Source organism: Hippopotamus amphibius, chromosome 8 (genome assembly GCF_030028045.1).
Source record: "Hippopotamus amphibius kiboko isolate mHipAmp2 chromosome 8, mHipAmp2.hap2, whole genome shotgun sequence".
In the NCBI taxonomy this organism is placed as follows: domain Eukaryota; kingdom Metazoa; phylum Chordata; class Mammalia; order Artiodactyla; family Hippopotamidae; genus Hippopotamus; species Hippopotamus amphibius.
Window position 1 is genome coordinate 45,975,898 of NC_080193.1, and position 72,089 is coordinate 46,047,986.

The 72,089-nt window shown below is 43.3% G+C and overlaps 1 protein-coding gene across 1 annotated transcript; it reads right to left on the reverse strand.

Annotated features, from left to right (window-relative positions):
- Nucleotides 1–2,580: 2,580 nt before the first annotated feature.
- MARCO (macrophage receptor with collagenous structure) lies at nt 2,581–34,691 on the reverse strand. Its single transcript, XM_057746367.1, has 13 exons — nt 34,560–34,691; nt 22,476–22,577; nt 21,418–21,570; nt 19,661–19,723; nt 15,121–15,219; nt 14,978–15,013; nt 14,387–14,485; nt 14,232–14,294; nt 6,296–6,340; nt 5,267–5,365; nt 4,724–4,768; nt 4,061–4,237; nt 2,581–2,855 (listed from the first exon to the last, which is right to left on the reverse strand). The coding sequence occupies exons 1-13, from the start codon at nt 34,666–34,668 to the stop codon at nt 2,725–2,727; spliced, it is 1,221 nt and encodes a 406-aa protein (XP_057602350.1). The 5' UTR covers nt 34,669–34,691; the 3' UTR covers nt 2,581–2,724.
- Between the last annotated feature and the right edge of the window lie 37,398 nt (nt 34,692–72,089).

The window sequence follows — 72,089 nt, forward strand, 5'->3', positions numbered from 1 at the left end:
TCTGTTTGGCATTCCTTCGTCCCTTCCTTTGTTCAGTCATTCATTTATTCAGGGAGCCAACCAGAAAAATTTTATCATGAGTCCATTGTGTAAGAGAGACTGCATAAGAGAAACTGCATGAACAAAGGACTGGATGTAATAGAGGGGAAATGAAACATTAAGGTTGCTGGAGGATGGTGCGAGATCGATTGTCAGGGGTACATCCTTGTAAGCCGTGATGGTGAGTTTGTCTCACTGCCTAAGGGAATGGGGAGCCATTGAAGGCTATAGGCAGGGAGTGGCATGGTGAGCTGTATCATTTCTAAAGATCTCTCAGGCTGCTGCCTGCAGAATGAATAGGTAGTTGGTGGAGCATGGTGGAGGGAAGAAACTAATTAGGAGAAATTCCAAGCATCCAGGCCACTAGGGCTGTGGCCTGGACCATCATGGTGGCAGAGATGGAGAGGTTTGCATGGACTTAGAGAAATGTTTGGGAGGTAGAATTAGTGAGACTCGGTGCCTGGTGGAGGCATGGCATTTGACACACAGTTTCTATCTTGGACACTGGATGGAGGGAGCCATTGGCTGAGATGGGAGCAAGCTTTAGCTGCCAGACCTTCGAGGTACCCGTGTGGAGGCAGTTGGCAGACATATAGGAGGCCAGAGTTCAGGAGAGAGGTCTTCACTGAAAGTATAGGTTGGGGAATCAACAGCCGAGAGATGAAAACCAAAGCCATGGAAGGGCAATGTTGGGTGTGCTGAGCTGTGTCTCTCAGCTTCCTTGCTGGGATGGTGGTTGCGGGACGGGGATGGTCCATTCTCTGCAAGGATTTTGTCTATCCTGTGCCTATAAACCGTTGTTTGCTCATGTGGAAAGATGTGTGTGTGTGTGTGTGGGTGGGTGTGGGTGTGGGTGTGGGTGTGTGTGTGTGTGTGTGTGTGTGTGTGTGTGTGTGAGAGAGAGAGAGAGAGAGAGCACAAGCATGCATGCTGACACATCCCTAAGCATGATGGAAGGGGTCCCCTAGGCAGGAACCAGTCCCACAGTCCATCGTTCTTGGAGGAGGCAGATCCTGGGAGAGGGGATGAAGGTGGGAGAGTCGGGCCTGAGACTCCAGGGAGGACCCTCCTCTATTTCTCTCTCCTCATCTCCTTTCCCACCTTCCCCTCTGAGGGGCAGGGGGCTTTCACGGTACCCTTCCTTCCTGCTTGCTCCATTCAGACCTCCTGCATTTAAAACACTATAATCAAGTCAGCCAGGCTTGGCTTTTGACAAGCTAAATGGAAAAAAACTAGAAAACTGTTTCTGCTTTCAACTCTATTTTCATGGCTCTCCTGTTTCTATAGACATTCAGGAAGTCAGCTTTGAGATTCAGATGGGAGAGATGACATCTCTGTTTCAGGCCCTTTTCTTCTCTTGCGTGGCCAGGGTGAAGGCGGAGGACTTGTTGGGAGATAAGGAACACGCAATAAGATTTTGAGAGATAAGGAGGCTGATAAGACACATCAGTTACCATTTGCAAAATATTATATCCCAGAAGTCCTGGGCTTAAAATGTCTTCTTTTCTCCCTGATCTACCACTCCCTGATCCCAAAGTGCCAGGAAAACCTGCATCATGATAGAGGTTTCTGCCAAATTAAAACAGCCAGCTTTCAAACCCCCAATCCCTTGCCCCTCTACCTGCTGACGGCCAGAGAGCCTTCCTGTCCCCCTGCAGCTCTGACCCAGGGGCTGACTGTGTAGCCTCTGAAAGTGCATATTGGGTCCTGGGTGGCTGGTTGAGCTTTTGAAGGAGAAAGCCCTGATGTGTCCACTCCATCTTCCAGCCCTTCCACTGCTCCTCATGGGCTCTACCATTTACAAATGACCCCGGGCAATTCTCCTAATGCACTGAGGCTGAGCTCCTTAGGGGTCAAGTGTGAACGGTGATGCCTGAGTCACCTCACGTGCATCCCACTCTCCCAGATGTCACGTTTACCTGAACCATTTACAACACCTGGAGCAAGAGAGAGAGCGCGTGTGCTTGCACTCAGAGAACATACATCCCAGGGGAAGACTGCAAAAGGAGAGGGAGGCAAGTCTCTCAGAGAGGGTGAGCCGCTCTATCCTCTTGGTTTCATTCAGTTGTTCATTCCATAAATATTTACTGAGTCCCTACAGGGGTGAGTAAAACAGACAAAAGCTCCTGCGTTTATGAGGCTCACATCCTAAGGAGAGCAAAGGTTCCTGCTTAGAGGCACAGTTCCTATTTTCCATGCAACCTGCTGCCAACTACACGCAGCCTCTTCGTTTGCTGCCGAGCAGCTCCAGTGCTGGAGGGAGCGCCCGCTGCTGTGCACAGACACTACATCTGCTTGATTGAAGGGCTGGTCACGACTAATTCTGACTACAGGTGAGCCCCACTTTTGGCATCGCATTCCGGCCCCCCTATACTCTCACCCTCCCAGCTCTGAGCTGAGACGCCACTGTCCCTGTGTGTGGGGCTGGGGGTATGGGGAGCATGAGACCTCAGCGAAACGCTGTGTACCGTGAGTGGGCGCATCCCTAAGCGGCAGGAGGGACCAGCTAGTGACCTCAGCCACAGCCCAGGACGGTGCCAGGTAGTGCTTTAAGCTTTATTAGCGAGCCCACTTCAGAGGCTGTCCGCCACCCCAGGCAGCCCCTCAGAGAGCATGGCGTCCCTTTGTGGGCTGAGCGTCTTGGCCGTGGACACCTCAGGGCAGAGCAGTGAACAGGCTGTGGAATCAGCGGCAGTTCACGCCCGCATCTTCATTGTGGTTGCAGTTGTGGGTGCCCCAGTTGTTCTTGCTGCAGTTCCACAGGCTTGATTCCGACCCTTGACAGCCAACGTTGTCCAGCCAGATGGTTCCAGTGCCTGGACACAGGAAAAACAAGGAGGGAGAGGAGCGTGGGATTTGGATCCCAGCAGTGTGGTCAGTCTGTCCTTGGGGGCTTCCCTGGGGAGCTAGACCGCCAATTTCTCCCGCATCTGCCCAGGCCCACGGTGCTGACGGCTGCTCTGCTGTCTTATGATGGGTCTGCCTCTGTTCTGCTTTCTACCCTTTGGCAAGAGTCTAATCCAAGTATTTAATATGTAATCCACGCATGATTTGAAATCTCCTGCTGGGAATCTCCCAGGGTTCATCTCTTCCTTAAATGCCTTTGTACTCAGGCCGTTCCTGGGTTCCAAAGCATTCACACCTTCCTCAGACCTCCTTCCTGCTGATATAATTGATTTCAGATCAAAAGCTCAGAGGAATTACTGGCTTATTTGATTCTGGTAATTTACACTACAGTGTGACAATCTATAGAGGCTTAATCTGTGTAAGGAAAATGTGTATTTTAAAGGAGTTTATAATCCAACTGGACTCAGATTAAAAAGTAGGTATGCATTTTGGTGGGGTTGGAGGGAAGGGGTAAGGGCAGAGAATATGTTGGGGTGGGAGCAGGAGAAACCCGCCTAGTGTCCCTCCAGGTCAGCTCTTATGGCCAAAGAACTGGTCTCAGCCTGGGGCTTAACTCTTCTGTTGAAAGTTTGAACCTTTTGCTGCAAGACATAGCTGAGTCTCTAGCACCCCAGGACATCTCTTCAAAACTGATTTTAGAAAGTCCCTAATTCGTTTTCTCTTCCCTTTGCATCTTCTCTTGAAGATGATCAAGCTTGGGCTGCCCAGACCTTCAGGTTCCAGAGAGCTGGGATGACCACTCTGCTTCCCTGCCCTGCTTCTTTCTCTGTTCTCCCAGCTTCAGCCTGTCAGCTGTCCTTTAGAGAATATCCCTCACAAACACCCTCAGACACATGGCTTTCTGGCTTTAGGGCTGGACAGACAGCGTCCTGACTGAGCCTTTGCTGTCACTTTGGGGAAGAGAGCCTTCTTTCTCCAGGGGCTGCCAAGCCAGAAGGATGCAAGCTGGGGCCCTGAGCTGCAGAACTTTCAGTTGCTTGAACCAATCCTTTTCTTTTAACCCAAACACGCTGAGTCACTTGCAACCAATGGTTGCCAACACCTTACCAGGGAGAGGCAGCCCACATCAGCACCTCAAGGAAAGAGGCTCCTTGTTGGGGATCAATTCACTTACCAGCTCCCACGTTATAAACGGCAGTTCCCGAAGTGTAACCCAGCATACGGCAGAAGACAGTGGCATCCACATCCTCCCAGTCATCATCGCAAATCGTCCCCCAGACACCATTATAGTAAACTTCAGCCCGGCCTCGGTTCCTAGAGCCGGCAATCCGGACGGCTACCATGGGCTCGCCTGGGTGACAAAACACACGTGCGAGAGGTGAGGGAAGCAGCCCGGGGCTTTGTGTGGACACAGGCTCTGCCTTTTCGTTTTTGGAAGTCCTGTAGTTAGGGAGAAGGAGCCTCCTGCTTGGCTGTCACCTTAGCTGGGAAGAGCCTGCAGTAGGGCCCCAGAGCAGCGAGTGGCCTCTGTGCACCTGGGCCTGCAGGCGCCAGGCCGTAGAGGCAGGAGCCTCTGCAGCTGGCCTTGTAAATCCAGCCCACTACGTTTTGCCTTGTGTTGTGGAGAAACAAAGGAGGAGAAAGAAGGGAGGGAAGGAAGCTGTTACCTGTGGCTCTGCGCCACAGGCAGGCTTATTCAAGGGATAAGTCCATTCGCTTTTCCCCAAAATGAGGAATCACACTGAGAACCAAGGCTTCTCTCCCTAGTGCACATACAATTTTCAAGTACAGAGTAACCTCTAAAGCATACATTAAAGAGAACAGAGATAGCAATTACCTTTTTGACCTTTTTCTCCCTTTGCTCCTTGTGGCCCAGAAGATCCTGTCGTGAGGAGAAAAAACCCACAGTTTGAAGGAAACCAAGCCAGGCCCCCCTTGCCCTCCTTTTCCAGCAGTGGGAGGAAGAGCGGGGGTCAGAATCTCTCCTCCGGCTCTGCCGGCCACCTGGTATCACGGGGTCCGGACATGCCGCGGGCCCCCATGGTTGAATGTGAAGGAATGGACCTGCGCTACAGCAGGAAGGACTTAAGGTCTACGAGACAGAAACATTCAAGAGATGGGAGCGGGAGGTCTCTCCTGCCGTCAGTCATGCAGACTGTGGGGTCCAGGGCCTCGCTGGGTGTGATGCCAGCACAAGGTCACTACCTGATGCTCAGAGTGCCCTGTCTTAGTCACCTCTGCAAGCTCAGTGCCGAGGGCCATCCCAGCACAGGACTTGTCCACAGAGCCACTAAACCTCTACCCTTCCGGTTCTGAAAACTGCCAACCCCTTATAACAGGCCTCTCCTTAGAACCCTCAAATCAGAAACTGAGGCCTTACCTCTCGCTCCGGGCTCTCCCTTTTGGCCACCTGGTCCAGGTGCACCCTTGGGGCCTGTCAGGCCTGGGCTTCCCTTCTCTCCCTTCACGCCTGCAAGGCCTGGGGAGGAGAGAGACCACATCCGTCAGACGCTCTGCTCTGCTTTCCAAGGGGGACCAAGGGCCTTGGTGTTTAGTGAGTGACTTGTCCTGAACTACCAGGTCCCCCCCAGCCCCATCAATGGGCTGTTTGGATGTTCAGCCTGGGGGCAGGGGCAGGGCACTGCTCCTATCCCCCGACCCCTGTGTAAACCCTAGTTGAGGACAAGCAGGTGAAAAGAGCTCACAGGATTCCACGGTTGTTGGTCCCCATCGGACTACATAATTGTGCGGAAGCTCTAGCCATTCTGGGAGAATTTGCTAGAACATGTCTAGGACTCATTTTCTCCCTTAGTAAGTTAGAACAGGAATAGAATATCCAGCTTAGGAGGAAGAAAGACTGCTCAGGAAACATGTCTGAGGAGTTTTGCTCTGCATCTTCAGGGTGGGGCTGGCGAGAAGACTGAAATGCTGTGTGCAGGATGCAGGAACCAACCACTAGTAAGGGCAGAGGCCAACGAGGATGGTAATGAGAGTCCCGTGAGAAGCAGCAGGAGGAGGGGGGCACCTTGAGGGCCAAAAGGAAGAGGGAGCTGGACCGAAGCAGATGTGGACAGGCAGGTAGAGGCCATGCAAGCAGCCTGCGAGCTGGAGAGGAAGGTCACCCAGCTCCTCGGTGGCTGCGCAGCCTGAAGCCACCACCAGGGGGCAGCTCTCGGGGACTTCTTCACCCTTCACACCCTCAGCCCCTGCCCCTCTCTCTACACCCCTTCCCCAGGTTTGTCACTCAACGAGTCTGAGGCTTGAGGGACAGAGCTGTGGAGGCTGAGACACTCTGGGGAAAGGTTACTGCGGTTACAGCCGTGCTTTGGGGGTCAACAAGACCTGCCCTTGGAACACGAGCCCTTCCAAGTCATCACTGTGAAAAATTAAAATGAAGCCGTCACTTTACCTGGAAATCCTGATTCTCCTTTTGTTCCTTTCTGTCCTTGAAGTCCTAAGATCAAAATACAAAAGAGGGGAGAAGATAATAAAACTTAGATATTAGACACTTTTAATCTTAGACAACCTCTACCTTCTGTCTGATTAATGCAGATGGAAAGGTACATTGGTTCCCACAATTGTTTAAAGCCTCTGTAGCAGACCATAAAAGTAGACAGACTGCAGATAAATGGGGACGTGTGTTGGGGTGAAATGGAAATGTATTGGATGAAAGTCTGGGTTAGATGGACAGACCCCGGACTCAGTGGCTGGCCTTTCTTGTCCAGTAATAACCTGACTTGGGGTCTAAATCCAATCCCATTCCTTCCTGTTGCATTTTATTGGAAAAGAATTGAGAGAGATTTTGAAAATAAAGTTATTTTTATTTCTCGACGACTGTGGAGGGGACTCAGTGGCCATTGGAAGTTTTGGGTGGGGTCCTCACCCTCCGTAGATATTCTATAGCATTTATTGGTTTATTTCATTGTGGCCCCCAGTGTGGCTGAACATTTATATAGCTAAAGGGTCTCACGTCCAGAGAATGGAAAAATAACCACTGCAATCATTGGGGATGATCCTATTTGTAGTTCTAAAGTGGAAGTTCTTTCCTTCCTCCCTCCCTCCCTTCCTTCTTCCTTCCTCCCATTCATCTCTTTATTCACGAATTTAGATGGAAGACCCACTATTCTCAGAATGCTCCTGGGTCATAATTTATTGTGGGATAATAATTTATTGGTTTAGCAACTCCATGGTCTCTCAATTTTAAGTGCCAATATTGATTTTTATTTCAGAGAAACAGGGCTCTCCAAGACAGTTACACAAACTTGGGGAAATTAAAGCTCATGACTGACCATGAAGTAAGAGTTACCAGAGAGTAACAGTGGGAATGTGCTCCCACCATGCTCCTGACTGGTGCTCCTTCCAACACGCCAGCTCACACTCAGCCAAGAACCCATCCATTTGATGATTACTAGAAACCACAAGGAACTCATTTACTGTCATTGCCAGTTGCCTGGGGGAAGTTCCTGCCTCCCATTTCAATTCCTGGCTTCCCTGAGCACCTACTGTGTGTTGGCTAGTGGAGGGCCTGTGAGGGGCTGGCAGGCCTCTTCAGGATCCCTTCTGGGAATGGTGAGCGAGGAGTCCTGGCTCCTGGCAGCCTTTCAGAGGGCTCCCCTGAGGCCGGGCCCTGCCTGGGGAGGAGGGCCAGAGGGCCGAGGAGTTAAAAGCTGCTGCTGCAGGCCTTGGCATCAAGGGAGGCAGGATCACCGGAAAGATCTGAGAGGGCAACTAGTTCTGTCCCTCATTTCTGAGATGAGATCTGGATTGAGGCTCAGAGAGCATCTTCTAAAAGCCGGAGGAACCTTTGAGGTCAGACCCTGGCAGGCAGGCCCCAGCTCACCCTGGGCCATCTGTGCCTGCTCTGGTCCCTCTGTTTAGAAAGCCTCACCCGTTTGGTGCCCTGGAGAACTGGATCAAGCCCGTGAAAGCTGCTAAGATGCTAGATGTTGCCCACTATGAAGCCTCCTCTGGCCTTGCCCATGGATGACGCACTTCCTCCCAAGGCAGCACCGGGGCCAGAGTCAGATAGCCTGGGCTTGCATCTGCCTCTGTGACCTGGAGCCAGGTTCCCTCTGCCTTAGCCTCACCTTTCTCCTCGGAGCCTCTGGTGGCCTTGGGGGTGGCTGTGAGACTGAAATGAAGTTTTCTGTGGCAAGTACTAAGCCTTGTGTCTGGCAAGTGGTGTCACAAGGACCCCGGGGACCCTGTTGGCATGTGTCTGTCTCTCCTCCAGCAGAGAACGCCTGGGACACTGGGGCTGAAGCCCCCCAGGAGCTCCAGGCTTGCAACCCAACAAGCCTCCCCACCCCCCAAAAAAAGAAAAGTGTTTGCTGTTGACCTTAGGTGGCCCAGCAGGGGCGGTAGATGTGTCCTCTCTGCTTCCTTGCATCTGAATTGCAGGCATCAAGATTAGGGAGGAGAAACCACTTTCGGAAACATGTCTGTGGTTGTTAAATAGAAAAATGGTTCATATCTAGACTCTTGACCCTCTCTGTCACATCCTAAAGGGTGCTGTGTTGCACAAATCTCTACCTTAAGAGCCTGTCCCTAGATGCAAGGTTGCGGGACACCTAGCACTGGGATCTCCCCTTATTGCCTCCCCGCCACCAAAGAAGTCTCCAAAGCACTGAACAACAAATGCCCTATACAGACAGGAGCCCTAGGGAAGCCCCTGTTCTCTAGGTCCATGGTCCCCAGGGCCTGACTCTCCCACCTCATTTCTCACACCCTCCTTCCCAGCCCCTCACCTCTTGAAGACTCAGCACCTGCTGCTGCCTGTACTACACTAGGCACCGCAACCTACATACATCTCTCAGCTGCCCTGCAAGGTCGTGCCAGTTCCCTCTTTACAGAGGAGGAAGTCCATACTCAGAGATGCTAGGTGACTTATCCTAGGTCACACAGGGAAGGAGTGGTGAGGTTGGGGTTGGGACCCAGCGTTGGCCTCCCACTGGGCACTGTGGCTGCCTGCGTTCCACCAGCATGCCAGCTCACTCCTTCCTGGAGTTTCACGTGGGCTCTCCACCTGGTTCTAAAGACTCCCAGTGGCCTTGGGCCATCCCTTACTCCTAAATGAGTGTCAAACTAGAGTGAGCATCAGAGTCACCTGCACAGGGTTTGTTAAAAACAGCTTTCTAAGCCCCATCCCAGAGTTCCTTATTCAGTGCATCTGGGTTGGGGACCTGAGACACTGCATTTTTAACAAGTTTCTGGGTATTGCTGATGCTGCTGGTCCAGGAACCACGGTTTGAGCGCCCTAAACACATCTCACTTAATCTTCAAGGACCAGCTCACAGCCTGCCTCCTCCCAGCAGCCTTTCTGTCTCTGAGGAACTCACAGCGCCTCCCCATCTGAGCTCTCCCGGAACCCATTGGCCCTTGATAAAATGCCCTCTGAGAGGTGTGTAACAGGGGTAGGTTTTGTCTGCAAAACTCCTCGCTTCAAGGGGAGGAACTGGAATTGAGTTGTGTGTGATTTTTTGTGTGTGATTTGTGTGATTTCTCTCCAGGACTGGACTTTGAGAGGGTGTTTGCTGAGTAGCTGTGCATGGGTCCAGGAACTAGCAATGACTTCACTATAAATCAAGGTGGCATCCTGATTGGATCAGGGAGAAGGAGAAATGGCTGGAAAATAGAATTTAGAAGTGCATGTTGTAAACCTACGCTGGAAGGAAACAAATGAGGGTTTGTCCTCTTAACCACAAGCAAACTGGAATTCCCTGGGTGTCACAGATTCATCAAGCTAAAAGGGCCCAAAATATTTATTTGCAAGGTTCTTATTTAGAGGAACAATTTTCTCCCAAGAAAATAGTTTGGTTAGAAAGCACATGCCTTCCTGTTGTTTTGTGTTCAGCTGGTGCTCTGCCTAAAATCTTAGAGTGTCCCTGCTTGAAGGGAAAATTGCCTGTTTCAAACCCAGAGTGCTGACAAACTGGCAGGGACCTGGGTATTATTCTAGACCTCTCCCCACACTCCACAGAGGAGGAAACCAAGGCCCTGGGAGGTCAGGTGTCAACCCACTGTCACCTAGAGAGTTGGCAAGTCCAAGCTGGTGTGCAGGCCTCCTGACTCTGATTTAATGTAGAAATTTCCAGTACATTAGGAAACTTCTTAAATACCATCCCAACTTACAGGCTAAGTGCAGCCTGGCAAATTTAGCATCAATTTAATAAGTAATAAATTGAGCTGTATGACAAGAAGTAAGATGGTAGGTAGGGGACCCAAAAATTGGGACCCATGTAGACTTCTACAAGTGTCTCTAAGCAACTTACAGGAAAACGAGGAAAAGTCTAAGTGACGATTTAGTAATACGAGTTGGTAGAATTTAATAAATTCTTGGACTAACTCAACACTTAGATATGGGGAATGAAATTAACCGAGAAGTTATATTCATGATACACAGCTTGTCTTTAAAGTAAAACACGTCTTAAAATACAGATGGGGAACTAGATTTCAGCTTATTTGCACTTTGGCTTTGCCTCTAGAGAAATATAAAAGGACAGAAAATTCAGATTCTTGTTATATTTTAGACATGAAGATTGTTGAGATGCAGATATTTTGATCAGATTGGTATTTTGAAGCTTAAATATTTTGGCTGTCTCTGACATCATTTCATAAGATGGGATGGCAGAAAGAGAAATGCCATGATCACAAGTTGAAGTGACCCCTTCCTTATTTTCAAACAAACTTTCCTTTTCAAAATGGCCAAAGGATTTAGATCTAAAATTAGTTTTGTTGTGGCTTTTTTTTTTTTTTTTTGCAATTTTTTCCCCATAGTCAAATGATTTTGCAATCGTTTGAAAGATCAAAGGTTAGGAAAAAAAGTTTTCGGGGTTTGATAAAACCCTGTTTTGTGAATGGTGAAGGAAACTACCATTAGAGAAAATTCTCGGTGATGAAATCCTACTTAAATAAACTATTCAGTCTCTCTTCCCAACAGAATGGAAGGAGTCTCCTCTTCGCCATTTTAAAAATGAGATGGTTTCTCTTTCTCCAGGGGTGTGCACATGGGGAAACATTCCACCAGAATGGGTTGGAGTGTGGTAGGTGAGCGTTCACAACACCTGGAAGATTTGGTGACTAAGCTAGGATTTACCCACCTACTACGGGGTGGGAGGTGCGGGTGATTCCGATTTCTCTGAGTCCTATACTCTGTTATTCTCTACAACAAAATGTAGAAAAGCACAATTTTGGAATCAGACTTTGGGATTAACTCCTGGACTCAGTGTATGTTAACTGTGAGACCCTGAGGAAAGGTTGTACCTCTGGGAGCCTTTGCTTCCTCAGTTGTAAGGTAGGGATGATGAAACTCAGCTGTGTGGGTGAATGAACTAAGATCACGGGAGTAAAGACCCAAACAGAGTGCCTGGCTTAGAGGCCTCATTAATAATAAACAGACCTCTTACTTTTGGTAATTGGTGCACAATAATGAGATCTAGCTGTTACCTAGGGTAAGCCAAGTTACTGTAATTTCTCTGTTTTCATTCCATGCAGCTAGATATTCTCCTGTGAGATTAATGATTTTATTTACAAAATGGAAAATACATCAGTTTGAAAAACTGGCTTGATATAATCAAAACTGAACAACACCACAGCACCTCTAGTTTGGGGAATATCAACATCCTGACATTGACAAGTACACACTGTCTTCCATGATGAGATGATCGGGCTCCCACTCGCCACCTACTCTTCCTTCTCCCACTTCAGAAATCTGACCTCTCCAAAAGTTCATTAACCTATGACTTCAGGATGATATAGAGCCCTGGCTACAACTGGCCAGTTTATGGTCCTACGTGAATCCTCTCCTGAGATGTCTAAGTGGACCATCAGCTACTTGATCAAGACCAACATTTAGGTTTGAGTGGGAAACCTATGCAATTTGGAATAAGTTGTAAGTTGTAAGCATCACATGCCCCAAATTGAAGATGCAGTTCACCATGTTTACTTGGGCAGCCAGAATTAAGGAATAACCCTTAGTATTTGCCCAGTTGGTATTCACCCCTAGGCCTGATCGATGGAGCTTTCCAAAAAGCTGCTCGTCAAATATGCAGGGACTCGACCATGGAGATAAAATGGTTCCCAGACAGTTGGTGAAAAGTGTCTGTGGGATCTTGGGATATTGGGTAAAGAACAAAGAGCTACAACAGGGCCTGAGAGCTCCATGTTTCCTTCTAAGAGTGGAAGAAGCTGCTGCAGCTTCTCCCGGATCCTTCCAGGGCTTGGCTAGAGGGAGAAGATACCGGTCCTCAGAGTGCCCTGATGGGGGTGGGGGCGCTCTCAGGCTGCCTGCAGAGGAAGGCAGCATGATAGTGTGTAATGGGTGAAGCCTCAAGCTTTGGGTCAGGCAGGCCTGGATTCCAACCCTGGCTGCATCTCTCACTGTGAAGCAGCACTAACAAGAGTGTTTATCCCACTGGGCTTCGTAAAAATGCTTGTTGTCAGGAGATGCTCTTATTAGGCAAAACCTCCCAGGATGCAGAGTGTAGGCAAGATTCCCCACCCTCAGACAGTGGGAGGCATAGGCTGGGGGTCTGGGGGAGTGGGTACAGTGGCCCTTGTGGGTGAGTCATGTTTTGTCACCAATACCCTTGCTTAGTCAAGAATCACTAGTCCTGCAATGGTGGGGTGGGGTGGAGGGGCTCCCAGTTTATAACTGAGGGAGAAAAGCCAACATCTCCATGAAACCAAGCAGAAAACTCAAGGGTAAGATAGCCTCAGGCCTCAAAGGCAGACACCCTAAGACCTGGAGTCAGGGAAGATGGAAGTTTAAGATCAGAAAGAGGTAGCCAACAAATCGGGGATACCTGACCACCACAACAAATGGAGCCTTTCTGGAAGGCGAAACTTGCTGGTGGCCTTTGGGTGGCATCCATATGGCATCAGAGAGTAGAGCCCCTGCCTGCACCAACCCACCATCTGTGAAAAGGAGATCAGCTTCAAGGCTGGATGGATTGGACAGACAGTGGATATAGCAGTTGCCTATGCCAGGGCTCCTGACAACCTGCAGCGAAACCCCAAAGGTCGAAGACCCAGAGTCCAAGGCTCAGGAGGTGGCCTGGCCCAGCTCTCTGGCCAGAGCTCCTGGGCCTCCATCACATCCCAGATGTGGACTCCAGGGACACCAACCTACAGAGCCCTCCCTCGCCCTCTGAGACTTCGCCAGCTCTGTTCCCTCTCTCTGGACTTGCCTTCCTCTCTCCACATGGCCGAGCTCTACTCATCCTCTAAGACTCAGCTCCAGCTCTTCCATCACTCCTGCACTGCCCTACCTTTTGCTACCCCCCCACCAGGGGCCACTGTGAACTTGAAGCATTTAACAGAGTCAAATCACATTTGTTTAAAAAAATCAATCAATCCGTTGACCACCCGATCAGTGAAAACTGACAGGGCTTGCCCTTGGTGTGGGTTTCTAGCATGGTTCTGGAATGAAGGCATCCAGGTTGTCTAACTCGGGCAGGACCTTCTGCTCTGGCAGTGACTGTCCACAGACATCCTCGGAAGATAATGCAGCCCTTTCTCACAACCCTGCACTGGCCACAAGACCTCCTGGCCTGCACCTGGCTTTCTAAATGGCATGTGACACTCTTCCATGCGAAACCCATAGCAGAGCGTGCCTGATGCCATCTGGCAACAGTCCATCTACCTGTCCCCTGCACCAACCTGCATATCTGAAGGCAGGAACCAGGTCTTACGTGTCATGGGGGTCCAGCACCTAACATAGTGGACTAGACTTTCTAAATCATCAGAGGTGCCTGGACTTAGTGACTAGAGAGAGTTAGCACAGTTCTTTATAAAGTAGACCACATTAGTATGATGGTTTATAACCTAGACTAAATTGGTGTAACAGTTTATAACCTTGATCAAGTTGGCATGATGGTTTATAAACTAGTCTCTGTGAGTTGGGTAACTGTGGGTCACTCTTCTCAGCCTGAGCCCCTCTGGGAGAATGTGCGAGAAGGGATGTTGACAGCTGCTGCCCAAATCCAGAGCCCTGACCCTTGGGGCCCCACCACAGGTCAGAGGGAGAGTGGGTACTATGTGCACAGCTGGAAGGCAGGCCAGGAGACAGTGCAGGCAGGGCACCTCCTTCTCTTTAGCAATGGAGGTTTGGTCATGGCATTCAAGGCCTCTCGGGGACTCTGGGCAAAGAAAAACAGCCCCAGGGCCTTGGACTCAAAGGGTTCTGGCAGAGAAAAGTGCCCTTCTTAATTCAGGTGCTTGAGGGGCCAAAACACTGAAGACCCTCTGCCTCCTTCTGGTGGGCCTGCTGGGAGGTAGTCCTCCTCCCTGTCCATCCTTGACACCCAGCAACCCCATCCGCCACCCTACCCCACACCCTCTATTACCTGTGTCCCCCTTGCTTCCTTTCACACCTGCGGCTCCTGGAATCCCGGGCATCCCTGGCGGTCCTGGACAACAGATGCCATGGAGGGTGTAAGGGCTGGGCTCGGTGGATCTTCAGACATCACTCCCCACGCCCACCACAGGACCCAGGACTCACCTATTGACCCAGTGAGACCAATGCTGCCAGGCTCACCCTTGGCACCTGGGGATCCCGAAGCTCCTGGAAAGCCTGGAAGACCCTTCGCTCCAGGCTGTCCTGAAAGTTGTTATGAATGAAAGGTTGGCAGAGGGCCTGGCCACCCACCCCTTCAACACAACTCTGTGCTCTGCAGTGACGCATGCATCTCTTAACACCTTATGTGTTCCTTGGGCAGCTTAAAAATATCTCTTTAGAAGCCTTGAACTAGCCCCATTAGTGGGAGGAAAATTACAGTCTCAGCCACTTATTAATTTTTTCCATTCACTGCTGCAGAGTTTGAGGCTTATGGACTTACTAGGACCTCTGGGTGTAAGCATCCTGCTTCACACCCCTGGGCAGCAAAGTGGAAGAAGCTCTAAAAAAGAATATCAGTTAGGCCTGCCCTCCACATGCTGCTCTGTTCCTCTTAGGATGGGCCAGGTTCTACAAAACCCCAGGGGCTCTGGGTTAATACTACCATGAAATACAAGATAGTAGAGTCAGGTCCTGAACTTGACTTTGCCCAGGGACAGAGGTAGCTGGAATGATGCCCATTCCCACAGTTCTTACCTTGATCTCCTTTGATCCCAGGAATTCCAGCCACACCTAAAATACAGAAGGACTTTTAGGGATTTTCTTTCCCCTCTAGCTCAGCCCTCCAGACAAAAAAGGAATACTCACAGGACAGTGGACCTGACTGTGCAGACTCTTACCTGGGGAACCGGGCCTCCCTGAGTCACCTTTATCCCCCCGGGCTCCGGGAGGCCCCATGATGCCCATGTCTCCTTTCATGCCCGTGTCTCCCTTTCTTCCTGAAAAACCAAGGAATTGTGGTCAGACATGGGAGGCACGCAAACCCGGCTGCCACGTCCAACTCTGACACATCCTGTCCCACCCAAGTTCCAAACTCAGACTCCTTAAACTCCTACTTGGTGCCCAGACATGGAAGATACAGTGGCTACCCGCAAAGAGCACACCACCTAGTTCAGAGACCAGACACAACCTCATTAAAAATGGATAAGGTGACCTGGGCTGGCAGATGGGCAGTGGAAGGTCCCAGAAGCCAGGCTCTCAGGGCCCTGGTTAGTAACTTGGTCCCCTGAGGAGGAGCCACAGCCCAGGCTCATCCAGCACTGCCTGGTTTATTTCAGTGTCTGAGTTTGGGGAATTATTTTTTCAAACTTCCTCAAACTAAAATCTAAATATTCTAGAAAGCAGATCCCAAGTTCTGAGAAAGGAAGCTTTGTGCATGGAGATTAAAACATTGCAGCAGCACTCATCCCCTCAGCGGTTCAGACACTGGCTTTCCCGGTGGCCAAGGTTTCAAATTTTCCACCTGTCATCAGCATTCCGGGCTCGCCCCAGTCTGTCCTCTCCCCAGTCCTCCTCTGTCGCTCCCTGCTCCCTTCTGCCACTGCTCAGTGCATATCAATCGAGGGAGGCTCCTCCCCAGGCAGGGCTCAGCAGCCCCTTCCCAAACTTGCCGGCTGCCCCCGCGTAGGGGCTGCTCATTGGTACCCACCGGCTTAGGAAGCCGGTGAGGTACCACCATCGGCAGAGTCCCACCGCAAGCACCTCCCTCAGGGGCTAGGACTGGCTTGTTGGTGTGGAATTTGGTGAAAGGGCCCCATTCCAGTATTTTCATGATTTCAGAGCTGGAGGGGACTCAGAAAGGTGCCAGCCTCCTCTCTAGTGAATTAGGAAAGTAGACAACATGGTCTGAAGTGGAGAGAAAGAAGCAACTGTCGTACGGAACTCTCTGGGTCTAAGATTTGAGTGACACTAGGTACAAGGCTTGGGAATTCGATTCTTTGAGGTAGTTTAGATACTTGAAGAATAATTATTCCTTGATGGAAGACACAACAGCCATAAAGAACTTGTTTACAATCAAAGCATTTTACAACAGCCTCGCATGCAAACAGCAAACAAGTTTTCGGTCATTCAGGGCATCCACTTGAGGAAGAGGGCCAAATGGCACTTCTTAGTTGAGGCTGGGAATTATTTCCCTGGAGGAATTTGTTGGTGCCCTGTTGCTCTGGGCCAATCAGGGCCATCACGTGAAAGCAATTGTGTGGCTTTATCAGGTTTCTTTCTTTTCTTTTTTTGGCTGCCCCAGGCGGTTTGTGAGATCTTAGTTCCCTGCCCAGGGATTGAACCCAGGCCCTCAGCAGTGAGAGCATGGAGTCTTAACCACTGAATGACCAGGGGGTTCCCTGTATGAGGTTTCTTGAGACTGGTCTGGGCCTGAGTCTGTACTGCTATGACTTCTGTGTCTCCAACAAAAGGGACAACCTTGGGAAGCAAAGCAGTACCGGTGAGAGGACCAGAGTCTGGTGGCAGCTGAGGAATCACAGCGGCATCTGACTTCACAACCTTCCCATCGTCGCAGCTAAAGGTGGAGTGAGGGAAACAGACACGTTCCCTGGAACCTCATCCCTGGGGCATTACCCGTCTGCTGGGACAAAGAGCAGAAAACCTCAATACCAGTGGGGGGTGGGGGACGGGGGTCCCACTTGGTCTGCTCACCCCATCTGCTGGCAGTGGATTGGGCAAGCAGTGGGTAAGAGAGATCTGGTGACCTTGGGAAAGGAAATTTGGGAAGGGGAGGGGTCGGTTAGAGTCCTGATTTCTGAAGAAGTGAAACCAATGCATTTCCCCTCGCCAGCCACAGTGCTTCCAGATCTGAGTCTGAGTGTGGCCGTGGGGGAGTGTGGGATGGGAAGCTGTGTGGCTTAGACCCCACAGGCAAAGACCTGGCTGTTGTCCCCTCTTTGGGCTGGCGGGGCCACCTTGAGAAAGTCTGGGCCATAGACAATTGCGGCGGGCCAGCTTTGGAATCATCCTCGCAGGTCAATTTTCCAGCCGCCTGCCTGAGGCAAGGATCCCCCTTCGGTCCCACCAAGGAGAATACTGCAGCCGCTCTTCCCCACCTCTGCATCTGCCCATTTCATTGTAGGGCGGCCACGGGTCTTAACTGTTTGTTCCTCCCTTACCTCAGCACAAATGGTTCTCCAGAAACCTTTCCCCGTGGGCCTCCATTCTTCTGCTGGGTACCACTGAGAGCAAGTCTATTTTCTCTTCCACAAGAACCTTTCTAATATTTGAGGATGGCTGACACATCCCTGTAAGGGCTCTCTTCCTGATGGCAAGTACCCTCAGTTTCTTATAATGTAAATAATTCCCACATGCCAGCTCCAGTATCACAATCTTCTGTCTTATATTCCTGATGTAATCAATCCTCACTGAAGGTTGCTATTATTATCCCCCTTTTATAGGTCAGGTGAGTAAATTGAGGCTCAGAGAGGTTACACAGCTAGTGAACTGTATTAGAACCCAGATCTGTCTGATCTCGGAACTGAAGTCCTTCCCTTTCTACCTTACAGGAGCACTAACACTACCTACCATATAGCAGAGTTTGAAAACGTGATCTCCAACCCTTATAGCTGTCCTGCAAAGCATGTATAATTTAACTATTATTTTAATGTAATTACCATTCTCTTTTGAAATGAAGTTAAATCTCAGCAGGCCAAGCAATGTGTCTAGTTACACAGGTGAGCAGGCACAGAGTGAGGATGGTGACCAAGCCTACTGGCTTCACAGCCTCATCCCCTACCGCACCCAAAGCCACCCCGAGGGTGGTCTCTGGGGAGGCCAAGAGACCAGGAGCATGAGGTGCGCTGTCACAGCCAGAGAGCTGGGGCCATGCTTCTCAGAGCCTGTCCCCTACACCTCCAGGGTCAGAATCCTCCATGGTATCTGAGACACAGACCTGCATGTTGAACAAGCACCTCAAATGGTTCTTACCTGTGGCCCACAGCTTGAGAAGCACCGCTCTAGAGAGAGCGCTGGCCATCAAGAGAGGATTCTGGATGCCTAAAGTCCTCCTTCTGGAACCAGCCCCTTTGCCCTCACTGCCAGTGGTCTCCTCTCCTCCCCCAGGCCCACCTCAGGCCCCACTTTGGTCCCTGCTCTGAGCACTGCCTGTGTCCCCACTTGCCACAAGTTGCGCTTGGCAGGAAATTCTTCCCCTTCTCACTTGGCTCTTAGCTTTCCCATTCCTGTCCTTTGCTCACCTGGATAGAAGGGACCACAGTGCCCCTGGGATGCCTGGCAACCCACCACCCTCTGGGTGGCCCTGCCCCACGCTGGCTCTGGAGGCTGAGTGAGTGTGTGTGAGTGAATCTGTGGCCAGGGTGGTGAGTGCGTGTGAGTGTGCGCGTGTGCGAGCACGTGCCCGAGTGTGGTCGTGCGTGAGTGTGTGCACACGTGTGTGTGAGCACGTGGGTGTGTGAGTGCCTGTGTGTGTCCCTAAACCCTCCTCCTATGGCTTGCCCATCTTCCCCCTGAAAACCTCCCTGGAAAAACCCTGCTGGAGATTTAGAACGCTAGGCTGTTGGGATTTCCCCTTCTACTAAAGTCCTTCCAGAAATTAGTTTCTCGAAAAACAGTTCCCCTCCTGTCAAGTTTCCATTCTGTAGCTGGTGGTGTTTTTCATTCTGTCTCAGTGGCCTGGAGAGGCTCTCGGTTTTTGTTTATTTCCCCGTTCTTGCAAATCCTCTCATTCTGCTCTTTCTCTGGTAACATTTGTCTTTGCATCTTTACAACTCAGCAGCCTCAACCCCTCTGGGGACTGGAGGTTTGAGAGTCTCAGTGAAGAGCAGGGTGGACTGTAACAGTGATGAAGGCCCCATCCCCCGGAAGCAGCTGAGCCCCTACATTTTCTGACCCAGCCATGCTGTGGCCATTTATAAGGCAGCTGGGCAGATTAAGGACACAGCCTAAAAGAGAGAGACAATCATGGGCTTTGAATGGTTATTTTAACCTCCTAGTTACCCTCTGAAGCACTGTTATCCCCATTTTACAGACAGAGAAACTGAAACTCAGGAAGGTAAGGGAACGCTCATGCAGTCACACAGCCAGTCTATGATGAAGGCAGATGTGTAAGACTCTGGGGTCTCGACCAATGAGCTTGACTCTCCCCAGTGATGCTCACAGGCTTGTACTCTGAGCATCAAGGAGGGGCTTGGAGTGTCCACACCCCTCCAGCCACATCTAGGTGTCCTCCCCATGATGCAGGTACTTCCCAGTACCCCAGCCCATCCAGGGTCTCACTCTGGGTGACCTCCCTCACACACAGACCCCACCGGTGTACCGACTCGGGGGTGGGGTGTGTATTCTGTGTCTGCGGTCCTCTGCAGCTGCTCCAAGATAGCCTGCTGTGTACGCCGGAGCACATGCCCAGCCCTTTCTCACCTGCTTCTCCCTTGATTCCTGGTGGGCCTTGGGATCCTGGGCGTCCTGGGGGTCCTGGGGGTCCTGGAAAGGAAAAGGAATTCAGAAGGTAGCCTGCACAAGGAGCAGAAAAAGGATTATGGGGTCAGTAGATGGAGGCTGGTTTCTGTGGCTGCACTGAGTCCAGGGTCCCCTTCTCTGCTGGCGGCCCTGGAAGGCAGGGGAGGCGAGGCCCTGGGTGCCTTTGGACCTGGAAGACTTGAGGAAAAGAAGCAGAGGCACCAGTGCTCCAACCAACAAGGTGGGGTGACAGTGCCACTCACATCATCACTCACTTAACAAGCGTCACCAGGCACCGAGGACCAGCCAAACCGTGTGGAAGGAAGAAAAGAAAAAGCGGATCTCCTTCCTACAAGAAGTTCATGGCCCAGCAAGCAAAACACGGTTGTGCAGGTGATGATTCCTGAGGGAGGCTGAGCCAGACAGACCTGGGGCCGAGTGGCAACGCGGTCACTTTAGCTGGGTGACCCTGGCACATCCTTTCCTCGTTTGGAGCGCCAGCTTTCTCTTCAGTGAAATGGGGTTCATGTACCAGTTGTGCAGGGCTGTCCTGAGGCCACCATACGGAGACCAGCACGGAGAGCACACCCAGGCTCTGATAAATGTCACCCATCACTGCCGCCACCCACATCAGATCTCTCCCTTTTCCGGGCTGTTCTGTGGACTGGAGCCTCCCAAACGCTTGGGTGGGTGGGACGGGACTCCCCGTCCTGTCTTAGTCCATTCTGCCTGCTGTAACAACACACCGCAGACCCAGGCCAGGGTTGGGCTTAAACATCAGAAATTCACTTATCACAGTTCTGGAGGTTGGAAGCCCAAGATCAGGAGCCTGCATGATCGGGTTTTGGGGAAGGCCTTCTTCTGTTTTGCAGACTGCCACCTCTCACTGTGTCCTCACGTGGTGGGAGGAGCCAGTGCTCTCTCTGGGGTCTCCTCTGTAAGGACAGGCCTGCTGTCCTCTCCCCTCCAAGGTCCAGGCATTGGCCAGCACTCTTCCTTTCTCCAGCCACAGACTAGTGTTAGTTTTCTGCTTGGGAGTGGTCCTGGAAATGGCCGCAGGCTCTGCTTCTTTTTATTTTTTTTTCTTCATCTACTAATCTTTTTTTAAGCTCTTTATTGAAATATAATTGCTTTACACTTTTGTACCAGCTTATGAGGTACACCAAAGTCAATCAGCTGTATTTATACACATATCCCCATATCCACTCCCTCCCACGACTCCCCCCCCACCCTCCCCGTCCTGGCCCTCTAAGGCATCACCCATCATCGAGTTGATCTCCCTTTGTTATACAGAAACTACCCACTGGCTATCTATTTTACAGTTGGTAGTATCGGGCTCGGCCTCTTACCTGCCCTCCTGCACATTCTGGATCAGTCTGAGGTCTTTGTGACAGAGACCTGGACTTGGGCTGGTAGCTGCAGACCTTGGCACTTGGAGACCATACTCATTTGGACAGGGTCCTTGGTTCTTAGGTTCCTGACCCCACTGTCTCCCAGAGACCTGTCTGCATCTACCCAGGGTGCCTGTAACTTCATGCCCTCCCCGCATGGCCTTCACTCCCCATCTTGGTCTCCAGGGTCTCGTACCAGGCCAGGGTCCAAGAAGCCCCTTTGCCAGAGAATGGAATTCAGGTCCAAACACCCCACTGTCCACACACAAGCAGTTCCCCCTTTCCCGTCCTCTCTGGGGAGTCCCAGCCCAGGGGGGAGGGGCCAACCTGGGATCTGAGTAAAGTGGTCCACACGTTGTTGTAGCTGCTTCTGCTGGGTATGGAACTGGGAGAGCTGGGCCTGCAGCGAAGGCTCGGTGGCCAGTGTTTTATTGTTAGAGGTCATCTCCAGGACCTGGAGCCGCTCCTGCAGATGTAGAACTGGACACCCCACCCCCACCCCACGACATCTTTTTAGGGACTTCATTAAAGCCCAAGGCATGTGAGCCTCGCCCTGACATTCTGCATCACATAAGCATACCTCTGTAAGTCCTGAATAGGTGAACACGTGTTTCATGTACTGTGAGAGACTAGAGTGAGCACAGAACTCTTTCTGTATCTTGCATGTGTGCACTCCACACTCAGACATGACATTACATGTCCACAGAACATACCTGCACAGCTTGTGTAACCACTGCATCCATGACCAACGTTTATGCAGTTAAGAGTTTTGTGCATGCTTGGGCATGAATGCATGGCCACTAATACGCTGATCTGGCCTAATCATGTGTGACCTTAATATGCATGTGACAGGTGTTTATAACAACTGGGCACATGACATTCTTGAGTGACTTCACTGTCTGTGGATGGAATTGCTTCATGACCTAACCATTTGGACTGGGAGCACTTTGAAAGTCAAATCATGTTAAGATGAAACACTCTGATCAACAAAACTCCTTCCTACTCAGAGGCAGGGAAACCTTGATGTGAGATGCACAAGGCACACTCGTGTGAAATCACTGCATCTTTCACTGCTTCAGTGAAGCAGTGTGATACACACAGCCTCACATGTGTGGTCTCCCTCCCTCCCTCCTTCCCTTCCCCTCTTCCTCCCTTTCTCTTTCTCTCTCTCTCTCACACACACACACACAGACACACACAACACCTACTCCCCTTTCTGCTTCCCCCTTTTCTCTCCCCACCACTCTGACCACCTAAGGACTGAGAACTCTCTCCCAGCAGATGGGCAGCAGTGGCCCCAGGGCTCTCCTCTGAACCTGAGCCCTGTGTCAGGTGGGGCCACATCGTTACCCCAAGAAGGACCAGACAGGACCCAGATGCTTTACCTTGCACCACCATCAGCCCAGCACCTGCAGTGAGCAGAATCAGGTAGATGGCCCCCAGGGCTACGACGCAGTTTATTCCATTTCTCTTCTTGGGCTTTGGATCTGAAACACAACCCAGGCAGAAGGCAGCTGTTGCAGAGGGTGGCGAGCAGGGGTCCCCAGCCTGTGCCCTCTGTGAGAGCAGGGGCTCCCCATGAGGTCCCACGAGGTGCCAAATGCACACAATCCCGAAATCTTCCCCTTGATCCTCCTTTTTGCCACAAGGCAAGAGGTGCCATCGTCTCGACCCCTCATTGGTGTAGCTGGGCAAAAAACACCTGTGCACATATCCTTAGCTGGAAGAGTGCCGTTCTCAGTCAGCCTTGTTCACTGTCGAAGCCCCCGCACGGTGCCTGCCACAGGGGGCACTTGATAGGTGTACGTCAGATAAATTGATGAATTAACATATTTCAACTTCAAAATTCTGGGAAGAGGATGATTGTTCCCATTTTATAAACAATGAGTGAGGTTTGAAAGAGTTGAAAAACATGTTAGGTTATAAGGCAAGCTCCGGAAATCATGTCCGGGCCTTTGTTTTCTCTTTAATTACAAAAGTAAAACATGCTTAATATAATTTACCAAGCAATATGCAGAGCATTTCAAGGGTTAATAATCTTATAATTAATTTCCTGAGTCCTAACAAGCTGAGGTAAGCTTTGTTAGCATTCTGGGGTGAGGCCTTCCTTCTATCTTCCTTTCCCCTCAGAAACTTACAAACTCATATCCTCCTAGATAGAATTCTTTTTTTTCTTTTAATTTTACACTAATGATATCATATTACAACTACATATTACAGTACATATCAAATACAGCACATGCTTTCTGCAATGAAGGATTTTCTACGGACTTCCCTCTAGTTTTCTCAGTAGAGAGATTTAACTGTTCTCTTTATTAGTTGCCTCGTATTCCTTAAAGACACGTGGTTACGCTCAGCCTAGCACAGGGTGTTTGCCCCACCCCATGCACCCCTGGAGTCCATGCCCACACAGCAGCCTGAGTGAATTCTCCAACACACAACCTGGTCCAATCACTCCTTTGCCTTCAGCCCTTTGGCTCACTGCCTTCAGAACAAACAGCTCTCCTACTGGTACAGGTAGCCTGGCCTCCAGCCAGCTCTCCTGTGGCCACGCTTCCATACCTTACCTCCACACCGATACTGACCAATGGTCAGGCTAGACCACTGTGGCTACACCCTTCTGACTTCAGGCAGAGTATGTCCTCTGAATACCCAACCTACCTTCCTTCTTTCTTCATAACTAATTCTTACTCATCCTTTGGGAGCACAGTGGAGCTTTTCCTGCTCCAAGATCAATTCTCAGGCTCCCTTGGGCTGGGTGGGACCTTGTCCTGCTTCCCCACATCACTGTGGTTTTATGCACTGTGGCCTTGAGCACCCTGAACTGTGTCTATGTCTCAGTCTCCTCCATATGGCTTGGAAGTTTCTTAGGCTGCTTTTCAGCACCACATGGTGTGCTGGAAAGGTGGTGACTGGCTAGATGAATGGATGAATTAGTGGCTTGGGTGATGAACATGCACAGAGTTGGACATTGCCAGTTTAGAAGTGTTGGGAGAGCATCAGGAATGCAACTTAGGACCTCAGGTACCCATATAGTCATGATGGTGAGGATGGATAACACACAGGGGAAGCCTCACACTTAACAGAAGATGGTGGATGATGCATACAATCTCATAGACAGCACTAACCATGATGAAACATAACATGTGATGGGAATAGAAAGATAAACTATGCTTCAGAGACAGAGGTACCATAGAGGTCAGAGGTGGGGGTGAGAGCCAGCATAGAAGATACAGATATTTTCAAACCGCATGGTAGGAACATGGTGCAAGGCATTTGAATAGCAATCATGAGAGGAAAAACAGACATGGTAGTGTGATGGGAGTAGTTCACGCCCAGAAAGCTTTTTAATTCAGAGCTATCAGCTGGCATAGAGGCAAGGTATTTTAGAAACTGGGAACTTCAGTTCTGTGGGCTTTGTCTAACTCACTCTATATAAAGCAGAGGATCTGATAAATTCTTTACCCCTACATTGATCATTTTGTCTCTTAGTGGTTAGACGAAACGGTCAAGGAAATATCTATTCTGGATTATGGTTGACCAATGAGCAATAATTGCTTGAGATGAGAGAATATAGAGTTAAAAAAGAAAAAGGCTCAGGTGAATAAGAATGAGCTTACCTGGAGTAAATGATGATGAGTCTGGGTGGAGATTTTAGGGAAGCAGGTGTTAGAAATTTGACAGCTCTATTGTCTGACTCACAGTGAAAATATGGCTCCAGAGAGAAATAAAATTTTAATTCCATAAAAGAGCTCAGTGAAGAAAAAAGGTTGCACAAAACTTTAGGGTTCCCAGGCCTGCATCTCCCAACCCCTCACCCAATGGCAGAAGATGGCTTGGTAGGTATATTTCTCTCCTGCTGTAACGCTAGTGGAGATTAAGAGGCAGTCCCTCTCCCTGTATCCCCAGCACAGGGCTGCTGATGAGGCCCAGGGAAGCAATCTCTGCCCAGTGGGCTTGATGTCTCCCACCCTCTACTTCGTAGCACTGGATGATGTAGAGCAGTGTCCTATGCTCTTCAGGCAGCACCAGCACGGGGCAAGAACACCAATAACACAGGGAACAAAGCAGATCAGAATAACATGGTCAGGGCTCTGATAATTAAATTGTGATTGGAACCATAGCCCACAAAATGGGCCAGAATCTATCTAATAAACCTAAATAGCTTATGGGAGAAACCTAAACCTAAAATCATTGATATGGCACAAATATTGGAGTTATTCAGTAAAGATTTTAAAGCAACCATCACAAAAATGCTTTAATGAGTAATTACAAATGAAACTTTTTTTTTAATCTCACAAAATAGAAGATATATAAAAGAACCAAATGGAAATTGTATAATTTCAAAACACACACACAGAATTTTAAACCTCAACACATTGTCTCAATAGTGTAATAAATATGACAAAGGGAAGAGTCACTGCACTAAATGATAGAAAAATAGAAATTGCCCAATCTGAAAAACAGGAAAAATCAGCAACAACAATAACAATGACAAATAAACAGAGCCCAAGAGGAGGGTGGGTTAATAAAAAAAAGAAGAAACCACATAATACATCATTGAAATCTCAGAAAGAGTGTGAAGCTGAAAAAAATATTCAAAGAAATAATGATAGCTGAAAATTTCTCAAATTTGGTGGAAGATATAAACCTACAGATCCAAGAAGTTGAGCAAATCCCAAATGTGGTAACTTCAAAGAAATCCATACCATGACACATAAGCAAAAATCTGAAAAATCTAGAGATAAAGAAAATTAAAAATCTAAAGAAAAAGAAAAAATCTCAAAGGCAACCAGAGAGAAATGACACATTACTTATAAAGTAATACCAATTTTGGAATGTCAGCAGATTTTTTTTCATCTGAAACCATAGAGATCAGCTAAAAGCAGCACAATATTTTTTGTGTGCTGAAAGAAATGAATTGTCAGCCATGAATTCTATATCCAATGCCGCCTTTAACAATGAATGGGAAATAGAGGTTCTCAGATGAAGGAAAACTAATAGAAGTTATTGCTAGTAAACTTATGTTTAAAGAATGGCTAAAGGAAGTTCCTCAAAGAGCATGGAAATTATAGTAGAAGTCTTGGCAATTCCAAAAGGAAAAACAGGAAAAAGAAAAAAAGAATGGGTAAAATATAGGGATATATATTAGACCATACTTCTCCACATGATTTTAAAAATCACATTCGATGATTTAAACAAAAATTATGATACCACCTGATGTGACCCTCAGTGTCCGAGATTGAGACAAAAATTTCTACAGCCAGAGTGCAGATAATTTTTGGCTCATGCTTGTATGCAGCAGAAATACCTCAGACAATTCATTTTAAAAAGTGAAGATACTAAAAGGACATAAGTGAAAACAAGATTTCTACACTGGACTCAACGTGGTAAAATGTTGATACCAGTAGATTGTGACAAGTCATGTACGTATATTGTAATGCCCAGAGAAACCACTCAATAAAATATTCAAAGAGATGTACCACAAAAAAACCTGTAAATAATTAAAAATGGAATTCCAGAAAAGTGCTCAAGTAACCCATAGGAAGATAAGAAAAGAGAAACAGATTAATGAAAAACAGAAGAAACAAAGAGAAAATGCAAAATAGGATGGCAGATTTAAACTTAACATACCTATAATTACTTGCATGTAAATAGTCTAAATATACCAAGCAGAGGGCAGAAATTGGCAAATTGAAGAGAAAAGCGTGACCCAGTTATAAGCTGTGTATAAAAAACCAAACAGTACAGCTTCTGTTCAGATGAAACAGAATTGATATAACTGAAAGGAGAAATGGACAAATACAAACTATAATTGGGGACATTAATACCCCATTCTCAGCAATTGATAGAAAATCAGCAAAGGTATAGAAGAACCAAACACCACCACCAACCAATAGGATCATTTATAGACTACTCCATGCAGCAACAACAGAATATACATTCTTCTCATGCATACATGGAATGTTTATTAAGACCATATCCTGGGTCATAAAACAAACCTTAACAAAATGTAAAAGAAATTAAATTTTACAGATATTCTCTGACAATAATGGAATCAAAATATAAATTAATAACATACAGACAGATAAATGTCTAAACACTTGGAAATTTTTTTAAACTTCTAAATAATGCAAGAGTTATAGAGAAATTCTCAAAGAAAAAAATTAAATATAACTGAATGAAAGTGCAAAGACAACATATCAAATTATGGGCTACATCTAAAGCAGCACTGGAAGGGATATTTACAACAGTAAAAGCTTGCATTACAAATGAGGAATGATCTCAAATCAATAAATGAAGTTCTTACCTCAAGAAACCAGAAAAGAACAGTAAAATAAACCCTAAACAACCTGAAAAAAAAAAAAAAAAGAAATAACAAAAACGAGAGCAGAAATCAATGAGATTTAAAATAAGAATACAAAAGAGAAAAAAACAAAAACAAAAATCTGGTTCTTTGAATAAAATCAATAAAATTGATAAAGTTCTAGCAAGACTGACAAAAATAAAAAGAAAAGAGACAAATCATCAAATCAAGAATAAAACAGGATATACCACCACAGATGCTGCAGCCATTAAAAAGAAAATAAGAAAATACTACTAGTAACTTTATGTGCACAGCTTGAAGAGATGAACCAATTCCTTAAAAATCACAAACTACAAACACCAAACCAAGATGAAATAGATAATATAAATATCTATGCCCATTAAATAAATTTAATTTGTAATTTAAAATCTCCTGTGAAAGAAATATCCAGGTTCAGATGATTTTATTGGCATATCCTAATAAACCTTTAAAAGAAGAATTAGCACCAAGTTTTAACAATCTCTTATGGATAACTGAAGAGTAGAGAACACTTCCTAACTCATTTTATAAGATAACTATTACCCTAATATGAAAACCAGACAAAGACAGTACAAAAAGAAAACTAAAGATCAATATCTCTTACAAAATTTGACACAAAAATTCTCAACAAAATAGCAGAAAACCATATCAAGCAATGCGTTAAAAGGATTTATGTACCATGACTAAGTGGGATTTCCAGGTATGCAAGACTAGCTCAAAATTAGAAAATTACTGTAATCACATAGGCTAAAGAAGAAAAATCATATAATTATATAGTTGATACAGAAAAAGCACTTAACAAAATCCAATTCATAACAAACTGTCATAATTATCACTCTCATAATAAACAACAACTTTATAATAAAACTCAGCAAACTGAAAGAGTATGTCCTCAAGTTAAAAAAAAAAAAAAAAGAGCAACAACAAATTATCTAAAGCTTACATAACTCTTAATGGTGAGACAGAAAAGTTTCCTCCTTAGGTTGGGAACAAGGCAAGGATGTCTGTTCTCACTCCCTTTTTCTATATACAACTGACAAACAAGTGGAAATTGAAATTTAAAACAAAATGCCATTTACAATTGCTCAAAAGAAAATGAAACATTTAGATACTAAATTTAACAAAATGTATACAGGATCTGTATGCTGAAAATTACAAAATCCTCATTAAAAAAAAAAAAAAAAGACCTAAATAAATATAGAAACATACCATGTTCATGGATTGTAAGGCTGACCATAAAGAAGTAAAGATGTTAATTTTCAAACTGATCTAGAAATGTAATATAATTCCTACAAAATCTCAGCAAGGTTTTTGATGGCATAAATTTATACCAAAATTTATATGGAAAGGCACAAGCCCCAGAATAATTAAAATCACCTTGAAAAAGAAGAATAAAATGTGAGAAATAACATTACCTGATGTTCAGAATTATAATGAATCTACAGTATCAAGACAGTGTGGTATTGGTACAGGGATAGATGTGTAGATTAATGGGACAGAATAAAGAACACAGAAATAGACCCACACAAGTATGCCCAGCTGATTCTTTTTTAAATTTATGTATTTATGTATTTATTTATTTATTTATTTAATTGGCTGTGTTGGGTCTTTTTTGCTGTGTGCAGGCTTTCTTTTTAGTTGCGGTGAGTGGGGGCTACTCTTCGTTGTGGTGTGCAGGCTCCTCATTGCCATGGCTTCTCTTGTTGCAGAGCACGGTCTCTAGGCACGTGGGCTTCAGTAGTTGCAGCACATGGGCTCAATAGTTGTGGCTCACAAGCTTTAAAGCTCAGGCTCAATAGCTGTGGTTCATGGGCTTAGTTGCTCCGCGGCATGTGGAATCTTCCTGGAGCAGGGATCAAACCTGTGTCCCCTGCATTGGCAGGCGGATTCTCAACCACTGTGCCACCTAGGAAGCCCTGCCCAACTGATTTTTGACAAAAGTGCAGAAGTAATTTACTGGAGGAAAGATAGACTGTTCAGCAGATGGTGTTGAAGCAATTGGACATCCACAGGAAAAACAAACAAACCTTGACCTAAACCTCACATCTTATTAAAAAATCAACTCAAAATGAATCATGATATTGTAATGTAAAGCTATAAAACTTTTAGAATTAAGCATTGGAGAAATCTTCAAGACCCAGTGCTGGGTGAAAAGTTCTCAGACTTGACACCAAAAGCACAATCCAAAAAGGGAAAAATCAATAAATTGGAACTCAATAGAATTAAATACTTTTGCTTGGCAAAAGACCTTGTTAAGAAGATGAAATGACAAATTACAGACTGAAGAGAATATTTACAAATTATGTATCCAGCAAAGGGCTTGTATCTTGAGTATATAGAGAATTCTCAAAATGATCAGTTTTAGTTTAGCTTAGTTAAAAAAAAAAAAAACCAATTAAAACATTGGCAAGGGGCTTCCTAGGTGACACAGTGGTTAAGAATCTGCCTGCCAATGCAGAGGACACGGGTTTGATCCCTGCTCCAGGAAGATCCTGCATGCCGCGGAGCAACTAAGCCCGTGTGCCAAGAAAAAAAAAAACAAAAACAGTGGCAAAGGTCATGAAGAGACATTTCACTGAGGAGAGTATACAAACAGCAAATGAACACATGAAAAGATATTCAACATCATTAGCTATTAGGAAAATACACATTAAAATTCAATGATGTATCACTATCATACACCTATCAAAATAGCTAAAATAAAAACAATGAGGGGAGTCAAGGAAGGGAGGGAATACGGGGATATGTGTATAAAAACAGATGATTGAACTTGGTGTACCCCCAAGAAAATAATAAAAAAAAAAAGAAAGAAAAAAAATAATGATAATACCAATTGCTGGCAAGCATGCAGAGAAAGTGAATCAGTTGTACCCTGCTGGTGGGAAAGTAAAATGGTACATCCATACTGGAAAAACAGATCAACTGCTTCTTGTAATACTAAACATATACTTAGAATCCAGCAATTGCACTTTTGGGCATTTATTCAGAGAAATGAAAACTTGTGCTTACACAAAAACTTTTATGTAAATGGTCATAGCAGCTTTATTTGTAATAGCTAAACACTGGAAACAACCTAAATGTCTTTCAGTGGGTGAATGGTTAAATCAACTATGGTACATTCATATCATAAAATAATACTCACTAATAATATTCATTAATAAAAGAACCAACTATTGATACATACAACTTGGATGGATCTCAAGGAAATATGCTATGTGAAAAAAAGCCAATCTTTAAAAAGTTACATGCTGTGTAATTCTATTTATATAACTTTAGAAAAATTATAGAAAGGAGGAACTAATTAGTGGTTGCTGGGGGATAGTGATTGCTGGGCAGGGAGAGATGGTATGTGTGTCTATAAAAAAGTATCATGAGGGAGATATTTGCACTGATGGAACTGTTCTATATCTTGATTTTGCTGGTGGTTACACAAGTATACACATCTGATAAAATTGTAGAGAACTATATTCACACACACAGATGAGTGGATGTAAAACTAAAGAAATCTAAATAAGCTCTGTGGGTTGCACCAATATCAGTTTCCTGGTTGTCCTATTGTACTGGAGCTATGCAAGACGTTATCACTGGGGGAAAATGGGTGAAGGTCACAAAGACTTCCCTGTACATTATTTTGCAACTTTCTGTGAATTTACAATTATTTCACAATAAAAAGTGAAAAAACACCTCTGGGTAAAGTCAGATTTTTTAAAAAAATGCTGAGTACTAGTGACATGACAAAAAATAAAAGCCAGAACAATGACATGAAATGAAAGTAGTCATATCAGCAAGGCTGACCCTGCATAGACTCCAGGGTTAAGGTCTGTTAGGAGATTATTTGAAATTAACTTCAGAGCAGGAAGAAAGGAGAGCTAGGTGCAAGGCTGGGGCCAATGCTTAGTGTTAATTAAAACAAACAACAAAAAACCCCATAACTTCTCTATGAGTATTTGTATCTTAGGGGGTCTTCTCTGTCAAGAAGGGTGTTCTTGAGATGGAAATTGGTGGCAAGAAATATCATGAAGAAAGATGTGAGACCTGAAATAGTTGAGGGATTTGGGTGAGAGGGCCAGATTACATTCCACAGACCAGCAAGAGTTTGCTGATGTACGAGTAGTAACAGAATTTGAGAAACCAGACACATCAGGAGGCTGACAGGAAGACTTAAGCCAGACAAATGCTCATATTTTCAAGAAATTGAAATGAGCACATCCTAGGATGATACGGGCCACGGGGACAAATGTGAATTCTCTTATTCAGGCTCAAGTGCTGCATTGTTGAAGGGGAGAAGAACTGATACTGGTTCATGAAGGAAGACCTAGGGTTTTGTTGGACCTTCAGGGCAGCAAGAGCCAGCAGTCTGTGGAGACTCTTCAGAAAATGAAAGCGATTGTCAGCTGACAGAGAGATAAGTAGGTAGATAGACAGACAGACCGATAGAGAGAGAGAGAGATAAATGAGACTGGAGCCATTTCGTGCTGAAGCAAGTAGTTGTTTTTTTTTTGTTTTGTTTTGTTTTATCTCAGTAAGCCCTGAGGGGTAACTGTGTTACAGAGTCCCACAGTTGAGCACAGTCCGTACTGCACTCATCTAGGAAGTTCCATATGCTCCATGTTCTTTGCATGAGGAGATAGGAAGTTGTGAACACATTTAAAAATGTTCCACCCAAACTGGAGCGATTTGGGTTTTGGGTTAGATTTTTACTTCGTGGTATCTATAACCGCAGTCAGAAATCTGGGATTCACCCTTGACTCTTGGGTCATCCTCACTTTGCCTTGTCCCCCTACTATAGTCCTACTGATTCGAGTTCTTTTTTTTAATATTTATTTATTTGGCTGTGCTGGGCCTTAGTTGCAGCACATGGGATCTTGGTTGCCACGTGTGGGAACTTTTTAGTTGCTGGCATGCGGGATCTCTAATTGCGGCATGTGGGATCTAGTTCCCTGACCCAGGACCAAACCCAGGTGCCCTGCATTGGGAGGGCAGAGTCTTAGCTACTGGACCACCAGGGAAGTCCCTCATTTGACTTCTAATGTTTCTCCGGAGCATTCTCTTTTTTCCTTCCGCACAACCACTGCCTCTCATCATCTTTTGCTGCCAAGCCCCTCTGCATCCTCAGGGTTACTCTTTCCAGCTTGTCCGCCATCTATGAGGGTGATAATCTCAAGGGCAAATCATTGCCTCTCAGTCCAACTTCAGTCTCTTCAGAGCTCCCCACTGCCCTTGCCCCCTACAAATTGTCAGTTGCTGTCTACTTCTACAAGGATTAAATCATGAGCTGCTGAAGCTGCTGACCTTCAACACCCTCTGAAAGGAGTTCAGGGTGAAGATCAGGAATGAGGCATTCTGTACTCTGGGAGAAACCGGCAGAACTGCTCAGATATTTTCAGGAGAAGATTTTATGAGCCCAATTCTTGCATCTCCTTGTATCTAGAAAAGCACTAAAGTCATTAACAGTGACATCTGCTCCTTGTGACTAGCAGCAAACTTCTGCCAAAATGTGTGCTTGACGGCACGTACACCCTTCACTAAAATTATGTATAACACTGACCTTCCCCCTGCCTGTTTGGAGCAGTTTCTCAGAGCTATCTGAAATGCTGTGCCCTGGGCTATAGTCCTCATTGTGTCCCAAATAAAACTTAACTCACAATTCTCACATTGTGCATTTTTTTTTCAGTAGACACCCTCAGGATAAAGTCCAAATTAATTGGCCCCAGTCTCAATCCCCACTGAGATTCCCCACCAAACTCTGACCCAACAATATGGAGCTATTTGTACTTTTTCTGAATATTACTTGTGAAGATATAAACATGTGGTGCCCTACACGTGCTCCAGCCTCCATCTCCTTTCTCTAAGGAATCCTCTTTATCCATTAAACTTTAGAAGAGGTCTCAGCTCTGCCCTCCAGAACCCCACACAAGGTTAGATCTGTCCATAAAGCCCTGTGCAAATCTCAGTGACTGCTAGTGACAAATTGTATAGAAATGAGTATGAATAGGCTTACAGTGCCATCCTCCATCCAACATGACTGTGGGCTTCCTGAGGCCAGAGGCCAGGTTGATCCTTGTCTATTTCCTCCGCACTGAGTGCAGCACCCAGCAGGTAGTAGGTGCCAAATCTGTTTGATCACTAGACTTTGTCTGAACATTTTTAGTACCTTAAAAAGTCATGCGTCCAGAATGCTGCTTTCTCCAAAGTTCTGAATAAGCAACAATTATTAAGTCATTTGCACTCCTGCCTTCTTTGTTATCCCACTGTGAATAGCTAAAGGCAGAGCCCTGGGCCCTTAATCCTTGTACACCCAAAATTCCAGACACTGACCTGCACAAACAGACCCTGGACAGGAGGGACAGTCAAGCCAGGGGACAGAGATGCAGTTCTGCACATAGAACTTCCAGAAAAGACTGGGAGTGGGAATGACTGATCAACTTGGAAGACAATTCCAAGAGGGTATTCTGAAATGGGAAATCAGAGATCCCCTGTGGGAAGCACTCACCAGTGACTTTGCTACAAATTCTAGATTTTTAAAAATGCGTTATGTGTGTAACATTGAGGGAGAAAATAAAATAAGAGTTGACTGAATTTTTAAAATCTGAGTTTAATCTAAGACAAACCAATTATGAAGCTATAACTTAACCTAGCCCACACCAAATGGAGAACACACCCCTTGAGCAACACATAAATTTTCGCAGAAGACATCTTAAATAATTTTAGCAGAATTGCATTAAATAAATATGACACGGCTTCAGTTTTGTGGACATTTTTCATCCCTCTTGTTTTGCATTATCCTTTCATCACACACGTCACACACATAATCTGTTTGTCAGAATGAGACACTAATAAAAAGGAGGGACATATAAGCATTAGCGTTAATTGAAGGGAAAATATTTAAATACAGTTTAAAGGAGTTGTGTAGCTAAACAACAACAAAAAACTCTATGCTAAAGACACAGCATCTATTACTAGCATTATACAAATTTCCAGTGGAAGCATGAAAGCATTCCAGAAATGTATTATTGAGTCTCTAAGGTACGCGCCTAGATTTTCAATGGACATGTCTATTCTTATGTAGCCAAGAGAAAGACCACATTACAGGCAATGTCATTATTGGGGAGTAGTACTTTACCATTAATTTCAAAGGTCTCTACTGAAGGCAGCATGGTTTGGTCGAGAGTCGTTCTTTCTCCGGTGCCAGCCAAGAACTCTTTCTCCTTGAGAATTTCCTCATCTTCCATTGCTAAGCTTTATAGGTGGCGAAAGTTCTGGAGCCAGCAGAAATGCTCCTCCAAAGAGGAACCACTCAGGGAAATATTGTTGCCTTTTAACTACTGCTGCTACTTGTAGAGCACACAGCACTTCCCTTGGCTCTGATATCTGAATTTGCGAAAAGTTTCTTGACACGATCATTAGACATTTCTCAAAAATGGACTATTCACATGTGGAGCTCCTGCTCAGTGCAGCTGTTTGTTAAGTGGGGTACAGGGAGTTGGGGCACAAGTGACAGGTCCTTGAAACCACCTCTTGCTCCTAAGCCTCTGAGAGCAGAGCCGATGACCCCACCTCTCCTCTACTTGTCCAGGTCCTACCATCATCCTAGACCCAGCTTATTGTCTCAGGACCTCTCCAGCTCACAGTGAAACCTGCCTCCTCTGACCTACTTCAACCCTTAGAGTTCATCCTTGCTACTCAAATTGTGGGCCATGGACAGCAGCATCAACATCACTTGGGAACTTTTTTTTAAAATAAATTTATTTATTTATTTGCTTTTGCTGCATTGGGTCTTCATTGCTGTGTGCGGGCTTTCTCTAGTTGCAGGGATCAGGGGCTACTTTCCTTGTGGTGTGCGGGCTTCTCATTGTGGTAGCTTCTCTTGTTGTGGAGCACATGCTCTAGGTGTGCGGGCTTCGGTAGTTGTGGCACACAGGCTCAATAGCTGTGGCTCACAAGCTCTAAAGCGCAGGCTCAGTAGTTGTGGTGCATGGGCTTAGTTGCTCCACAGCATGTGGGATCTTCCCGGACCAGGGATCAGACCTATGTCCCCTGCATTGGCAGGCGGATTCTTAACCACTGTGCCACCAGGGAAGTCCGGGAAATTTTTATAAAGGCAGAGTCTCAGGTTCCACTCCATATAGACCGAATCCAAATCTACAGTTTAACAAGGTCCATAGGTGATATATGTATACATTCAAGTTGGAGAAGCACGGCTCTACCCCAAACATTTTAGCATTTAATTATGTTTCCTCTCATAGCTCTCCCATGTTCTCTGTATATGTGTGCACATGTGTGCTTGCTGTGGTCCCAGTAAGATCTGAGCTCCTTAAGAGAAATCCCTTTACTCTGTACCCTACACCAGGCACTCCCTACCATGTATAGCATGGTAGTTAAGACAGAGCCCCCAAAAGCTTGAATGCCTGAGTTCCAATTCCACTTCCTACAAGCAGCTGTATGACCATGGGCAAGTCAGCTTTGAGCACTTCAGTTTCCTTGTCTGTAAAATAAGGAAGGCAGTAATAATTTTTGTGTGCATTCAGTGACTTGCATGGTATAAGGTATCCAGGATGCGCAATAACATCATGTTGCTGCTGTTATCACTAGAGACATTGTGAACCTACTCGGTCCAGGGAGATGAAGGAAATGGCCTTGCCTTTGACTAGGAGCTCAGTCTAGTATGCAGGGTGGCTGTGGATACAATTGAATTCCAGAGATCTCTGTTGGTGATTGGAGCGCCAAGGAGGACAGAGGTGGCCTGGAGGTAGAGGAGGCAGATCTGGGAATGCCACAAGGAGCTTTTCCATTGGATCTGGGTTTAAAGGGATGACCGGGGGGGTCACCTGTAGAGCAGGATAAGGTGAGGAACTTGCATGTGGGAAAGGTGGCAAGTGTAGCCTCACAATGGCAGGATGCTTGGGGGCAGGGGAACCATGGACCACTGGACTATTTGGGACATGAGAGGTGAGGCGGCAGGAGATGCGGCTGAGCTAGGTTAAGTCACTTTCTTTGGCTGGTGGCATGGTAGAAAGCAAAAGGGGTAAGAAACTCAGGAAAGGGAGTTACTGGCAGTGCCCCATTTAGCAGGGGTTCCCAGAGTGCCTACAATTTCAACATACAGGAGGTCACTGGTTTGAACTGAGGGCTAGGAGCAGAAGCCAGGACAGAAAAGTTTAAAAGGAGAGAATTGGCGGTAAGGAAATGAAGGCAGCTGACAGCTCCAGTCACAAGTTTGTTGGGGGGTACTGCCCAAGAGGGCAGGGGCTGTTAGGGCCTCCTCCGTGGACAGGAAATCCCTTGGCAAAGAAACCCACTGCTTGGGCTGCTGTGCCTCCTCTCTCCACCTGGTCAGCTCGGCTCTGACCAAGGGCAGCCCTCAACACGATCCAGTAACAAGAAGTCTCTAGGACTAAAGAAGCTCAAGTACAAATGCCCTTAACGGAGGCTTCAGAGATGATCTGGATAAGGATTGATATCATGTCTGGCTCACAACTGGAAACTGTAAGACTGACTTAGCAAAATGATATTATGTCATCATTGGAAACATTTCCTCCCCAATATGATCAGTCTCCTGATAGAGGATTTTTAAAGGTGTTTTTTTTGTGTGTGTGTAATTTAAACATTTTTTTTCCTTCTTATAAAAAGCAGCATGCAATTATTACAGATATAAATAAATAATAAGAACAATATCAACAACAACAACAAAAAAACCATTTCTATCTATTGACTTTATTTTTCTTGCCAGTCGTGCATGACAGTGGTGGTCAGTATCCCCTAGGCCTAGCTTAGAACTTAATTAATAATTTCATTAATGGTAATGAAGCATAATTACTGTGAATTCATTTTTAAAATAAAAAAAATATCAACACAAATGAGCATCATTAGATGAACAGGTGAATAAATTGTGGTATATCCAGTCAATGGGATAATAATCAGCAATAAAAAGAAAGAAGCAGCAACATGGGTGAACCTCAAAAGCCATTATGTTGAGTGAAATAAGCTAGACCCCAACAAAACATATTGTGTGACTTCATTCATATAAGTTTCTAGAACAAGCCACACTCATCTATAGTGTCAGAAAACAGAGCCATGGTTTCCTAGGGTAGAGGTAGGGGAGAATTGACTACATAGGGGCACAAGGAACATTTCTGAGTTGATGGTAGTGTTCTGTGCCTTGATAGGGGTGTCAGTTACAAAACTTATCAAATTTTACACTTGAAATATACTAGGGTGAGTCAAAAATTATCCGCACTCCAGTTATTCTTAAAACTTCTGTTGGCCGCACTGTCTTAACAGCAATTTCTGTTCAAGGCTACTGTCTCCCCAGTCACTGCTGTGCAGGTGTGGACGTGTTACATTTGTAACTGCAGTGTGAGCAAAAATGGATGCCCCACTTGTAATTTGCACGAAAGAAGAGCAACATGCAGGGATTCGTTTTTTTGTGGTCCGAGGTTAGCTGGTGCCGTTATTTATCAAAGACTGTGCACAGTGTGGAGAAAGTGTTTTGTCATGAAGAAGTGTGTATGAATGGATAGAGAAGTTCAAGGAAGTTCACACAAATGTTGGCCATCAAGAAGGAGCTGGATTCACTTCTGATGAAGAAGTGAAGACAGTGGTGCATTCATGGCTTGCAGCTTAGCCTAAAACATTTTTTAATGAGGGAATACGAAAGTTTGTTGACAGATAGGCAAAGTATATTGAAGAGCAAAGAGCTTATGTCAAAAAATGATGTATTTGTCTTTTCCAAAAGTTAATTAAAATAAGTTCTACAGCCAGAGTGTGGATAATTTTTGACTCACCCTCATGGTATGTAAATTATACCTCAGTAAAGTTAATTAAAACAGAAATTAAAGAAAAATATGACAAAATTATTATTGTTGGACTTTGGCCCAACTAGCAGAAGTTTGTCCTTTGGGAGCCATTGGAGGGTGTAGACGGGGTGAAGTGTGTGTGAAGCCTCAGTGAGCCACCACACCTTCTCTTCCCTGTGTAGGGATGTTCATACACATTTTGGGATTTCTGCATCAGGATTTCAGCCTGTGTTCTCAGAACAGAGGGAAGGAAAGGGAAGAAGACTGGTCTATGGTGGGACTTTCGCACTGACCCAGCACTCCCATCTGGGGCACACCCAAGGCAAAGGCCAGCAAGGCAACTCTGCGTCCCTGGTCTGATTTCAAAAACACAAGTTTTCCTGACCACAGATGCCACCCTCTGCCCTCCTGACACCTGCAATGTATTCACAGGGGCCAAACCTTTTATCACCCCAATTTAAATGTATCCCTTTCTTGGAGATTATTCATACTGAAGTGTAAACAAGTAATATTATTCTTTTCCCAGAGAAGGTTTTGGGGGTTGAAGGAGATGCAGGAGCAGGTGAGAGTGGAACCACCCTGGATCCTGGAAGCCTATGTGCAAGAAAGTGTTATATATGCACTAAAAGAAAAAGAGCCACTATTAGAAATTGTGTCAAGGGTCATCTGTGCTAATTCTCATCGATCTAAAATAATTTTGCCAGAGCTATCCTGGACTAAGAGCAATTGGGATGGAACAGAGAAGATAGGAAATCAATCAGAATTGCCTGGAGGTGGTTGTCAGTCATCTCCCATTCATTCCACAGATATTCATTGAGTGCTTGCTCTGTCCCAAGCTCTGTGATGGTAAGAAAAGAGGCTTGTAGCCTCTTCAATGATCTGGTTCTTCATCCTCCGTTAGTCGCACGCTGTCAGGGTCATAGCCTACCCTTTTACACATAGTAAATTCTTCATAATCACTCATCCATTCTACTCTCTGGCCACACCTCTGATCTTTCCAGCTCTTCCGTCAGCATGCTATCTTCAATAGTCCTTTGCCTCTAGGACTTCTGATCTGTTATTCTGCCACTCTTCCACTGTCCATTTCCAAGTTCATGTCCTTCCTCCCATGTAAATTTATGGTCAGTCATTTTAATCATCCCCTGGCACGCATCCTCAACTACCTTGCTCCTGTTTTGCTTCATTGTGCTCACTTGACAAATAACAGCACAAGTTAGATCCAGCCATCTGTGAAACTGAATGTAACTGGAGTAAATGATGTGATCATGCTGGTGGTCTCATGTTAATCTCGTGACATAAACTGCAAATGAACCTTAATTCCATCTGCTGATAGGACTATAGTTCTTTATTCAAGTCACTCTCCCAAACAACTTTCACCTTCACTTCATCTCTTATCTTCACTCTCATCTGATGACCTTGCTCTCCTCCTAAGAAAATTCAAGCAACCAGAAGTGAAGTGCCAGACTCCCACCACTACCGGCACCTCTACCAAGATGCCATCTGCCTGCTTTCTTATGACTTAAACTGTCCAAGCTCCTGTCAAGAACCACTCTCTCAACCTGGGCACTAAATCCCATCACCTTTCACCTACTTCTGGGTATTCTCCCAGCAGCAATCCTTCCTTCTCTCTCTACAACATCAGTGATACAGTCTCCATTGAATTATTCCCAACTGCTGAACATACATACCATTAGCTCTCCATCCTGAAACACTTACAAGTTGTCCACTTCCTACAACCTATTACCCATTTTTTTCTCTCCTTTGTGGAAAATTTCCTTAAAATTGTTGTGGAGATCCACTGTTGGTAATTCCTCTCCTTCCATGCTCTTTAAATCCACTCCAATGGAACTTTTATCCCCATCACTCAATCAAAACTACTCTCATTAAATCACCAATGGATTCTACATGGTGCCTTCCTCTGGTCGAGTTTTAGTCCTCATTTTTCTTATCAGAAGTACATCATAGGGTTACTCACTCTCTCCTCCTTGAAATAATCTTTTCTCTTGTCTTTTAACACATTATTGACTTGGGGGATTTTTGCAGAAACTAATGCCTGTGGCTGGAGATTTGTTATGTAAATGAATATTGAAATGTCTCCAGTCAATAACATTCAAGGGACTTCCCTGGTGGCTGCAGTGATTAAGAATCTGCTTGCCAATGCCAGGGGGCATGGGTTCAATCCCTGGGCTGGGAAGATCTCACATATCCTGGAGCAGCTAAGCCTGTGTGCCACAACTACTGAGCCTGCAGTCTAGAGCCTATGAGCCACAACTGTTGACCCCACGTGCCACAACTACTGAAGCCTGCATGCTAGATCCCATGCTCCACAATAAGAGAAGCCACCACAATGAGAAGCCTGCGGACCACCACAGAGAGTAGCACCCACTCACTGCAACTAGAGAAAGCCCGCACACAGCAACAAAGACCCAACAGAGCCAATAAATAAATAAATTTATAAAAACAAACAAAAACAAAATTTAAAAAAATTCAGATAATAAAAGACATATTAACACATCTCTGGTCAATAAGTTGTTAAAACATAGCACTCTCTTGATAGTTTTCCTACTTCATTGGTCGCTCTTGGTTTATTTTACTGATTTGTTCTCTCTTTTTCTCACTTCTTTATGTTAGGGTTCCCCAGGATTTGATCCTTTGCCATCTTTTCCATTTATACTCACTTCTTTGGTGATGTTATCTGGTCTCACAGGTTTAAATTCCACCTACGTGTCTTTATTCACAAATTTATATTTCTAGATCAGAATTCACTCTTGAACTTCAGATGCCTATTTCTACATACATGTCACATAGACATCTCAGGCTCTATGTGCTCCTGACTTTGCTTCATCTTAGTTGATGGCAACTTGATCACTCCAGTTGTTTCAATCCAAAAATCTGACACTAACCTTGACTCCTATCCCTCCCTCACACACTTTCTCTCTCCACATTCAATCCATCAAGAAATCCTTTGGCTTTACCTTCAAAATATATTCAGAATTCAAAACTTCTCATCATCCCCCACTATCACTCTGGTGCAAGTCACCACAATCCCTCACCTGAATTACTTCACTAACTTTGTTTTTGTAAAGAAACAGGATATTAATATAATATTCAAACCAAGCATTTACTATTCTTTTCCTTCCAGTTTTATTGAGATATAATTGATATACAACACTGCATGAGTCTATGGTATAAGCATAGTGATTTGACTTACACACATGATGAAATGATTACCACAAGTTTCGGGAACATCCGTCTTCTCAAATAGATACAATATTAAAGAAGTAGAAAATAACTTTCCCCTTGTGAAGAGAACACTTAGGATTTACTCTCTTAACAACTGTCATACATAACATACTGCAGTGTTAATATATTTATCATGTGTTACATTACATCCCTACTTCAATAATTTTCTAACTGGGATCCATACTATCATATGGTCCACATTCAATATAGCAGCTAGAGTTATCCTTTTAAAACATAAATCAGGCATGATGTCAGGGAAGATGATGGAGTAGGAACTAGCAGGAATCTTTCTCTCCAGCTGAACAACAATTATACTGAGAGAAACAGTGTAAAGTGACTATGTTGTAACTCTGAAGTTTATTTGACCATTTGCAGCTTCTAGGAAAGAGCTTGGCTGATAAATTGTAGTTAATTTCTACCAATTTCAGCCATCAGAATGGTGGCAGCTATCCCTCTTCTACTTGCCCCTCATCCCATGGCAGGCATTTGTAGGGACAGCAACCTACATTTCTGGCATGACTTGCTAGAGCCAGAGTGCACAATAAAGACCTTGTCCTGCAAACGTTGGTGTTCTGTGTTCCGACTACAGAGTGTTCCTTCAGATTACTAAGGGGAAGGCATGGTGGCTTATGCCATTGTTTCAACCCTCACCAGATGAATCAGCTTCCAGGAGATTTACAGGAGCAGTACCTGCTGTTTTGGATGTTCAAAAACAATGCAGAATATATATGTTGGAATTTAGAAAGCATGCCCAGGGAAAGAGGCAGATTCACAAAAGAGCTGATAAAACCTTAGGTTTTCACTATAGGCTGATCCCCAGCACAGAGACACCCTACAACAATTTTTTAAAAATTAAAAGTAACAACAATTTTTTTAAATTTAAAAACACCAGCAAACCAGAGGAAGACAATGATTTACAGATTTACCACATTATAAGATTCAAATGTCCCAGCTTTAAACCAAAGGAAAAAAGAAATCACAAGGCATACAAAGTATGGCTCATTCAAAGGAACAAAATAAATGGACAGAAATCATACTTGAGGAAGCCCAGATGTCAGAATTACTGTACAAAGAGTTTAAAGCAATTGTCTTAAAGATGTTCAAAGAGTTAAAGGAACACATGGACAAAGACAGAAAAACAATGTGTGGACAAAATGAGAATATCAGCAAAGAGGTAGAAAATATAGAGATAGACCAGAAAGAAATTCTGGGGCTGAAATGTACAATAAGTGAAATGAAAGATACAGTAGAGGGATTCCAAAACATATCTGAGCAAGCTGAAGAAAGAATCAGAAAACTTGAAGATACAATCATTGAGATTACTGAATCTGAACAGAAAGAAAAAAGAATGAAGAAAGTAAATAAGAGTTTAAGGGATCTGTGGGGCACCATCAAGCTGACAAACATACACATTGTGGGAAGAAGGAAAAGAGAAATGACAGGAAGAGTATATAAAGAAATCATGGCTGGCAGCATACCTAATGTGATGAAATACATTAATCTACAAATCTAAAAAGCTCAACAAACAAGTAGGATAAACTCAAAGAGACCTGTGGTGATACACATTACAGTCACATTGTCAAAAGGCAAACAGAATCTTGAAAGCAGCAAGAGAGAAGTGACTTCAAGGAATCCTCAAATAAGGATCTCTGTGAGAGGGCACAGAACACTACAGCAGGAGTTTTTGTATGCTGTTGAAATTAAATGGGTATAAATTCTAATTAGACTATTATAACTTTAGGATGTTGAATGTAATGATAACCTAAAAGAAAATACTTATGGAATTTCCACATCAGAAAATGACAATAGAAATAAAAATGTTTCACTATAAAAAATCAACTAAACAAAAAGAAGGCAGTAATGGAGGAATTGAGGAAAAATGAGCTACAATTCATGGAGAAAACAAATAGCAAAATGGCAGAAATAAATTTCTCTTTTTTCAATAATTATTTTAAGTGTAATAGATTAAACTCTCCAATCAAAAGGCAGAGTTTGGAAGAATGGATTAAAATAACATAATTCAACTATATGTTGCCTACAAGAGACCCATTTTATTTATTTTTTATTTACTTTTCGCCCTTGAGATGTTCTATTTCATGAATTTTTATGCCCTATGCCCAAACATTTCTTTATTGGAGTATAGTTGTTTTACAATGTTGTGTTAGTTTCTGCTGTACAGCAAAGTGAATCAGTCAAATATATACATATATACACTCTCTTTTAGATTTCCTTCCCATTAAGGTCACCACAGAGCATTGAGTGGAGTTTCTTATGCTATACAGTAGGTTCTCATTAGTTATCTATTTTATACATAGTAGCATATATATTTCAACCCCAATCTCCCAATTCGTCCCACCCTGCCTTCTCCCCTTGGTTAGTTCTCCACATCTGTGATTCTACTTCTGCTTTGCAAATAAGTTCATCTGTGCCATTTTTCTAGATTCCATATATAAGCGATATTAGATGATATTTGTTTTTCTCTTTCTGACTTACTTCACTCTCTATGACTATCTCTAGATTCATCCACGTCTCTGCAAATGACACTATTTCATTTTCTTTTGTGGCTGAGTAATATTCCATTTTTGTATGTACCACACCATCTTTATCCATTCCTCTGATGATGGACATTTAGGTTGCTTCCATGCCCTGGCTATTGTAAATAGTGTTGCAATGAACATCAGGGTGCTTTCATCCTTTTGAATTATGATTTTCTCCAGATATATGCCTAGGAGTGGGATTGTTGAGTCATATGGTAGTTCTATTTTTTAGTTTTTTAAGGAAACTCCATACAGTTCTCCATAGTGCCTTACCAATTTACATTCCCACCAACAGTGTAGGAGGGTTCCCCTTTCTCCATACCCTCTCCAGGATTTATTCTTTGCATCAACAGATTTTTTGATGATGGCCATTCTGACCAGTGTGAGGTGATACCTCATTGCAGTTTTGATTTTCATTTCTCTAATAATTAGTGATGTTGAGCAGCTTTTCATGTGTTTGTTGGCCAACTGTATGCCTTTTTTGATAAAATGTCCATTTAGGTCTTCCTCCCATCTTTTGATTGGGTGGTTAGTTTTTTTTTTTTTTTTTTTATTGAGCTGTTTGTATATTTTGGAGGTTAATCCCCTGTAATTTGCTTCATTTGCAAATATTTTCTCCCATTCTGAGCATTGTCTTTTTGTTTTGTTTATGGTTTTGTTTGCTGTGCAAAAGCTTTTAAGTTTAATTAGGTTTCGTTTGATTATTTTTGTTTTTATTTTCATTACTCTAGGTGGTGGATTGAAAAAGATCTTGCTACAACTTATGTCAAAGAGTGATCTGCCTATATTTTCCTCTAAGAGTTTTACAGTATCTGGCCTTACATTTAGGTCTTTAATCCATTTTGAGTTTATTTTTGTGTATGATGTTAGGGAGTGTTCTAATTTCATTCTTTTCCATGTAGCTGTCCAGGTTTCCCAGCACCACTTATTGAAGAGACTATCTTTTCTTCATTGTATATTCTTGCCTCCTTTGTCATAGATTAGGTGGCCAAAGGTGCATGGGTTTATCTCTGTATTTCTATGCTGTTCCAGGGATCTGTTTTTGTACCAGGACCATACTATTTGGTGTCTTTTGTGTTTCCATACAAAATGTAAAATTTTTTGTTCTAATTCTGTGAAAAATGCCCTTGGTTATTTGATAGGAATTTCACTGAATCTGTAGATTGCTTTGGGTACTATAGTCATTTTCACAATATTGATTCTTCCAATCCAAGAACATGGTATATCTCTCCATCTGTTTGTGTCATCTTTGATGTCTTTCATCAATGTCTTATAGTTTCCTGAGAACAGATCTTTTGCCTCCTTATGTAGGTTTATTCCTAGGTATTTTATTCTTTTTGATGCAATGGTGAATGGTATAGTTTCCTTAGCTCTCTTTCTGATATTTCATTGTTAGTGTATAGGAATGTGAGAGATTTCTGTGTGTTAATGTTGTAATCTGCAACTTTACCAAATTCACTGATGAACTCTAATATTTTTCTGGTAGAATCTTTAAAGATTTTCTATGTAGAATATCATGTCATCTGCAAACAGTGACAGTTTTCTTCTTCTTTTCCAATTTGAATTCCTTTTATTTCTTCTTCTCTGATAGCTATGGCTAGGACTTCCAAAACTATGTTGAATAAAAGTAAAAAGAGTGGGCAACCTTGTCTTGTTCCTGATCTTAGAGGAAATGCATTCAGCTTTTCACCATTGAGTATGATGTTAGCTGTAGATTTGCCATATATGGCTTTCATTATCAGATCATTTCCCTCTAAGACCACTTTCTGGAGAGTTTTTATCAGAAGTAGTGTTGAACTTTGTCAAAAGCTTTTCCTGCATCTATTGAGATGATCATATGGGTTTTTTTCTTCAATTTGTTAATGTGGTATATCACATTGATTGATTTGCATATATTGAAGAATACTTGCATCCCTGGGATAAATCACACTTGATCAGTGTGTATGATACTTTTAGTGTGTTGTTGGATTCAGTTTGATACTACTTAGTTGAGGATTTTTGAATCTCTATTCATCAGTGATATTGGCCTGTAATTTTCTTTTTTTGTGATATCTTTGTCTGGTTTTAGTATGAAGGTGATGGTGGCCTCGTAGAATGAGTTTGGGAGTGTCCCTCCCTTTGCAATTTTTTGGAAAAGTTTCAGAAGAGTAGGTGTTAACTCTTCTCTAAATGTTTGATAGAATTTGCCTGTGAAGCCATCTGGCCCTGGGCTTTTGTTTGTTGGAAGATTTTTAATAAACATTTTCAATTTCAGTACTTGTTATTTTTAATAAACATTTTCAATTTAAGTACTTGTTATTGGTCTGTTCATATTTTCTATTTTTCCTGGTTCAGTCATGGAAGTTTGTATATATCTAAGAATTTATCCATTTCTTCTAGGTCATCCATTTTATTGGCGTATAGTTTCTTGTAGTAATCACTTATGATCCTTTGTATTTCTGTGGTGTCTATTGTAACTTCTCCTTTTGCATTTCTAATTTTATTGATTTGAATCCTCTCCCTTTTTTTTTTTTTTTGATGAGTCTGGCTAAAGGTTTATCCATTTTTTTAATCTTGTCAAAGAACCAGTTTTTAGTTTCATTGATCTTTGCTATTTTTTTATCTCTATTTCATTTATTTCTGCTCTGATCTTTATTATTTCTTTCCTTCCACTAACTTAGGGTTTTGTTTGTTCTTCTTTCTCTAGTTGCTTTAAGTGTAAGGTTAGGTTGATTATTTGAGATTTTTCTTATTTCTTGAGGTAGGATTGTATTGCTGTAAACTTCCCTCTTGGAATTACTTTTTGCTGTTTCCCATAGGTTGTCATTTGTCTCTAGATATTTTTATATTTATTTCCTCTTTGATTTCTTTAGTGATTCATTGATTGTTTAGTAACATATTATTTAGCCTCCATGTGTTAGTGTTTTTACCTTTTTTTTTCCCTGCAATTGATTTCTAATCTCAGAGCATTGTGGTTGGAAAGATGCTTGATGTGGTTTCAATTTTCTTAAATTTACTGAGCCTTGATTTGTGACCCAAGATGTGATATATCCTGGAGAACGTCCATGTGCACATGAGAAGAAAGCATATTCTGCTCCTTTTGGATGGAATGTCTTATAAATATCAATTAAGTCTATCTGGTCTAATGTGACAGTTAAAGCTTGTGTTTTCTTATTTTCTGTCTGGATGATCTGTCCATTACTGTAAGTGGAGTGTTAAAGTCCCCCACTATTATTGTGTTACTGTCAAATTCTCCTTTTATGGCTGTTAGTATTTGTCTTATATATTGAGTGCACCTACATTGGGTGCATATATATATTTACAATTGTTATGTCTTCTTCTTGGAATGATCCCTTGATCATTATGTGGTGTCCTTCTTTGTCTCTTGTAACAGTCTTTATATTAAAGTCTATTTTGTTTCATATGAGTATTGCTACTGCAGCTTCCTTTTGATTTCCATGGAATATCTTTTTCCATCCCCTCACTTTCAGTCTTTCTATGTCTCTAGGTCTGAAGTGGGTCTCTTGTAGATAGCGTATATATGGGTCTTGTTTTGTATATATTCAGCCAGTCTGTGTCTTTAGGTTGGGACATTTATTCCATTTACACTTAAGGTAATTATCAATGTGTCATGTTCCTACTTCCATTTTCTTAATTGTTTTGGGTTTGTTTTTGTAGGTCTTTTTCTTCTCTTGTGTTTCCCACCTAGAGAAGTTTATTTAGCATTTGTTGTAAAGCTGATTTTGTGGTGCTGAATTCTCTTAGCTTTTCTTGTCTGTAAAAATTTTGATTTCTCTGTTGAATCTGAATGAGATTCTTGCTGGGTAGAGTAATCTTGGTTACAGGTTTTTCCCTTTCATCACTTTAAATATATCATGCCAATCCCTTCTGGCCTGCACAGTTTCTGCTGAAAAATCAGCTGATAATCTTATGGGAATTGCCTTGTATGTTATTTGTTGCTTTTCACTTGCTGCTTTTAATATTTTTTCTTTGTATTTATTTTTTGTTAGTTTGATTAATAAATGTTTCAGCATGTTTCCCTTTGGATTTATTCTGTATGGGGCTCTCTGTGCTTCCTGGACTTGGGTGATTATTTCCTTTCCCATTTTAGGGAAATATTTGACTATAACATCTTCAAATATTTTCTCAGACCATTTATATTTCTCTTCCTCTGAGACCCCTATAATTTGAATGTTGGTGCATTTAATGTTGTCCCAGATGTCTCTAAGATTGTTCTCATTTCTTTTCATTCTTTTTTCTTTATTCTGTTCCATGGCAGTTATTTCCATCATTCTATCTTCCAGCTCACTTATTCATTCTTCTGCCTCAGTTATTCTACTGTTGATTCCTTCTAGTTTATTTTCAGTTATTGCATTGTTCATTACTGTTTGTTTATTCTTTAATTCTTCTAGGTTCTTGTTAAACATTTCTTGTATCTTCTCCATCCGTGACTCCATTGTATTTCCAAGATCTTGGATCATCTTTCCTCTCATTACTCTGAATTCTTTTTCAGGTAAATTGTCTATTTCCTCTTCATTTATTTCATCTTGTAGGTTTTTCCCTTTCTCCTTTTGCCTGTAACATATTTCTCGGTCATCTCATTTTGTCTAACTTACCATGTTTGTGGTCTCTTTTCTGCAGATTGCAGGGTCATAGTTCCTCTTGTTTCTGGTGTCTGCCTCCTGATGGGTGAAGTTGGTCTAGGGGCTTGTGTAGGCTTCCTGGTGGGAGGGACTGGTGTCTGCACTCTTGTGGGTAGAGCTGAGTCTTTTCCCACTGGTGGGTAGGACTGCATCATGGGGTGTGTTTTAGGGACTCTGTGAGCTTAGTATTACTTTAGGCAGCCTGTCTGCTGATGGGTGGGGCTGTGTTTTTGTCTTGCTGATTGTTTGACCTAAGGCATCCAGCACTGGAGCTTGGAGGAAATTTGGGTGCCACTAGGTCTTGGTGCTGGGATAGGGACCCAAGGAGAGCTCATGCCAACTAATATTCCCTGGAGCCAGGAATTCTCTGGTGGCCCAGTGGCCTGCTCTTGGTGCATTCACCACAGGGCTCAAAATCAACCCCTGGCCAGGGAACTAAGACCCCACAAGCCATGCAACATGGCAAAAAAAAAAAAAAAAGAAAGAAAGAAAGAAAGAAAAAGAAAAGAAACTGACAAACAAAAGCCAAGACAAATAATAAAAAATAAAACCAAACAAAAACAGAAACAAACAAAAACAGCAAAAAACAAAAACCCAAAATAAGAAAACAACCAAACAAACAAAAAAAGAGAGACTCATTTTATATCAAAAGACAAAAACAGATTGAAAGTGAAAGGATGGGTAAAGTTATTCCCAATAAATGAAAACCAGAGGAGAAGCGAATATACTATTATCAGAAAAATAGACTTTACATCCAAAAAATTACAAGTGACAAAGAAGGATATTATATATTAATAAAATGTTTAATATAGCAAGAAGATGTATACTAATTATAAATGTTTCCAAACCTAACAACAGACCCTCAAAATATATGAATCAGGGACATCCCTGGTGGCACAGTGCTTAAGAATCCACTTGAAAATGCAGGGGACACAGGTTTGATCCCTGGTCCAGGAAGGTCCCACATGCCATGGAGCACTAAGTCCATGCCCCACAGCTACTGAGCCTGGGCTCTAGAGCCCATGAGCCACAACTACTGAGCCTGCATACTACAATTACCGAAGCCCATGTGCCTAGAGCCTGTGCTCCACAACAAGAAAAGCCACCACAATGAGAAGCCTGTGCACGACAACAGAGTAGCCCCCACATGCTGCAACTAGAGAAAGCCCACATGCAGCAACAAAGACCCAACACAGCTAAAAATAAATGATTAATTAATTACTTAAAAATATATTAAAATATATGAAGCAAAAACTGACAGAATTGAAGGGAGAAATAGTTGCACAATAATGGTTGGAGACTTCAATACCCCACTTTCAACAATGATGGAATGACCAGATAGAAGGAAGATAAGTAAGGGAATAGAGGACTTGGACAACACAGTAAGCCAGTTAGACCAAAACGACATGTGTAGAAACTCTATCCAGCAGCAGTAGAATACACATTCTTCCCAAGCACACAACATGTTCCAGAATGCATGGATATTCAGCCACAAAAGAAGTTTCAATAGATTTTAAAAGATAGGCATCACAAAAATTATTTTTTCCAACCCCAATGAGATAAAGTTAGAAATCAGTAAGAGAAAGAAACCCAGAAAATTCACAAATATGTAGAAATTAAACAACATATTCTTAGGCAACCAATGGGTCAAAGAAGAAATCACGAGGGAAATTAAAAAATACCTAGAGTTGAATGAAAACAAAAGAGTAACAACAGCATACCACAACTTACATATACTTATAAATGGTTACAATAAATATTTTGTTATATGTATTTTACCACAATAAAAAAAGTAACTCAGATTGGCCAGAATGGCCTAATATCATTTTTTACTGGGTAACAGGCCCTACACACACTAAATATGGAGAATGGTAGTCTGTCTTCCCCTTTTATCGCCCTTAAGTCTTGTGCCTGCCCTGCTGTCACCAGGAAGTCTATGTTCAGAGGACCATTGCCTTTTGGGAGAAGCAGGGTTCATTTACTAGCTAGTCAGTGTCATATGACCTCCTGGGAAATCCAAGGAATGAATGGAGTGATCTGAACCTAAAAAGTCATGGGGAAGTGGGAGCTTGTGAAAGAAGACCCAGGAATGGAATATTTGCTTAGGTTTCTCTTCTCCTTCTGACTCATATTTCTGGACAGCACTTGCAGTGAGCCTCTGGTCCTGGGAGGGCTGAATGGTCGTGTGGACTGTAAACACAGAGTGAAGAAGCATTCATCTGTAATCTCAGAGAACATCTGGAGAGCTTTGGGGAGAAGTGAAGCAGTGAGTTGTAGTGTGAGGTGACTAACAAATGAGTAGCCAGAAGATATGTGAATGTTGCCTTATGGTGAATGGCTAGCTTCACATATCTAAATAGAATTTTGTGTCACTTTGATTCCATGTTGGCTGAAGCAGGAGCAGGGTAATGTAGTCAGGCTGAAGTCAGGAGGGTTAAAATCAGTGTTCATTTGACTATTCCCCTGGAGCTAAGTTCAGAGGCAAGTGGAGAGGAGGAGACTTCTCAGGTTCCTCCAGTCATTCAGAACTACTGAAGCTGTGCCAGGTATTTGCTCAGGATTGCTAGAGTGGACATGTATGGGTGTGGGGGCTGTCTAGCCCCATTTTCCCTTCCTAGAGCTCCCCAACTTCCTTTACCAGTATTACTTTTTCTCTATTGTCCTTCAGTCCAATATGATCAGGGCACCTGCAATAACTCAGCAGAGGGGTAGGAAAGCAAAGAAAATGAGCCCAATAGCATGGTCCCTTTCTGGTATTTTTGGCAAATACCAGATATTTCTGGTCAATCATAGCCAGAGACACAATAGCTAAAAAATAGTTGGGGTTTTACCCCTTTCTAGCAGTGTTGTCCTAAGCTGGCCATTCCTGCTACATGACCTTAGTTCTTCCCAGCTACCATCTCAAACTGTCTCAGTTTCTCTCTTTTCTAAGCCCAGTTTTTTCTGTCAAATCTAGGAATCCCCAACAGTCTTCCAATAAATTTCTTCTTGCTAAGTTGGCTAGATTTTGTTTTTATAGCTAAAGAACTCAGGTTCCCCTAGATATTCACAAAGGGCATCTAGGGCCTTCATCTGACCCTCTTTCTACTCACCTCTCAGGTCTGTATGCCCTGTGATTCCAGATTCCCAGTGCTTTGGGTCTGGTACCCCCTTCAAAGGCCTTAGCCTCATAGGACCCAACCAGCCTGAACTCAAGCTGGGAGAGGCGGGGAGGCTCGTAGTTTTCAGAACTAATATGGTTGGACACAATATACCAGAGAGATTTAATTGATATTTATAGGACATTCCATCTGAAAACAGCAGATTACACTTTCTTCTCAAGTGAACATGGAACATTCTCTAGGATAGATCACATCCTGGGTCACAAATCAAGCCTTGGTAAATTTAAGAAAATTGAAATAGTATCAAGCATCTTTTCTGACCACAATACTATGAGATTAGAAATCAATTACAGGAAAAAAACTGTAAAAAATACAAACACATGGAGGGTAAACAATACGCTACTAAATAACCAAAAGATGACTGAAGAAATAAAAAAAAAAATACCTAGAGACAAATCACAATGAAAACACAATGATCCAAAACCTGTGGGATGCAGCAAAAGCAGTTCCAAGAGGGAAGTTTATAACAATGCAATTTTACCTCGAGAAACAAGAAAAATTCCAAATAAACAATCTAACCTTATACCTAAAGTAAATAGAGAAAGAACAAACAAAACCCAAAGTTAGTAGAAGGAAAAAAACATAAAGATCAGCACAGAAATAAATGAAATAGAAACAAAGAAAACAATAGCAAAAATCAATAAAACTAAAAGCTAGTTTTTTGAGAAGATAAAATTGATAAACCTTTAGCCAGACACATCAAGAAAAAGAGGGAGAGGACTCAAATCAACAAAATTAAAAATGAAACAGAAGTTACAACAGATACCACAGAAATAAAAAGCATCATAAGAGACTACTACAAGCAAGTATATGCCAAAAAAATGGACAATCTGGAAGAAAGGGACACATTCTTAGAAAGGTATAAGCTTCCACGATTGAATCAGGAAAAAATAGAAAATATGAGCAGACCAATCACAAGTAATGAAAATGAAACTGCGATTAAAAATCTTCCAACAAACAAAAGTCCAGGACCAGATGGATTCACAGATGAATTCTATCAAATATTCAGAGAAGAGCTAGTACCCATTCTTCTCAAACTCTTCCAAAACATTGCACAGGAAGGAACACTCCCAAACTCATTCTATGAGGCCACCATCACCCTGATACCAAAACCAGACAAAGATACTACAAAAAAAGAAAACTACAGACCAATATCACTGATGAATTTAGATGCAAAAATCCTCAACAAAATACTAGCCAACAGAGTCCAACAACACATTAAAAGGATCATACACCATGATCAAGTGAGGTTTATTCCAGGGATGCAAGGATTCTTCAATATATACAAATCAATCAATGTGATACACCATATTAACAAATTGAAGAATAAAAACTACATGATCATCTCCAGAGATGCAGAAAAAGCTTTTGACAAAATTGAATACCCATTTATGATAAAAAAAAGTCTCCAGGAAGTAGGCATAGAGGGAACCTACCTCAACATAATAGAGGCCACATATGACAAACCCACAGCAAACATCATTTTCAATGGTGAAAAACTGAAAGCATCCCCTCTAAGATCAGGAACAACACAAGATGCTCATTCTCACCATGACTATTCAACATAGTTTTGGAAGTCCTTGCCACAACAATTAGAGAAGAAAAAGAAATGAAAGGAATTCAAATTGGAAAAGAAGTAAAACTGTCACTGTTTGCAGACGACATGATACTATATATAGAAAATTCTAAAGATTCTACCAGAAAACTACTAGAGCTAATCAATGAATTTGGTAAAATTGCAGGATACAGAATTAACACACAGAAATCTCTTGCATTCACTAACAACAAAAGATCAGAAAGAGAAATTAAGGAAACAATCCCATTCATCATTGCAACAAAAAGAATAAAATACCCAGGAATAAACCTAACTAAGGAGGTAAAAGACCTGTACTCAGAAAACTATAAGACACTCATGAAAGAAATCAAAGACAACACAAATAGATGGAGAGATATACCATGTTCTTGGATTGGAAGAATCAATATTGTGAAAATGTCTATACTACCCAAAGCACTCTACAGATTCAATGCAATCCTGATCAAATTACCAATGGCCTTTTTTACAGAAATAGAACAAAAAATCTTAAAATTTATATGGAGATGCAAAAGACCCCGAAGAGCCAAAGCAATCTTGAGGGAAAAAAATGGCACTGTCGGAATCAGACTCCCTGACTTCAGACTATACTACACAGCTACAGTAAAGAAGACAATATAGTACTGGCACAAAAACAGAACTATAGATCGATGGAACAGGATAGAAAGCCCAGAGATAAACTATGGTCAACTAATCTATGACAAAGGAGGCAAGGATATACAACGGAGAAAAGATAGCCTCTTCAACAAGTGTGCTGGGAAAACTGGACAGCTACATGTAAAAGAATAAAATTAGAACACTCCCTAATTCCATATACAAAAACAAACTCAAAATGGATTAAAGACCTAAATGTAAGGCCAGACACTATAAAACTCTTAGAGGAAAACAGAGAAAGAACACTCTTTGACATAAATCATAGTAAGATCTTTTTTTACCCACCTCCTAGAGTAATGAAAATAAAAGCAAACATAAACAAGTGGGACCTAATGAAACTTAAAAGCTTTTGCACAGCAAAGGAAACTATAAGCAAGATGAAAAGACAACCCTCAGAATGGGAAAAAATATTTACAAATGAGTCAAAAGACAAAGGATTAATCTCCAAAATATATAAACAGTTCATGTAGCTCAGTATCAAAAAACAAAAAAAACAAAAAAACAAGCAAACAACCCAATCAAAAAATGGGCAGAATTCCTAAATAGACATTTCTCCAAAGAAGATATATGGATGGCCAAGAGGCACATGAAAAGCTACTCAACATCACTAATTATTAGAGAAATGCAAATCAAAACTACAATGAGGTATCACCTCACACCAGTTGAATGGGCATCATCAGAAAATCTACAAACAATAAACGCTGGAGAAGGTGTGGAGAAAAGGGAACCCTCCTGCACTGTTGGTGGGAATGTAAATTGACACAGCCACTATGGAGAACAGTATGGAGGTTCCTTAAAAAACTAAAACTGGAATTACCATATGACCCAGCGATCCCACTACTGGGCATATACCCAAAGAAAACCATAATTCAAAAGGACATGCACCCCAATGTTCATTGCAGCACTATTTACAATAGCCAGGACATGGAAGCAATCTAAAAGTCCATCAATAGATGAATGAATAAAGAAGATGTGGTACATATATACAATGGAATATTACTGAGCGGTAAAAGGGAACAACATTGGGACATTTGTAGAGACATGGATGGACCTAGAGACTGTCATACAGAGTGAAGCAAGTCAGAAAGAGAAAAACAAATATCATATATTAACGCATATAAGTGAAATCTTGAAAAATGGTACAGATCAACTAGTTTGCAAGGCAGAAATAGAGACACAGATGTAGAGAATAAACATATGGACACCAAGGGGGAAAAACAGGGGCTAGGGTTGGGGTAGAATGAATTGGGAGATTGGGATTGCCATACATACATTGCTAATAAGAAAAAACTATCAAATTGCACACTTTAAATGTATGCAGTTTATTGTATGTCAATTATATCTCAATAAAAGTTGTTAAAAAAAGAGAACTAATATGGTTGATTCATTCTCCAGTAACCCAATTCACACCCCAATACAATAAATCAGATACAATAATTATTGATACTTTTTTGACAGTTCTCAATTTTACCCATTTCTGAAAGGAACAATTTTTTCAATAGTAAACTTTTTTTTAAACGAAAACAACAACCCAGATAAAACATCAACTGCTGTTGAGTAGAGTGTCCCTTTCAAATAGCCCCTAGGAAATGACTCAGGGGCAGCCCCCTACCTCTTGTAGCTCCTGACTTGGTATCAAGTCAAGAATGCTCCAAAGACTCTGAATGAGGCATTTTTCCATTTGGTTAGTTATGACTGTCTGCATTTGAGCTCCTTTCAGTGGTTGGGGTCTTTCCCATCTTTGCAGAGTCAAGGGGCAGCAGAAACCATGTTCTACTAAAAGAGGCTGTTGAATCTATTTACTGGAATTCCCAGCCTAACTGGCAGCCAGGCATCACTATGTGGCCAACCAGGCACACCCTCATGTTCCTTTAAAGGAGAAGCTGGGATTACTGCACACCAAAGAAGGGGCAGTAGCTGCAGCAATGCCAAGTGTTTCGTCTCAGCCCTCCGTGGCAGCATAGGCAGTAGGAGAGTGGTAACAGCATTTTTAAATGGGTCCTCACTGGATGGGTTCTGTAGCATGATTTTGGCTTACATCCCTGACCCTGACCTTCTCCCAGGCCTGGTTCTGCAGTCTTCTCAGCAATTCTGTGAGTTCCCTGTAGTTTTCTAGTAATTTCTTTCTCTCTTTAAATCAGTCAGATTTTACATTTCTGTTGCTTGCAATGAATATTGTGAACTGTTACAGAGAGCAAGAGATGCAATCAGCAATCCAGACCTTCAGGAGGCCCTAGTGTTTAGATTTTTGGAGAATAATAAGGTGAATTTCCTTATCTGCTTGGCAAATAAGGGCATCTATAATCGTGCCAGCGCCTCCCTCCTAGGCTCTTGCTGTCCTCTCCTCCATTTACCCATGTTTCTCTGGTCGTCCTGAATTACTACCATTTACCAAGGCTGTTCGTTTAGCTTGAAGAGACTTCCCCACTCCTAAATCTCACCTGACAAATGACTATCGCTCAACTAAGGGCACCTGGTCTATGAAGCCCATTGAGTAGAACTGACCCTTGCACTCCCTCCCCACGCTTTCAGCGTACATTCTGCACAGAGATTTGTGGATAGTGTACATAACTGCACAGTAGGTGTGCTTATCCGTCTCTTCCCTAAGCTGTGAGCCCGCAAGAGCAGGAACCACATGTTTCCATTGCTCTAACCCCAGTTCACCCCAAAGTGAAGAAATGAAGGAATGATTGGGAAATCCCAAGATGCTGAGAAGGGTTGCCACACAGCATGTCAGCAGAATCTGGAACTTTGTGTGTCTCCTCTGTGATTTGTGGAAAGAGACAGGGGGAAAGGACAGGACAGAGGCCTTTTTATTCTCTTCTTAACTTGTTAGATTGGATCAAAAGAATGGTGATCCAGAAAGATTTTGTGGGGATCTGGGTTTTTACCCAGCATAAAAGATTATCCTGCAAAAACTCTAAGGAATTTTATGGCCAGTTCCATTTGAGATTCATTCTTCAGGGTTCGTAACCTCAGCCCCAGGATATTAATAGCTGCTACTGACCCTGGGTTGGACACTTTAACAGAGACCCTAAACTGTCAACTGACTACATTTCTGCAGAGGTGAGAGACTGGGGGTTGAAGGCCTTTTCTGAGGCTGTACTTCCTCACTTCTCTGCCCTTGTTGGGGAACTGAATACACACATGAGGGCATTGCTAGCCATCTGAAGCCAAACTCTGCCCCTCCCTCTATATAAACTAGTTTTGAGTCGGAAGATGTGCAATAAACAATACAACTTTGCCTCCATCGCTTGCTCTGACTCTGTGCTTTTCACTAGATGAGGCTGAAATCTCGGGGCTCACGATTCTAAGGTCTGTCCTGAGTATGGGCTCACGATTCTAAGGTCTGTCCTGAGTATGGTTAAACATACATGCAAGAAGTTGCGTTATTAGTCTACAAAATTGCCAGGCTATAACTGTCTCCCTCCTGTCATTTCTGATCACAGAAAGGAGTTAACTAACAATGATTGTGCAAACTGGATACAAATAAGAAACAAAGTGAAGTGCTGAAACAGAGTTTTTAAAGGCTGGGTGGAGGGAGCAGAAGTAATTGCATTTCCCTAGGCACACTTTCAAAGCGGTCAATTTTATAGAATCACTTCCCCAGGAAAGGAAAGTGAGTGTTTACATTTTAGGACCTACTGGAATCCTGGCACAATTAGACATTTACACAGCTTCTTTCTTCACAACAATCCTCTTTATGTGTAAATGTCACTGTTCCTTTTTCACAGATGGAGAAACTGAGGCCCAGAGCCAATAAAAGACATGCTGAAGGTCACACAATGAGGTCCATCTGACTACAGAGCCGAGATGTGTCCACTACATGTCCACTGAATGTCACTGGACCTGAAGGGGACCAGAGTTATTTAAATGGTGCAGTTATGAGGGGATTTTTATCCCAAGCAATAAAAGCTGATGCTATCCACTGTCAGAAATACAAAAAACTAGAAGATGGTGAGCCATAGGAAAAATCATGAAATATGAAACACATGCTTTTGATGCCCTTTGCCCTGCTTTACATCCTATTCTGAAAGAGGATGTGCACTCAGCATTTCCACAGCCGGAATTTGTTCTAAGGAGATATTCACAGAAGGCATTGTGATCCAAAGACATTGCAGCACTGTCTGTCACAGCAAAAACCTGGAAGTAGTTGAATGGCCTTCAGTGGGAGTACCATCAATAAATTATGGAGTATTACACAGCTGTTAACAAGAGCAAGATAGATCTGATCATGTTAATTAGGGAAGAATTGCAAGAGTTAATATTAAGGAGGAAAAAGAGGGACAGAACAAATCAATAGTATGTTCCCAGTGATACAAATTTAAAATATATGCATATATCCACTATATGATAGGTTATCTATAAAATTTCTTAGAAACAGAATTATATGCAAAGACATTTTAATAGTGGCTGTCTTTGAAATAAGAGACTGGGGTGGGAGGGATATAATTTTTAAATCATTTTTAATCACCATTTCATAATAAGAATCATTAAGCTTCATGCCATGTTTACATCACCCTTGCACTATCCCAAGCATTTTATGTATTTGAATATATTTAATCCACATGATAACCCTAGGAGACTGATGTCACTTTTAGCTCCATGGTGCAGATGAGGAAATCTGATTCAAGGAATTTATGTAACTTGCTCAAAGCCTCTTAGCTATTAACTGACAGAGTAGGGGTTTGAGCTCAGGCACTCAGACTCGAGAGTTTAGGCTCATAACCACTGCCCTACACTGCCTTCTAGAAAAGCATAATATATGCACATAAATTATAAAGTAAAAATTGATAAAAGGCTGACAGCTAAAAAGGAGTAGTCTGCTGCCCTACATTTCCTCCCAAGGGGCAAAAACTTCCAAACTCTTCTAGTTGTTTCTCCTGGTGATTACCTTTGTTTATTTTGTTTTTAAAAGCTTTTTTTTTTTTTTTTTTTTTTGATGTGAACCATTTTTAAAGTCTTTATTGAATTTGTTACACTATTTCTTCTGTTTTATGTTTTGGTTTTTTGGCTCCGAGGCATGTGGGACCTTAGCTCCTCAATCAGGGATCGAACCCACACTCCCTGCAATGGAAGGCAAAATCTTAACCACTAGACCGCCAGGGAAGTCCCCCTTCATGTTTTTAAGATAACATATTTATGCTGCTATGTTTGATTTACCAATTCTAGAACATAATCTACTGACTTCTTGTTATGGAAATAAGGATTTAACTCTCTTCTACTGCCACCCTTTACTTCTCCCAATCCTGCTTTCCTGAAACATAATGAAATCTATAGTCAAAGCTTAAATCTCCATGACCATGTACATATGCTCATAAGTGAGCCAAATTGTCAACTATGATTGCCTTTCCTTTCCTTGTTTTTCTTGAGATGATGCTTGGCTTATTTTTTCTTTTCCATTTGCTTAATTCTTGTGAATCCATCCTTAAGTTTTCCCAAATGTTCCATCAAATCTGTTTAAAAACAACAAATATTAGTTTTCAAATGATCAGCTATTACTCTGTGAATTCTGTTTCTGAAAACTCTCTCCTGAACTTCTTGATCAAATAATTTGATATACTACTTGAATTTTTTAATCATGTGCTTATATTAGATTAAAAATACTAAATAGGGGTTTGAGGCAATTTTATTGAGGTATAATCGACCATATAATAAACTGCAAATGTACAGAGTGTACAATTTGATATGCTTGGCATATGTGTATATCTGTGAAACCATCACCACAATCAAGACATCCACCACCCTAAAAAAGTTTCCTTGGATCCCTTGTAATGCCACCATACTGCCTCTCTCCACAACTCTCATCCCCAAGCAACCAAGGATTTACTTTCTATCATATTAGATTAGTTGTATTTTCTAGAGTTTATATAAATGGAATGAATCATACAGTATGCAGTCTGTTTGTTTGGCTTTTTTCATTTAAGATGATTATTTTAAAACTCATCCATGTTGTTGCATTTATCAATTGTTAATTCTTTTTATTACTTAGTAGTTTTCCATTGTATGGCTATATCAAATTTGTTTATTCACCTGTTGATGGACATTTGGGTTGTTTTCAGTTTTAAATTATTACAGATAAAGTTGTTATAAACATTTGCATACAAGTCTTCATATGGACATACATTTCCTTTTCTCTGGGGTAAGTACCTAGGAGTGGGATGGCTGGATCATATGCTTACATGTGTGTTTAACTTTTTAAAAAACTGCCAAACTGTTTTCCAAAATAGCTATACCTTTTTACATTCCCTTGGGTATGAATTCAGATCTGTGATTATATACCTGGAAAACTTGGAAGAATCAGACGAAACAATAGAAATATTAAGAAAATCCAGTGAGGTGGACTAGTAGCAAAATTAACATGCAAACCTAGCTTTCTTTATATAAACAACCATCAATTAGAAAATATAATAAATTTAAGAAAATATCTCATTCATAAGAATGTTAAGGCTCTATGTGAAGAACACTTTGAAATTCTACTGAAGTACATTTTTAAAAGACTCGAATAAATGTCATGAATAAGAAGATTCAGTGTTATCACAATACCAATTGTCCCTAAATGAATGTATAAATCTAATGCAAGCTCAATAAAAATACTAACAGGGTTTTTTGAGAACAGAGAATTAGACAAGTTTTTTTCTAAAGTTTATGTGGAAAATAAACATGCAAGAATAGCCAGAAAATGAAAATTAAGAGTTCTGAGGGAAAACTAATCTTACCAAATATCACAAAATATTATGAAGGTGCAGTAATTGAGTTTGTCCTTGTCTACCTATGACAAGGCAATAACAACAGAAGAGAAGAGACAGTCCACAAATATTGAAAATATACATTGAAATTCAGGGTACAAAAAGGCCATGTTTCATACCAGAAAAGAAAAGAAGGACTATTTGATAAATTACCTTGAGACAACTGGTTAGCAACTCCTTACCAAAAAATTAAATGCTGCTGAATCAGAGATATACATGTACAAAATTAAAAATGTCAATACCAGAAAGAAATGTGATCTATTTTAGTCTATTTTTAACATTCTTAGAGTAGGTAAAATCTTTCCAAGCAAAGCCAAAACAGAGGGGCTGTAAGTTTGAACAAATAAAAGTTACAGTTAGCAATAAGGGGAGAAACTACTGTAAATTTTTTTTTCTCATTTTAAAAGGATAGGCCAAGAAAAATGTTTAAAATGCATTTTACAAAGGGCTTATTGCTAAAAATGTAAAGAGTCTACAAATAAATTAAAAATAGTAATAGAAGAACAAATAAAGCACATGAACGAGCAGTTTGTAGGGTAGGAAATGAGTCATAAACAAATGATAATACAAATTATATTTCCAGGTTTTAAATGTCAGATTGGAAAATATCAAGTTTGACAAGACATTATTGTCAAAAGTATAAGGAGAATAGGCACTCCTGTTCAAAACCAGTGGGGCTACAAATTGCTGTATCTTCTTGGAGGAGTAATTTAGCACCATCTGTTAAGACAGCCATTTTCTGACGCAGTAATTCCACTTCTAAGCATTTCTTTTACAAGTATTCTTGTACATGTGTACAAGGATATTCATGGAAGCTGCGTTTGTAAGGAAAAGACTGAAAATAACCCGAAGGCCCCTCAGTGGAGAGCCAGTTAAATAAATCATGATTTGTTCATACAATGACGCCCCACTGTAGCACATAGTGATTTTGAAATACCACCCAGTGTATTTCTCTTCTTGTTTTGTTTTTTTTTTTCTCTTTCCTCCTGGGCCATCCAGGTGAGGTCCAGAGGCCCAGGATCGTGAGAGGTGCTTGCACTGCCTCCAGGTAGGGAAGGCTGATACAGCCCAGAGCAGAGAAATCATTTCTCAGCTTTGATTTCTGGACTTCATAAGGTTCAGAGTGAGGCCATAATCTTGAAATTTCGACATTTCTTCAAATAGAAAAGGGACTTCTCAGAACTCCCAAAGCTGGATTTTTTCATATGTCAAGAAGCAAAGTTTGAAGCGTAGGCCGTAGAGTAAAAGACAATAAAATGACATAAAAGGAATGACTGGGATGACACTTTCCTAGTGTCAGAGGAGCAGCCAGCAAGGAGGTGCTGAGGGGGAGAGAGCAGGTGAGGAGGGTGAGTATTTGGAGGGGCAAGTCTGGCTCCCCTTTTAAGGTGCACCCAGAACACCTTGGGGCCCTCGTGCTGCTTTCCAGGACACTCTTAAGGAGACGACAAGCCTTTAGCATAATGCCATAGCCTACCTGGCTTGGTGAAATCGAGCAGGACCCTGTGGGGCTCTCCTGGGTACAAAAACCCCTCCATGTTCCCCATTTCTTGTTTGTAGTGTTGAAAAAAAATTAACCAGTCCACCTGTGAAAGAAATGGGTAATTTTATTCAAACCAAATTGAGGATTATAACCCAGGAACAGGATCTCGGAAAGCTCCGAGGACTGTCCTGCCCATTAGAAGTCAAGGCACAGTCATAAATGTTTTTGAGACACAGGGCTGTACATCAAATGATGTGTTATTCACAGTTTACAAAATCCGTATCTAAGCATTGTCATGGTAGGTCATGTGACCCCTTACAAGCTCAAGAAGGCATGTTATCCTTTAAGGAGTTGTCTTGTGGCTCTTTATAGTTAAGCAGGTATTTCTGCCAATGGGCGAGGTTTGGTTGATGCATGAGGCAGATACAAGATACACAGTGGAGGAGACAGAGGAGGCCAAAGGGAAGAGAAAATTGTTTATGTTTAAATTTTTCTTGTCTTATAAAATATGAATCATTTCACAATAGTTATAAAAACGGGGAAGACTTTAGTCTCCAAGGCCTTCCTCAAGTTCCAAAGAGCAGGTTCAATCAGTTAATGATGAGAACAATTGAGTCACAGGACTCCTAGCTCCTCCTGCTGGGATGTAGATAACAATCTGATGCATATCTTGATGTTCCGTAGAAACTAAGACCCCCACCCAGGTAGAGGATGGTGACTACCTGCTGAGCACAAGCACATAGACCCCAGACTGATTGGAACCAGAAGGCTGAGATTCCTAAAACATCACCCTGTGACTTCACCACCAACCAATCAGAAGAAGGTCCAGGAGCTGATCATGCACCCATCCTGCGACCCTCTCCCCTAACACTGTCTTTAACCTTTTCCTGAAAGCCATCAGGGAGTTTGAGTCTTGAGGACAAGCTACTCATTCTCCTTGCTTGGCCCTTGCAATAAACCTTTCTCTGTTCCAAACTCTGACGTCTCAGTTTGTTCAGCCTCACTACATCAGGCACGTGAAATGAACTTGAGTTCTGTAACACTGGGAGTAACAGGGGCACCACATCTGAAGGCACTCCTCAAAATCCACAGATTCCGGTGTGACGTGGGGAAAGCACCTAGAACACCCTGAGGAGCTATAAAAGCACCAGTGGACCAGACCTGGGCACTGGGAAATGCGTGAGCTTAAGTTGAAAGGCCGCAGAGGGTAGAATCTTGATCCTGAAGGCATTGGCAATCTCTGAGCACAGTGATAGAGGGGCCAGCACTCTGTGGGGCCAGCCAATCTCAGTGGATACCAGCAGGGGTGCTCAGGGCCAGCAGCTGATCACACTGCAGGGGATGCCACCAAAAAAAAAAAAGAGGAAAATTGGGTAAGCTTATATTTGCAATGCCCGCTTACAGGAAGAGGCATAAGAAACTGATTCCGGTGAATATACCTGGGGAAGGGGCTTGCGGGATTGAGGGTCTGGCAGGGTCTAGGCCAGCTCAGAGCAGATGTGAGCTCCCCAAGGCAAGAGTCAGACTAGACACTCACTAAGCTGAAGGTCACTGTCTCCCCTATCAGATGGGGGCTCTGCAGAGGCAAGGAACATGCCTTCCCCAGCAGGTGCTGAGTCTGGGGACTCCCTGATTGTTTCTGTCAAGACCTCCCTGAGTCTTGCCCGTCCCAGAATTTAGCAAACTTGCGCTGAAGATGATGGTAAGTATTCACTAATTGTTAATAACGGCCCCCTTTGCTCTTAAAAATGTCCCAATTTTGTTGATATAGTATAGTTAGTATTTCTAAATAATCTGCAAACAGAGTGTTTCCTGAAGCTCCTGGAAGGCAGAGTCAAGGCTCCTTTCCCTGTGATTCCTGAATGCCTCAGCTTTCCTTCAGTGAGAACGAATTCACCATCTCCTGTGAGAGACATGGGATGGGTCAGACATGGTCCCTGAACTTAGGGAGCCTCTAGTCCACTGAAGGAGGCAGAGAAAGAACCAAAACCACCAGGTGGGGCTTGCTGAGACTTAACACATGTCACAAGAGCTCTAGAGTTCTTATTCTGCTTCTTCCTAGCCTTTTCCCCAAGTAGGAATATGGCCATTGCAACAATGATAAGAATAAAAATAGCTATCCGTTATGTGGGGCTCCCTTCCTTGGGGAGGTCCCAGACCAATTTGGGGAACTGCCTGACTCTGCCCTGGGAGAGCTCAGCCTTGTGGGAAATGCATAGGTACTATCTTTGTAGCTCCCACACTGATGAGAGAAACTAGCCAGGTGTGTCACCAAGAGATTGATAGAAATTCTTTACAAAACCCTGCAAGGGACTGTCCTTATCCACATTTTACAGATGAAAAAGCTCAGGTTCAGAGAGATGATATAACTTGCCAAGGTCACACAGGAATTTAGTGGCATAGCTGGTATTCACGCTTTAAATCTGCACTGCAGCTTCCATGCCCCCGGTACATTGTGGCAGTACATCCATCATATGTCCTATATACATGGGCTATTGTTTCCTCAGAGGCACTGAGTACCACCTCCCAAACCTTCTGTTTGGGGCCTGAGCAAAGGCTAGGCTGCCAGTGGCACCAGAAACTGGGATCCCTCCCAGCGGCTCTGCCACGAGCACAATGTTAACAATTTTAATACTGACCTGAGTTCCTCTTAGAATGCTGGTCTGGTTTCCTCATCTTGTTAATTCTTAAATCTTAAGTTGTCTGTGTGTCTGTATGAAGCCTCAAATACTATTTGGAACAAGTTGAGAGAGAAAGCAACAGAGAGAGAACTTGGTAACAGTGGTTGGGGAAGGGTCAGAGACTCTCATGGGTCTGCCTGTTTACACAAGCCCCAACCTCATGTCTCTGATTGGCACTCTTTTTTTTTTAAATAAATTTGTTTGTTTATTTATTTATTTGTTTGTTTATTTATTTATTTTATTGGCTGTGTTGGGTCTTCGTTGCTGCACACGGGCTTCTCTAGTTGTGGTGAGTGGGGGCTACTCTTCACTGTGGTGCGTGGGCTTCTCATTGCAGTGGCCTCTCTTGTTGCAGAGCACAGGCTCTAGGCACGTGGGCTTCAGTAGCTGTGGCACACAGGCTCAGTAGCTGTGGCTCATGGGCTCTAGAGCACAGGCTCTATAGTTGGGGCTCACAGGCTTAGTTGCTCCGCGGCATGTGGTATCTTCCTGGGGCAGGGATCGCACCCATGTCCCCTGCATTGGCAGGCAGATTCTTACCCACTGCGCCACCTAGGAAGTCCTGACCAGCATTCTTGACTAGTAGCCACAATGGTCCTATAGGTCAGTATCCCTATAGCGCCCCGATCAGACGTGCATGAGTCAGCACACAGCACCATCCTCAAGCATTTGCTCAGCCTGGGGTGTTAGGTACAGAAAAACTAACATCGATCTCCCCTACCCAAGGAACTTGTAATCCTGTCAGAGAGACAAGAATCCAGGCTCTGAAACAATCAAGGTTATGCATAAGGGACAATAAGTGATGACACAACGGGGCAAGTAAAAGCCAGTTCTCTTTTGAGAAGAACTTTCTTTCCTCCAGAACAGAGGGAAGTGGGCAGTGGCAATGATCCAGGCAGAAACCTCAGACCACAACTCACTGGGAGATCAAGAATGCTGCTTTGGCTTCCTGGGCATGAGAAGTACCTGTCCACATTGAATCTAATAACTCAGGGGAATGAAACTTCTTCTCCTTGAACTGTATCCATATGGCCCAGGCTTGGAGGCTTTTAGAAACCCCCAGATGTTGAGTATTGACTGGACAGAATGTGCAGGTACCTGACTGAACTCTTCCTTATTCCAACTGATGTTCTAGAGTCAGAGGCAATGGACGGGGGTACCTTGGAACTCTTGAAAGGCCCTCAGTCTTTACAGGAGCTGGAACCTTTCCAGGTCAGGACTCACAAGTGTCTGGTCTTCTCTTCTTTCCAGGCCCATGGGGGTTTCACTACCTAGCTCCTGTGATTGATTTGGAGCCATGAGATTAGTTTCGGCTAATGGCCTGTGGGTACAAGTTATATGTGGTTAAAAGCTGGTGTGAGTGTTCCATGCTCTCCCTTGCTCTGCCGCAGTGACTTGGGAGGCCCCATGGGAAGATAGCAGAGGTTTCTCTTGTTGCGGAGCACAGGCTCTAGACATGCTGGCTTCAGTAGTTGCTGCACGTGGACTCAGCAGTTGTGTAACAAGAGAAACCACTGCAATGAGAAACCCATGCGCCACAATGAAGAGTAGCCTCCACTCGCCACAACTAGAGAAAGCCCATGCGCAGCAAGGAAGACCCAACACAGCCAATAAATAAATAATAAAATAAATCTAAAAAAAAAAAAAAGACAGGTGAGTTATGTGGTATGTAAATAATAGTCCAATAAAACTGTTAAACATCAGTCAATATATCACATTAAGAAAATAAAAGAGGAAAATCAATAAAAAAGAAAAGAAAAGATAGCAGAGCTGTACGATAGAAACAGTGTGAACTGCTCAGTCATCACATGGAGGACGGCTGCCCACCAGGATTCCATGAGCAAGAAACAAACTTTGGTTGTGTTAAGCCATTGAGATCTCATCATCAGTTTGTTACTGTAGCATGAACTGGCCTCTCCTGACTCTTTGACACCCCAGAGAACTGATGGGGAGCAGAAACTGAGAGACGGTGACAGCCTAGAAGGGAAATCCTTTAATTTGTCTCTTAGTGTTCTGTCTTTGCATTCACTGCTCTTGTGTACCCTCTCCCCACCTCCCTCCATCCACCACCTCCCTTCAGTTATACAAAGATCTACCATGGTGCTTCTACACTGGTCTCTCACTACAGACAAGAGGGCTTCCCTGACCGCCTTGCTTCATAATCTGTTGTAATTCAGAAAATAACAGGGTCAAAGGGGGCCCTGGAGCCTACCCAGTGCAACATCTCATTGAACAGAGAGATAATTCATGGCTTAGGAGGTAATGTGACTTGCTCAAGGTCACAGAACACCTGATGATAGGACTGGTACCCAGGTCTCCTGATTCACAGGCCTAAAATTTCTCCTCCATCTCTTCCCATTGAGCTGGGTCCTAGTCTCAATGGAGGGTGATAAGCATATTATTCAACATCTATTGTGTTAAGAAAAATTTATCAAAATCTTGAAAATCAAAAGGAAGCACAGCATGTCTTTTAATGTTTTACCAGGGCCTTATTTAACAAGCCCACTAAAGGGTTATTAATTCTCTGGGAAATCATACTTGTGCTTCATACTATTTGATTAGAGCTTGCATATAGTGAAATTATGTGTTTAGCTGCAGATTTCTGTCTGGTAAAAGAATATAACCCCAATGGTTATGCTTTTATTGCCATATTTATTGTCATATTGGTATAACATTAACCAGTTTTTATCTAGCCTGACAATCTTTTCCATTTTCTCCCCTCCCTCCCTCTTCTTTCCTTCCTTCCTTCCCTCCTTCCTTCCCCTCCCTCCCTCTCTCCCCCTCCCTCCCTCCCTCCCTTCCTTCCTTCCTTCCTTCCTTCCTTCCTTCTAAAAACACCTTTGTTGATGGACTACACTAATCTAAGTTCCTAAAGTGCTCTTGGAACTAGTTTTACCATCTTACCAGTTCTCTCACTCATTAACTGATACATTGAATACAATCTGTGACACACATGCATTCTATATTTGTGATGAAAGTCATGTTCTTAACTTTTTAAAATTATATTTTGACGCTTGAGATAAATATCCACTATGGTACAGCACCTAGCATAGTGTCTGACTTAGAACTGGAAGTCGTAAATGTCCACTGAATGGGTGACTGAATTAAGATCTATCCATTGAGATTATGGATCACAGATCTGCATTTTATCAGGATTGTTAAAGCCTTAACTCAAAGGACAAGCTCTTATGTAGGAACCTCAGGCACCAAGAGAATCTGGTAGGGAAATGTTTTGGTTTCTATGAGCCTTGCCTGATCTTCCTTCATAGGCTAACTCCATCTTCACAAAGAAACAAAGTCTTCCTGTCCTGGTGCCCCTGGGGACACCCTATCTACCTCAGTGGGAGAAGCTGGGACAGGCATAATCCTCTAAGATACTCTCATACAGACCCAGCTGTGACCTGTACATCACCCCCCCACCCCCCCCACCCCTGAAGTTAAGAGGGAGAATCAGTCTGTAATTCCACCTTCTCATCCTTCCCCCGGTATCCCATCAGCTTAGCTGTTCATCTCTCATATTCAGTAAAACCCCAACAGGCATCCAGGAGCCAGAACAACTTATCCTGTCCCTCTCCTACCTGCTCTAACAATAGCCCTTGTACCAAGAGCCCTGTCCTTCAGAAGGACGTGGCTTATAATGGTATCGTTCCCCAGAAACTTCTACAAGAGCTTCTTATTAATTTTCCCTTCCACCTAAAGACACCGTCAGATCCTCAAGAACATGACAGGTTAGCTTTCCATGCTCCCATAAGCAGACCCTGAAACGCAGACAGAGGAAGGTCTTCCGAGTGCGGCTGAGCAGTGTCCTTCCCTTGCCCAGGAGCTTCACTTGAGCTGAAGGAAACAGTTCATTTTGCCTGTCATGATTTATCCTTACCAACAGTGTTTATCATTCAGCACAAGGCTTGGATGGGACTGAGTGGATCGGAACTAAAGCAGCTGATTTATATTCAGAGCGGGGTTTAAATTAACTGCACAGAAGTCAAATCTCGCATTGCTAGTGTTTGCTTTTTCTGAGCAGTGCTGAGGACTTATGCTTTGGTCCATCCAAATTCCTAATGGGCCAAGTGCCCCAATTATAGATGATTTTGTGAACATCTGTAGCTCCTGAGAGCTGATGCAAGGATGATTCAGGAGAAGTTTTGGTGTCCTTCAGCTTGTTATATGCAAGTGACACCACAAGAAGCGTGGCTCTCTGGGCCCAGAAGAGCTTTGGCTGGATGAGGCGACCATTTCAGTTGTCTATGCCTCTCTCCAGGCTAGGTCTCAGGACACCTTCAAAGGGACTTGTGTGCTGGTCATGCTTTTTAATGGAATATATACTGGGAGAGGGAGTGGCAGCTGCTATAAATGAAACAGGACTGAATCGCGGGGAGATGAGTACTTGGGGGTCATCATCCCATTCTCCCTACTTTGAATGTGCTAGAAATTTCCATAGTTAAAAGTGTTTTATTTTTCTTTTAATGGAAAAGAGTTTTTTTGTGGACCAGAGACCTGAGAGAGAAGCAGCGGAAGAGGGACCTTGAAAGTTCATTCTTAGAAAAACCCGCGTAGCTCCGACACACTTCCCTGCTTCCTGCTGCCCCACCCGGTGGGCTAATAACCTGTTGGGGGAGCAAGGTGACTGGAGCAAACTCTGCAGGTGACATCAAGGTTTACTGCCCAGTGGGAAGTCTCTGTATGGCACTCTTGTTGCACACCCAACTGTCACCCCACCTTTGTCCCTGCTGGCAGAACTCCACTGTGCTCAGAAACAAGCTTGCAGGAGGTGGGTCCAGACCCTGGGAATGAATCATGCCAGTGATTAGTTTAAGATTGGCCATGTGACCCAGTTCTGGCCAGTGAAATGCAAGGGAAAGTCTTTAGTGTGGGACTAACTGCTGGGAAATATTTTCCTCTCTGATGAACAAGAGTTGAATTAGGAGAAGCCTTTCTTTCGTTGGTGTTTACACATGCTGTTATGTTCTTTCAAGGACATCAGGCCTCTTTTTTTCTCTCTGACCTCATCTCCTATGATGATCCTCCTCCATCATACTCCTCCAACCACTGGCTTCCTTGCTTTCTTAGAACGTGCTAGTCACAAATCTACCTCAGGACCTTTGTACTTGCTGTTTCCTCTTAGAATGCTCCCCCTCCAGATCTTCGCTGGCTCCTTCTTTGACGTCCTTCAGGACGTTGTTCAAATGTCACTTTCTCAGTTAGATCTTTCCCTGCCATCATTAAAAAAAAATTTTTATCCCTCTTCTCCTTATCCTTATTCTCCTTTTTTATGTTCTCCACAGAACATGCCACTAACATACTATGTAATTTTAAATTTATTTTGCTCAGTGTCTCTCTTTTCCCCACTAGAATGAAATCTAGGGCAGGGATTTTTATAAGTTTTATTCATCATTGTGTCCCCAATACCAAAAACTGCCCAACACATAGTAGTACTATTAAACATTTGCTGGATGAATGAATGAACTGATGCAATACTTCATGATTCAGCAGCCATTTTGTGACCATGAGGGGAAGTGAAGAAATCACAGCCCCATCATCATGGAGCTGCTCACTCAACAATGCTGCTTGTGAATTACTGTTATTGAGGTAATAATGTCCTAATAACTTAAGCCACTCTTAGCTGGGGGATATTTTACTTGTGACTGAAATCATCCTAAATGATACACCCTTCAAAGCAGCTGGGATGAGAGTCAAAGAAGGCTTTGTCGTTCCATCCCAGGAGGACTGAGGCAAAGGCTCTCCAGGAAAGGGATGGGGAATCAAGCTCTGGAATGTCTGGAGTGCTATCAGTTGAGGAGGTGTGCAGCCTGACCTCTTCCTGCTCCCTGGTGCACTCAGGGTCTCAGTGTTTCCACCAATGAAATGGGAATTCTAATACCCATTTTCACTATAGATTCCAGGAAAGGAGTTTCAAGGCCTTGGTATTCAAGAAATAAACTGTCAGCATGTCTATTTTGTAAATGAAGTAACAGAGGTTGATGGCATTGGGGTGGGTCCCCTTTAGCCACACAGCTCTTGAAGTGGGACTGAGAGAAGAGCCAATAATGTCTCTGTTGATCTTCTTTCTCCCTATTTACACCAGTTCCAGAATTCACCATCATTCCTGAGAAGCTGAGAATTCTCATACTACCTCCCTCTTACAATATGGGGAGGTGGGACGTTGATGATTATCTGGTCATTTGAACTTGCCTAGACAGGTAAACCAGCCACTGGCAGGGATGCTGGGACAACCACAAATGAGGCTGCGAAAATATAGCTCAACCTGGTCTCCATGAAGTATCGGGGGCTCTTTTACAATGTAAATCACATCATGTCACTCTCTTGCTCAAGAACCTTCCATGGACTTTCATTGCTCTGAAAATGATATCCAAACTCCTTAGCAGATCCTACAAATCCTTGCTGGATTTTATTCCCACATCCCCATCCCCATCCCACCAAGCTCCAGGCACAGGCCTTTCTCTGTTCCTGTCCCTGAGTCTTTGCAACCATTGTTCTCTTCCCCTGAGGTGCACTCCCAGCCCTTTGCATGACTGACTTATTCTCAACCTCAAGGTCTCCACCCTTGTATCTTCCTCTTTAGAGAAATATTCTCTGACCTCCCTCCCTACCTGAAGTGGCAGCACCCCAGTTCCTCTGAAGAATCACGGTTTATTTTTTTATTCATAGCACTTATCACCATCTGTAACTGTCTTGGTTGCTTATTTTCTTACTGAATGTCTTCCCAACTGGACTGTCCAGAGGGCAGGGACTGTCCTCTCTTCTTAGCTGCATCTACATGGCCTCGCTCAGTGTGGCCAGCATGTGACAGTGCTCAATAACTATGTTGAGTGAAAAAATGAAAGGATAGATGAATGTTTCTGCTCACCTCCACCACAGCACCAGATGGACAAACTCCAGCAGGACGCTGGCCTAAAGATCCTTGATGGCCCTGGAAAACCAAAAGTGTTGCAACCACCACAAGATCGTGATGCTTCAACTCAGTCCAAAGGGGACCACGCAAGGCAGCCAGCGCTCCAGCATGTGGAACCGCTTCCAGCCATCACCACAGGTCCTGCAATGAAGCAATCCTCAACCTTCTGACCTCAGAAAAGCTGTCTCTTCAAGTTTCCCCCGGTTTCCCCTGCCGCTGTTTGGAG

What these genes read in the sequence shown, in the direction of transcription:
- MARCO (XM_057746367.1), bottom strand. Translation starts at nt 34,668, where the DNA reads ATGGAAGATGAGGAAATTCTCAAGGAGAAAGAGTTCTTGGCTGGCACC. An exon ending in AGGGAGGCCCGGTTCCCCAG is followed by an intron (nt 15,014 to 15,120) that starts GTAAGAGTCTGC and finishes TCTGTATTTTAG; the next exon opens with GTGTGGCTGGAATTCCTGGG. An exon ending in TGGGATCAAAGGAGATCAAG is followed by an intron (nt 14,486 to 14,977) that starts GTAAGAACTGTG and finishes AACAACTTTCAG; the next exon opens with GACAGCCTGGAGCGAAGGGT.